The sequence below is a fragment of the Haliotis asinina genome, chromosome 1 (assembly GCF_037392515.1).
Source record: "Haliotis asinina isolate JCU_RB_2024 chromosome 1, JCU_Hal_asi_v2, whole genome shotgun sequence".
Taxonomy (NCBI): domain Eukaryota; kingdom Metazoa; phylum Mollusca; class Gastropoda; order Lepetellida; family Haliotidae; genus Haliotis; species Haliotis asinina.
Window position 1 is genome coordinate 103,665,503 of NC_090280.1, and position 71,678 is coordinate 103,737,180.

Here is a 71,678-nt window from a genome sequence, read left to right on the forward strand (position 1 = left end):
AGTAAACTTCCAGGAAACACATATGCAAACCTTCACGTATACATACAGGTGGAAATAAACTTCCAGGAAACACACATGCACATCTTCACGTATACATACAGGTGGAAGTAAACTTCCAGGAAACACATATGCAAACCTTCACGTATACATACAGGTGGAAATAAACTTCCAGGAAACACACATGCACATCTTCACGTATACATACAGGTGGAAGTAAACTTCCAGGAAACACACATGCACATCTTCACGTATACATACAGGTGGAAGTAAACTTCCAGGAAACATACATGCACATCTTCACGTATACATACAGGTGGAAGTAAACTTCCAGGAAACACACATGCACATCTTCACGTATACATACAGGTGGAAGTAAACTTCCAGGAAACACACATGCACATCTTCACGTATACATACAGGTGGAAGTAAACTTCCAGGAAACACATATGCAAACCTTCACGTATAGATACAGGTGGAAATAAACTTCCAGGAAACACACATGCACACGTCCCCGTTAACGTAAGCGTTAATGCAAACGTCCCCATACATGTTAAAGTTAACGGAAATGTACAAATAGAAGAAAATGTTAGCGGAGACGTATCAGGTCATGTTTGCTCGACAGTGTCAGTTATAATTATTATATATGTATGTATGCACTCTTTATTCTGAGTGTATATGTCAGTGTCGACGTTGTCAACGTAAACGTCCTCCTACACGTGGAAGTAAGCGGAAATGTACAAATAAAACCGAATGAGACGTACCGAGTAATATTTGGCCGTCAAGGTGAATTAACATTTCTTATTTCTTTTACAAATAGCTCCAACTGCCCAAAATGAGGTTCGGTGCCGGAGGTGTGGCTCTGCTGTTGCTCCTGTGTCTGCCTGGGTTCCACACTGCCAGGATTCTTTTACTGTTCTTCCCTGCATACAGTCACATCCGGGGATCTCTGAATGTAGCCACTGAGTTAGCTTCACGTGGTCACGTGGTATGGAATGCCTTGTCAACTGAACTGGCCAATCACAAGGGCATGCAATCACCGGGTGTCAACATTCTCAAATACGAGTCGGTAGATGATTATGACATGGAAACTGAGATGGTCCAGAAGACAATAAGGGGTTACTTTGAAGAAAACTCTGCTCCTCTTCTCACTGAACAATTTAGAAAACTAAATGACAAGATATTACGAGACACGAAATTGTTCTCTCGAATCGCAAACCTAAAGTTTGATTTGATTGTGTTTGATTCAACCCCGCTACCAAGAATGTTAACCATCATAGCCTACAAGTTGGACATTCCCTTTATCTTCATTGGTGCGACACTGAAACCTCAAATCACGCGTACTCCTTTCATCCCATCTGCCACACCACAATCACTGTATCCATGGACACCTAGAATGGACTTTTGGTCACGTGTAACTAATGCGATCGTGATAATGACGTATATATATGTTTATGACCCGTTCTCTGATTACATGGCAGTTGCAACCTATGCCCCAGACAAGCCATATATCACAATGGAGTCTTTGGCAGCCAAAGCATGGCTTTGGCTCATTGAGCAGGAACCGTTTATGGACTATCCAAGCGCTACTCTGCCAAACGTAAAGATGGTTGGTTCGTTAACCACAAAGAAACCGGAACCTCTCTCTGACAAATACGGGAAATTTATGAATGAAGCCAAAGACGGTGTGGTCATCGTCTCATTTGGAAGTAATGTCAAAGGAATTCCAGATGAAATCTTCCGCCGACTTCTGGAATCGTTTTCTCGAACCAAATATAGGTTCGTTTTCAAGTCAGAAAAGCAAGTAAGTGTTGGACCTGATATCCTTTTAACGGACTGGATGCCACAGTCGGATCTTCTCGCCCATCCAAACACTAATTTATTCATAACCCACTGTGGGGCTAATGGTCAGAACGAGGCTTTCTTGCAGGGTGTTCCCATGATTGGTTTTCCTATGTTTGCTGAGCAGCCATATAATGCCAAGAAGTTAGTTTACTTTGGATTCGGCATTGAAATGGATTTGAAAACGTTTACTGTTGACGATTTGGTATCCAACATCAATGAGGTGATCCAGAATTCTTCCTACTCACAGAAAATCAAGAAAGCTGCCGAAATCACCAAACTCCGGGAAAGAAGTCCCAAAGAGGAAGCTGTTTACTGGATAGAACATGTGCTGAAATATGGCGGCGCCCATCTGAGGTCGTATTGTCAGGACATGCCGTTGTATCAGTATTTGTGTCTGGACGTCATCGGGCTTGTCCTGTTCATTCTCCACTTTGGTATTTTCGTCTTGTGGAAGTCGTGTAGCTATATGTGCAACAGGTGTCGAATTCGTCACCAACCAAAGCCTAAACGTGACTAGAAAAGACGACCGCATTGGTTCTCCATTCGTCAACACTTTCCATAATGAGAGAGACGACTCGTCCCCCGGGACGGATGTTCCAAAATGCCAGTCAGAGTGTGAACAAGAATAGACTACTTTCATTACAACAATATCGAGTACTTATATCAGTTACGGCTATATGGGGACATTTCAAAATAGTGTATTCTCTCTATCTGTAAATCGTGCAGTAACTGATGGAGGAGAGACATCCACCAAGACATACACATGAACAGTATGAATGCAAAATGTGGTCTTACAAGGAGCAATGCCGAACAAACATTTATGTTGTCTGGTTCTCTCCTGCTGATTCTGTCACGAAACAAGCAATTAGTCAAGACAAAGCATGAATTGGAACGTGGGGAATGGAACCCTGGACTATGATGTGACGAGAGAACTCTTCAACTGCATGATTAGCTTTGCCACCATGGATTTCGATCTCCGTGTACTTGACTTTGTTTGTATTGATGGAAAGGATAGTGGAAGAGTGCTATCAATAATTCAGCCCCTAGGAACCAACACAACAATGTGAACCTGTTTTCAGGAGAAATAGGCAAGTACCTCGATTTAGATGCATGATAATAGCCGAGACGCGAGAAAAAAAATGAATTTCGCAGGCTGATCTGCCTCCTCAATTGCTGAGAGATTTGATGGATGATGACTTTTTAGAGGCCCCATACGCAATGACTATTCAAATATTGACAGTTGTGTCGACAACAGGAACTTGATTGCAATCAAAAGAAACCAAATGTGACGTGAAGCGTCTAGAATCTTTCATGAAGAGCGGGTGGGGATTTACGTCCTGTTGAAACTATCGTCAAACATGAACTTTAACATATATTATGATCTTTCGTCAGCTGATATATTTACTTGCGTCATAGACTTTAGTGTTGAAAGTAGGAAAGAGGTTATATTTATATTGATTCGTTATTGAGAGTAATTAACTATTGGTTTAGGCTTGCTTGAAATGCTCCTGGATAGGTACTTTATGTTGTATAATTTAGAAAAATTGGACGTAAAACGTGGGTATATCATGTTAGAACTATTTTATTTACTTAAGGCTTCGGGCTTGTTTGGGAGAACCAAGGTGCTGGATTCAAGGAGGTGTTTCTATTCAATTTTGAAACAAGGATAAGGAATTGCAACGTTCCATCAATAATGGCTGATATTATTTAATATTCAACATTACATTTATATTCTAAAATTGAAACAGTGTTCTGTTTAGAAAAGTATTTTGTAAATGTAAAATGAAAAGAAACAAGACGTAGAGTAACGTTTCTCAGAATTGGTGAGCTTCCCATTTATAAAAAATTTGGTAGACGAGATGGAATTCCACGTCAGTATCGCTATTGTAAGTTATGTAAATAGAATTATGTCGAGGATGAATTTCATTTCATGTCCAGCTTACAACGAAGTACGTGTTAATTCTCTGCACATCTACCTATGTATATCAATGAACGTGTCATGATCTATAAGAATCTTGAAAATGATAATCCAACCCATTTACTGTCCATCTCAAATTATTTAAAGAAGTTTGCGCAATTCACTTGTTTGACAGCAATTTATACACAGGTTTTATATGTTGACCTTGTATGTGGACCGAAGGCCTTTCTGTCGAATAAAAGACTGAGATTGAGATTTGTCAATGACTAAAACTGATGGCACAAGCTACGAAGTTTGAAGTCGATGATTTCAAGCTTTGACAGGCACCCGAAATCAAGGAACTATGGTACATCTCTGTACAGTGACGCTGCATTTCCTAAGTTCGGTATGTTGTGAAAATAATACAGATCAGTGAGGGAGAGGGTAATTTAACTTGCCTAAGCGTTTAGAAACTCTGTCTGATGAAGATGTGGACAAATTTGGGCAAACCGGACAGCTTGGTGTGAGCAATTCTGAAACGATTTTGAATTGACTTTGATAGTTCAATACTAACCTCTGCGGTGTCCTTAGTGTAAAGCTGCACAATGACATGAAGTTGGGTCACGTGTCCTTGACGACTGACTGGGGAGGAACGGAATTTCTTGAATTTTAGGAATGAGTGTCCACACCTTGCCAAGGCGACAGTAGAGATGGTGTTCGGAAGCTAAGTGCCAAAGCTTGAGAGGGCGACAGTAGAGATGGTGTTCGGAGCCTAAGTGCCAAAACTTGCCAGGGCGACAGTAGAGAAGGTTTTCGGAAGCTAAGTGCCAAAGCTTGCCAAAGTTTGCGCTACCGGTGATGAACGTTGTCCGATATGTTGTACTGTTCAAGCGATATCGCGAGCTCCGAATAGCCTGATACTCACTCCCCGACTCGCCGTTCTATCTCGCTACCAACACCAAACAAGCATCCGCCATACATCCTTGGTTTATAGGACCACTAAACTCAATTTTTGGTACTCTTCTTATCACCGCATATGAAAGACTTTTGGTTAGTCATAAACGAAACACCATTTTCTTTTTTTAAAAACTTGTGGTTAATTAATACCAAGTGCTTAAAGGTTGCTAAAAAGCCGTCTGCTTCTCTCTCACCCGCAAACGAAACCGCAGACATTTTACGTAACTCTGTCACCAAAGCCCTACAGTGACGTCATAGAAGGAACGGTTTCCAGTTAAATGTATAGAAAATGTGTAGGAAGCTCGTCATTTTGCTGATTCCTCGACGTCACCAAAGACATGCCGAATTGTTGTGTTACCGTCAATTGTTCCTTGGGGTCGGGTGATGGTGTCACTATGCACAGATTTCCACCAGACTCCGTAGTTTCTGCTTAAATTGGTTGTTAGTGTGTGCGAAGTGAGCTTTGTGGAAGCCTGTGGTATACACTAAATCGGATGGTTCGCCCCCTACCACGTTTCCAGGATAGAAAATGGAGTTCAAGTTTCATCGAGTTTATAAAATCAAGACTGCTTACTACACATTGCTGACCAAAAGGATTTTGCATGGATATAACGCTTTCTTCCTCGGAAACGAGGTTGTGGTCGAAGTGACAAAATTATCATATTGAGCCCTTATATTGACCGATTCCAAGACTGAAATTGCTATGTTATAAGCAATGTCATGTAAAATCCTATTGTCCATCAAGAAAATACATATTTTACTACCAGTAGAAAGTAATTTTGCTTTTGTAAGTCGGTGAAAACAAACTTAAATAGCATTCATCCTCAGACAGGGCGCCGCAATGTTTGAAAATCGTGAAGTCATGGGCTAAAGTCCGTTAGAATTATTGAGATTATGATTTGTTCTCATCAAGTTGGAAAATCAAAACTACATTTAACTGGTAGTTAAATATGCATTTGAATCATGGCCAAAAGGATTTTGCATGACACAACTTTTAACATAAGGACTTCTTCCAAGAAAGCACGGTGGGGGCGAAGTGACATTTATATTGCAAGCAATGTTATATTGACCTCCACCTTACTTCCAAGAATGAAATTGTAATGTTAGAAGCAATGTCATGTAAAATCCTAATGTCCATCAAGAAAATACATATTTTACTACCAGTAGAAAGTAATTTTGCTTTTGTAAGTCGGTGAAAACAAACTTAAATAGCATTCATTCCAAGACAGGGCCCCGGCATTTTTGAAAATCGTGAAGTCAAATCCATTTGAATTAATGAGATTATGTATGGTTTGTTCTCATCAAGTTGGAAAATCAAAACTACATAAATATGGATTTGAATCATTACCAAAAGGAGTTTGCATGACACAACCTGTAACATAACCTAAGCGAGGTCGGGGTCGAAGTGAAAATACTGCGCGATAAATTTCTTCACTTGCTAAATTTACTTGGTTTGTAACGTTCATTCACCAGTATGTAGACACTTGTCAATATACGTCTTTATACTTGGTCTCATAATCCTAATTACTTTATAATCATACTTATATGCATTTTGAAACGTAATAAAAAGAAGCGATCTGCGAATGTATAACAGGAATGTAATATGTAGACATTTCATAGTTTTCCTATATGAATTCGCACCCACGCCCTAGTGTATGTCGTCTGCATCATTACACTTAACGACGAAAACAATGATTCTGTAGAAAGCTACAACAACGTATTAAAAACAAAAATGCAAATATTAAAATTAAAGTTATAGGAGCAATGTCAGACTATTACCTTCTTTGAGGAATGTATCCATCAATATCCACAAAAACAAGTGATATATAATTCATCTGCAGATTTCCTAGGTGATGCGTCTTTTAACAGTCTAATATACGAAAATGTGATATATAGTTTCAGGTTTTTCACATTGCTCTATAGTTTCATTGGTTACCCAAGATAGCACACCTGGCAACTAATTCCATAATGTGCGTCATTCTTTTTAAAAAGTTATTTAGTTAGCCAAAAATGAGCAATCAATCAATGTATTGGCAGTTAATCCTTTGAAAGAAGGTCGTTGTTTTGCATAGACACAGACACGACAGAGAGTATTCAGTATAGATAAGTAAATGTACATACATTAACACTACCTTTTGACAAATCCCCCATTTAAATCCCCATAAAACTAATTAATCAATCAGCGTGTTATCAGTTAATCCTTTGATCGATCTAGACAAAAGTAATGCCAAATGGGGGCCTTTGTCGGGTAATCTAAGTGGCGTTACCACTAATTATACCTGTTATAAATTCATTAACTGAGCATCAAGTGAATAATGACAAATAACGGGTAGGTTCATACCACCTAACACGGATTACAACCTAGCGACACCAAGTGATTTTGACAGAATCGTCTATGAAAACAAGGGTTGTAACTCGAAAACTAGGCAAAGTAGGAGACAAAACTAAATGATAGTAGATTGTGAGAACATATAGCTTTCATTTTTCTCAACAGTTATCACGATTTCAGGTTTGTACAAACCTGTAAACGAATTAGTTCAACCCCTGAAATGTAGATGAATACTGCACACACCCTCATTTCTATACCCACGGAGACGCGCCGCTCTGATTGGTTGAAATTTCATTTGCGGCTGAGAATTGTGCACTGTTGACAAAAAGGTCGATTTAAGGTAATTAAAGATCGAAATGAGCATTTTTAATGACTGGGTTTCATCTATAACGATGTCAGCAAGTGATGTTGCGTTTGTGCCCTATTAGAGTATATGTGACCTTTAAACGAAAACCAGTTGGAACTAACACGCCTGGTTCCATCATGAGGCGAATGGCCAAAAATGGTGGATTAGGAAACCAACGGTCCGCTACTCACTCAGCTAGAGAGTATCTAGTTTAAAAAAGTAATCCCCAAATGAAATTATGCTAATATCAGGGCACAGGAACGTTCAGAGTATCAACAATTACAGTTCGTTGTCCATGAACCGCCACAACAGCTTGAGTCAAACGTTGAGCCATCGCTCCACTTCTCAACGTTTTCTTGCACTTGGTGGGTTAAAATGAGAGTAGTCGCCCTTCTAAAGCTGCTGTGAACTTCTCAGGGCAATCTGGCAACTAGCTACAGGAGTAACGGGCCAGAAAGGCAAATGAGACTTGATGATAATTAACTTCTTAAAGTTGATAAAGTCGTTGTTATTTTGTTCACAGCGAGTCGTTGTTTAGGAGTGCGTGACTGACGAAGTTCAGAGTTCAATGGCTGAGACTTTGTATCAAAAGTAACAACATGTATAAGACATATGAACTCGGACTAGTTACAACCATCTATTATTAGATTTTTGCATTTATACGTACCGTATATTATAATTCATCTTTCCATTAATTGTTACATGTGAAATATTTGTATTCGCTCTTGCACCACCAGCCGTGGTGATTGATTGATCGATCGATTGATTGAGAAATGTAAATATGTTCAGATCTATCCTGTACACCAATGTCTTTGAGAATGCAATTTAAAATTATACTCATTATGGACTTTTCTTTTGTTTTCACATTCATGGGTCTACAGGAACAAAATACGCCTCTGTTTTCGGGGTCGTCCCACTTGTAATCCAGTTTAAGTGTTACGCTTCGGTTGCTGGCTCGGTATAGTCAGTTTCAGTGAGCTCAGTTCAGTTGTCAGTCAATTACTGTCACTTACCCACTGAGCCAACACCGTTCTACTGATAAAGTGACATGTCTTTTTCCTTAAGGTGGAGTGTAAGTAAGAGATGGGTTTGCTTAAAACTGGCCAACAGAGGAAGCATTTTTCGCGTTGATAGGTAGTTCATTCCACAGTTAAACTGTATCGGGCAAAACCGATTTGGCATAATCAGTAGATTTGCATCTTATAGTCTGATGATTTTCATTATTCCTCAGATTATTCCAGCACAATATTTGGAACACCGACTCATTTTGTAATAATTATCTAGTATATATACAGCTACACATTGGTTCGCGTGGTTTACGATCATCTCTGTGCTTCCCATCACCCACGTCTCAACTTTCATATTCCGTCCTCCGACCCCTGCGTCCTAAATAGCTGTAGAATTCAGAAAATTTACTTTGTTTGATCTTTCAAGAAGAAATACCAGGAGACAAATTGTGTTGTTTTTGTACGTCAGTTTACATAAAACCAAAAGATGCTAAAATAAATCACACATATCTATTCAGAATAATAGAAGTGATCATACCAATCTAGGATGGAAAGACATGTACATTAAAAAAACAACTGTTTGAATGACGCTGGAAACAAAGAACAACCGCCTTTGACTGAATCCATAACAGATATGTAAAAGGTAAACCTGAATGTGTACCTTAATACATGTATTCCTAAACTAAGCACACCACGTGAATCTGGAGCTGAATACCAGACATTTTCAGTTTCTTTAACCATTACGAAAAGTGAAGAAAGGTACTAACCCGGGAATAGTTTAATTCGTTAATTGATTTAGGTTTCAAAAGAGAAACCCAGACCATCATCTCGTCTGAAAAGGGACGAAGAAAAGCAGCACTTGAACAATAGATATCGATTTCAGCTGACATGGTTACTAGGCATAACCAACACCTAGCAACAGTTGTATGTAATTTGTCCTACTATTGATCTTTATCGTCGAACTACTGCAACTATATGTCCACCTACTGGAACACTTTAATATACTGGAGCGGCCTTAATATAAGCTTCTTGGCGTGTTCGCATATTCAGATTTCATCACATTTTGAAATAATAATATGTTTAAACCATATCGATTTCACTGTTAATAATGTTCGTGCGATCTAATGTTCGATCGGATGTGCGAACAAGTGCCAGTCTAAGTAAACTTATCCTCAGTACTTTTCGTTACACTCCACTACTGAGTCTAACAAAACCTTATGGGAGGTCGCGTCAGGGAACCTCTAAGATTGACCAATCAGACCACAGCTTACGAAATCGCGAAAGTGCACACTCGCACATACCCTTTGAACGTTTTAGCTCGAAAAGGTTCGTACCCGAACGATCCCGAATGCCATATAGCGTACGCTCGCTTCCGGGTGATGCACACGGCGTACGTACAACCATGGCAACAGTGAGTAAACAGTCGCTGAAGATAGTGTTTTGGGCAATATTCAAGGATGTTATCTTGCGGAAATATTAGCTAATGGTAACCATGTCAACAGATACCCCAAAGCGTATATACTGCAGGTCAAATAATTGTGTTATATGCGGATTTTTGTTTGTGGAGAGATCTGTTTCAGTGATCCCCGATCCCTAAATAGTAGCCGTTGTCTGATTGGTTAAATCTATTTAACCATCCCGCGTTTGATTGGACGGTCATTGGTCGCTCAAAGATTACCTGACGCAACCTTCATCTAGGTTTTTTAGACTTAGTGGTGGAGTGTAACGAAATACACTGAGACTAAGTTTACTTGGACTGGAACAAGTGCGCGATCCTGTTTGTGATCATGTGTGCGTGATTGTAGGACGCTTCAAGAGGTTGGCACTGTAACGAACCGGGAAGACTTAGCTAAAGCATTGAACTCATAATCTATAATATAGGCCAAAATATTGTTGAAATTGAGTGAGATTGTGTCTGTAATAGAAACATGATAAATGCGCTCAGGGTCGATTTATGTGAGAAGAGTGAGTGAGTGAGTTTTTACGCCGCTTTTAGCAATATTCCAGCAATATGAATGTGGGGAACACCAGAAATGGGTTTCACTTTGTATGGGCATTTAGATATCAGGGACAGAAACTATGCATCTGTCTGTTTATTCCCTGCCAGACGACAACTATTGTGATTAAAGCAACAACCAGTGGAGCATGCAAAGACTTTCAAGTCTACGGCCTCTGGCGAACAATAGAGTTTCTGTGTGATGTAACATATGTTATATTTGGGATTATACATATTCAAGAATCACCTTACATCATATCAGGTTCTGGGTGAGTGTAATTAAATATATTCAAAATATACAGATGTGTATGTGTGTGTGTGTGTGTGTGTGTGTGTGTATCTGTCTGTCTGTCTTTGTCGCTCTGTGTGTGTGTGTGTGTTCATAACAATTAGTGAGCAGAGATCAACCAGTAATTAGTCAGTAATTAGTGAGCTGATATGATGTAAATACACCCTATTTGAGTATGCAATTCTGTGTTGTCTGGATGCGCCTTATCTAAGGATGCTGCACAGACGTACAGACGACAAACTGCGTTTAACCCCGACATTTCTGATGTGTTAGGGTTTGGTTTTAGAGACGAACACGAAGCTGTTATGAGTGTAAATACTGACTGAAAGCCTGTATGTGTATACACTCAGTGATTGACGCACTGAGAGTCTAACTAAAGCATTCTTAACACAACGATTTACAAACCAGGTTTCGGGTACACATACCAACCCAACCAGAACGTACAATGAGAGAATGCATGACCTTCAGGTCACGTGACTGTTAGAGTACACAAGTAGAAGATTTTGACCTTTGGACCTTTGTGGGTAGCTGGCGAGTGTGACAAGATTCGGTGAGTGCAAGCAAAATTGATTACATTGAGTACATATTGATTCTAAAGTATAGACAGGGTTTCAGGACGACTTAAGCGAATTAATGTCTTGAATATTTGTGAACTATTATTTTCCAAACGCGATTTTAGAATGAGGATTATAACTATATGCCTCGATATCTGACACAGAGGGAGCAGCACATCGATACAGACCCCCTTCCCTACGAGGCTATGTAGCTAAGAGTGAGTGAGTGAGCTTACCTTTGACCACTGGATAGTACCGACATCTCTAGAAACTAGCGTAGAAACTAATACTGTTTGTTCACAGTGCAAATACGAATATGGCAAGATTATCAATATGGCTGTGGAATGTCATGCCGAACAAGTATACGTCAAAGCCTGGGTAACCATCAGGCTTTCGTGCCACCTTTGAGTTCCTGTTTGACGCTAGTTCAACAAACATTTCCCAAAGCGGGCCACTGACCTTTACAGTAATTGTTGCTGTGATAATCTAATGTAATAATGAGGGTTTCCTTTGGCGGACCACACGCCAGCTTCAAATATCACTTAAATTGGTTTCAAGGTTTCTTCCAAAACCGGAACATCAATATTGGGAGGTTAAACCTTGAATTAAGGTCAAATGTCACTTAAGTGTTCATGTTGTATTGGGATTGCACAAGTACAGGCTCTTGTTAGTACTTTTATGGTGATGAGTACTATGCGGGATTTCCAACCCACACCCTCAAAGTCAGGCACCTGATCGTCAGCAGACAAAGTTAGCCACCTAACCTCCTCAGCCACTGCTATTTTCTGTACTTTACTAAGAAAGTATAATCCCAAAATAAATCATGTTATAATTCTGCATGTGTTGTCATTTCGATTAATGCAGTTAATAGTTTAGAATTCGACATGAAAAGGTGCCATGTGGACCTAACACTGTGTAATAAATGCATTATTACCTTCATACTGGCCTGTGTATCTCATCACACGAAGGCTATTTATATAACATATTTTCGCAACATACAAAACCAAAAAACAGATTTCAGATTTCGTACGTGAGCTAAGCATTGCTAATACTTTTACATTTATGCACATTATATCACATCCGTCCTCTGAAATATAAGCACTAATGGATGTGTGTTTTTTTCTGTTTTTGTTTCTTTTCCGCAGTTCTACTTCCACATCCGCTATGACGTCATCATATTATGTTTGGCTGCTGCTTTGTCTTCCTGGTTTCGAGGCCGCCAAAATTCTCTTTTTCATGTTCCCATCATACAGTCACATCAATGGACCTCTGGTGGTTGCTAGGGATTTGGCGGAGCGGGGTCATCTAGTATGGAATGCCCTCCCAACAGAACTGACCAAGCGCATGGACCTCCAGCCACCTGGAGTCAGGACCTTACATTACAGATCACTGGACAACTACAACATTGACGAGGAGATGCACCGATATATTGAATCTAAAGATATGTCAATTATTTTTGATGCAAGTAAGAAAATATGTGACTTGATATTAAGGGACACACAGCTTTTAGGAAATCTTAGAGGGATGAAGTTTGACTTGATCATATTTGATTCTACACCTTTGCCGAGGATGTTAACCATCCTGGCTTATAAGTTAGATGTATCTTTCGTATTTCTTGGAGCAGTGTCCGATCCTCAGTCTAGTCGAACACCTTTCATCCCCTCAAGTACACCGTTTCCGATCTTCCCATGGACTCCGGAAATGGACTTCCGGGTGAGATTTGTCAACGTCATATTCATGCTAGGTTGGTATATCTACAACCCTTTCACCTATTTTGGAGCTGTGGCTATCTACGCCCCAGAGAAGCCAGATATTACCATGGAGTCTCTAGTTGCTAAGGCTTCCTTCTGGCTGATTTCACAGGAGCCATTGGCTGATTACCCAAGAGCTACGTTGCCAAATGTGAAGCTTATTGGATCTCTGTCAGCAAGCAAAGTCAATCCTCTTCCAGAGAAATACAAGGCGTTCATGGATGAAGCCAAGGACGGTGTAGTCATCGTCTCCTTTGGAAGCAACATTAACCATTTCCCTAATGGTGTCGTCAAACAACTTGTCGAGGCATTTTCACGTACCCAGTACAAGTTCATTTTCAAGACAGGTGAGACAGTCAGTTCAGGGCCGAATATTCTCGTAACGGACTGGATGCCACAGTCGGATTTGCTCGCTCACCCCAACACTAAACTGTTCATCACCCATTGTGGAGCAAGTGGTCAGAGCGAGGCCTTTTTGCATGGAGTTCCCATGATTGGTTTTCCTATGTTCGCTGAGCAGCCTTCGAATGGAAGGAAGTTGGAATACCTTGGATTTGGTATCGCGATGAATTTGGAATCTTTTACTGTTGACGATTTGGTGTCCAACATCAATGAGGTGATCCAGAATTCTTCCTACTCACAGAAAATCAAGAAAGCTGCCGAAATCACCAAACTCCGGGAAAGAAGTCCCAAAGATGAAGCTGTTTACTGGATAGAACATGTGCTGAAATATGGCGGCGCCCATCTGAGGTCGTATTGTCAGGACATGCCGTTGTATCAGTATTTGTGTCTGGACGTCATCGGGCTTGTCCTGGTCATTCTCCACGTGTGTATTTTCCTTATATGGAAGTCGTGCTGCTATTGCTGGAGGAAAGTCAGTCATAAGCCAAAACAAAAACGTGAATAATGTGAATTTAATTTGAATGATTTACTCAACACTTGCTTTATTAGTATCACCAACTGTAAAAACTGTTCTTATTAAGACAAACACAGAACCAAATCCATGTACATTATAAATGGTTCCCTCCGGCTGATTCTCTTACGGAACAAGAAATTAGTCAAGACAAAACGTGACTTGATTGTTTTTTAAGACATACTTATCTGTATATCAAAAAAGTTCCTTTGTCAGTAAGTGAGTGTTATTTTAAATCTATATCACCAATATTCAGGGTAACGCTTACATGTTAAACTAGGTATAGACAATAGCAATATTCTAGCTATTTTTCCAAATGGAAAGGTCTTAATCTGGAATTAGATGATTATGAATAGTAGCAACAAGAAAAGAATAATCAAGATGGGGAGCTCAACTGATGTAGTTATAGATGACTACTTCATGTTCTGTGTTCAAAGATCCGGGTGAGAACAGCTCAGCAAACCATGCTCGCCACGATCACCTACATATTAATTTAATCTTTTTCTTTCTTTCTTTTTAGAAAAACCTGCTTGCTGAATAAAGGTCTTTTAAAGGTCACATATACTCTAATAGGGTACAAATGCAAAATCAGTTGCTGACATCGTTATAAATGAAACCCAGTCATTAAAAATGCTCATTTCGATCTTTAATTATCTTAAATCGACCTTTTTGTCAACAGTGCACAATTCTCAACCGCAAACGAAATTTCAACCAATCAGAGCGGCGCGTCTCCGTGGCGTAATAGTGGGTATAGAAATGAGGGTGTGTGCAGTATTCATCTACATTTCAGGGGTTGAACTATTTCGTTTACAGGTTTGTACAAACCTGAAATCGCGAAACCTGTTGAGAAAAATGAAAGCTATATGTTCTCACAATCTACTATCATTTAGTTTTGTCTCCTGCTTTGCCTAGTTTTCGAGTTACAACCCTTGCTTTCATAGACGATTCTGTCAAAATCACTTGGTGTCGCTAGGTTGTAATCCGTGTTAGGTGGTCTGAACCTACCCATTATTTGTCATCATTCACTTGATGCTCAGTTAATGAATTTATAACAGGTATAATTAGTGGTAACGCCACTTAGATTACCCGACAAAGGCCCCCATTTGGCATTTCTTTTGTCTAGATCGATCAGGATTAAAGTTTTATGGGGATTTAAATTGGGGATTTGTCAAAAGGTAGTGTTTATGTGTACATTTACTAATCTATACTAATCTATACTCTGTCGTGTCTATATCTCTGTAAAACAACGACCTTCTTTCAAAGGATTAACTGCCAATACATTGATTGATTGCTCATTATTGGCTAACTAAATAACTTTTTTAAAATGAATGACGCACATTATGCAATTAGTTGCCAGGTGTGCTATTTTGGGTAACTAATGAAACTATAGAGCAATGTGAAAAACCTGAAACTATATATCACATTTTCGTATATTAGACTGTTAAAAGACACATCACTTGGGAAATCTGCAGATGAATTATATATCACTTGTTTTTGTGGATATTGATGGATACATTCCTCGAAGAAGGTAATAGCCTGATATTGCTCCTATAACTTTAATTTTAATATTTGCATTTTTGTTTTTAGTAAGTTGTTGTAGCTTTCTACAGAATCATTGTTTTCGTCGTTAGGAGTAATGATGCAGACGACATACACTAGGGCGTGGGTGCGAATTATGATTCATATAGGAAAACTATGAAATGTCTACATATTACATTCCTGTTATACATTCGCAGATCGCTTCTTTTTATTACGTTTCAAAATGCATATAAGTATGATTAAAAAGTAATTAGGATTATGAGACCAAGTATAAAGACGTATATTGACAAGTGTCTACATACTGGTGAATGAACGTTACAAACCAAGTAAATTTAGCAAGTGAAGAAATTTATCGCGCAGTATTTTCACTTCGACCCCGACCTCGCTTAGGTTATGTTACAGGTTGTGTCATGCAAACTCCTTTTGGTAATGATTCAAATACATATTTATGTAGTTTTGATTTTCCAACTTGATGAGAACAAACCATACATAATCTCAATAATTCAAATTCACGATTTTCGGCGCCCTGTCGTGGGATGAATGCTATTTAAGTTTGTTTTCACCGACTTACAAAAGCAAAATTACTTTCTACTGGTAGTAAAATATGTATTTTCTTGATGGACATTAGGATTTTACATGACATTGCTTATAACATAGCAATTTCAGTCTCGGAATCGGTCAATATAAGGGCTCAATATAATATTACTTACGATAATATTGTCACTTCGACCACAACCTCGTTTCCGAGGAGGAAAGCGTTATATCCATGCAAAATCCTTTTGGTCAGCAATGTGTAGTAAGCAGTCTTGATTTTATAAACTCGATGAAACTTGAACTCCATTTTCTATCTTGGAAGCGTGGTAGGGGGCGAACCATCCGATTTAGTATACATGCATACCACAGGCTTCCACAAAGCTCACTTCGCACACACTAACAACCAATTTAAGCTGAAACTACGGAGTCTGGTGGAAATCTGTGCATAGTGACACCATCACCCGACCCCAAGGAACAATTGACGGCAACACAACAATTCGCCATGTCTCAGCAAAATGGCGAGCTTCCTACACATTTTCTATACATTTAACTGGAAATCGTTCCTTCTATGACGTCACTGTAGGACTCTGGCGACAGAGTTACGTAACCTGAGGTTTCGTTTGCGAGCGAGAGAGAAGCAGACGGCTTTTTAGCAACTTTTAAGCGCTTGGTATTAATTAACCTCAAGTTTTTTTATTAAAAAATGGTGTTTCGTTTATGACTAACCAAAAGTCTTTCATATGCGGTGATAAAATGAGTACCAAAAAATTTAGTGCTCCTTTAAGATTTCCTTTAAGATTTCCTCGGAATGCCGCAGACATTACAGAAATATACACGTCATGTTTTTTGGCCCCGTGAAGATCACGATAAGAGCTGGCATTTAGTAACCTATGCTTGTGGGCAACTCATGGGATCGGGTGGTCGGACTCGCTGATGTGGTTACACCTGTCATTGTATCCCAGTTGGGTAGGTCGATGGTCATGCTGTTGATCACTGGGTTGTCTGATCAGACTCGAACATTTAGAGACTACCGTCATACAGCCGGAATATTGATAAGTTTTTGTGTGAACCCCGCTCCACTCCACTCCACTCCACTCCACCTCTCTCCTCTCCTCTCCACTCAAATCCGCTCCTCTCCTCTCCGCTCTGATCCGCTCCGCTCTGATCCGCTCCGCTTCACTCCTCTCTACTCCACTCCGCTCGTCTCCGCTCCTCTCCGCTCCACTCCTCTCCACTACTCTCTACTCCGCTCCACCCCACTCCACTCCACTCCTCTCCGCTCCGATCCTCTCCGCTCCACGTCACTCCTCTCTACTCCACTCCGCTCCTCTCCACTCCACTCCTCTCCACACCACTCCTCTCCACACCACTCCACTCCTCTCTACTCCGCTCCACTCCTCTCCTCTCGGCTCAAATCCGCTCCTCTCCTCTCCACTCCACTCCACTCCCATGATACTGGTGGCTTTAGGCTTTTCAGGTGCAGCAGCAGGTGAAAGTGGTTTCCATTCAAGACAAATTGTTCTACACCAACAACTCCATCATTACGTTCAAAACTCCTCAGTTCAAAACTCCTCAGTTCAAAACTCCTCAGTTCAAACTCCTCAGTTCAAAACTCCTCAGTTCAAAACACCATGACAGAAGTGTTATGGGAATTAACTTTACGTCTGATTTGGAATTATTTATGGGTTATCAGCACAAATAAACGATTGGAAGAAATTGATAGATTACTGGCAATATGGATAAAAAGACATTTGACACTGATCGACAAAATTATGGCTCTTTCTAAATAAGCTCATATTTTAACATTTTTTTATTTTTGAGAAAATAATTGTTTAATTGATCTGGAATGACAAAAGATGACAAAATCAAACTGAGCACTTAAAAAACATGAGCATATCTACACTCTACACTCAAACTATATTTTAGAACGCCCAGTAACCCAGGCACCCATGCAATATGCTAAAATATAAAGCACATTTTCAGAATATAGCTGCAGTTGATAATCCTTTTGTGAAGGGTATTTTTAAGGCACTGAAATCATATCGCATCAAAGACACTAGTGAAGCAGTGAACATTATGGCTGGATGATGATATCAAACAGAAATCACTTTATTAGACACTGCCTTGAAAGCGGATTCTTAACAATCAACGATCTTTGTGATAAACATAGCTTTATATCCTTTGAAGATTTGAAACTTAAATTTGATGTCAGAAGTACACATTACACATTTAAGTCTTGGCTATGTTATTTATATTTTACTTGAAACTTGGAAAAAGACTATAAGGGAACGTGGATACATAAACATCAATGACCTCTATATAAAATCTCTCCAACAGGATGGTATAGCCTGAAAAGCCTCAAGGTTATCCTATGATAAACTGTTACCTGAAAATGTTAAAATGTTAAAAGTCATATCTGCCCCAAATGAGAAATATTGTTTGATTATATTACGTTTGATTGGCATGTGACTTTCTGCTGATATAAGAGCTTCAAGAGATGTGACCATGAAACTCAACACAAATTTCTGCACGGAATTTTTTATACCAAAAAGAACTGTAATGAATCTTACTGACAATACAGTATCTTCTTTTCGTAATGTTTCTAGTGAGACTTTATGACATGTATATCGGGAATGTGATGAAACCAAAACTTTCTGGAGGAAACTTGAACAGTGGACTACGGAAAGTATTCAGGAACTTAATTAGACAGAAACACCGACCTGACAGTTTAGGTAAGAACTCATTACGGAATCACACATAATTCTCTCTTCTAAGTAATATATTTACTCTCATTCTTTGAAAAGGAAACATTCAAAAAATGATAATTACTTAAGGAAATTGAAAGACATATTCTACACTGAAACATTTATTTCCAGAAAAGTGATAACTCTGACTGCTTTTCGTCCAAATGGTTTTCTCTCGTCCCAATGTTTAATCCCGAATAACTGTTTACCCAAACATTTTGTTGTGGCAGTTGATACTGATATTTAATGCATTATATCTCTATTGGACCTACAAGCTGTTATGTACACCTATTCTGCTGTATGCACGTATTCAAAAATCACAAAAATCTGTGTGCTACAGAGTACGGTGTCCCCTACCTCCTAACTCGTGATTGTGTCATAGGAGCTAATACAGCGACGGCAGGCCAGAGTTGACACAGTCGGCTCACTACAGGGGTACCCTCCACACGCTATCTTACCTATGAAATACAACAGCTAGACATATATACGACACGAGGAAACCTCATGGTTTAATGAAGTCACTCTGTAAGCGACTGGTCAAAACCGTGCTTTCGTCTAATTTCAAACACAAAGGTTCAAATACATGTCACTGTATTTACACTAATCGTCCAGTGGTTAATCTCAAGGTTATGGCGATATTCATATATAGCGAAGACACCAAGTCAGCACACATACACAGTTTCAGTACAAAGTTTAATGGGTTTCTTAAAGTACATAATCCGAAGATCTTCATTAGACTATTATCAACGAAGAGAAAATGCCATAACACCAAATTAAAAAAAACATGTAATTTATCATAACCGTTTGAAAAGTCCACAGTCTAGCAGAATATGCGCGATCATGAACGCCAAGAGATATATTAAGAAGGTCCATCTCCATCTGTCCTTAACGAATAGAATCATGAGTAAACCGTCTTGACTGAGAACCGAGGTCGGTATAACCGAATGTGAGTTTCAGTTCGTGAAGTCAGTTTCTTCCTACTGGCTGTCCAGCCTTTCTGTATGAGGTGATCAGTATAACTTTTGATAGTGGTTCAGAAGTCGATTTACAGCATCACCCGTGAAGATGAAGGTAACTGTTTGTCATGAGCTGCTTTGCCTACAGCACTGGCCATGGGCTTTGATTTACCCCGTATCCCCAGAACGATGTCAAACTGGCCAGTATAAAGGCCCTTGTACAGTTTTAAAATGTCCAGGATGATAGAGTCCCATGGTGAAACATGCATCGGCCTCTCACGCGCACCTGTTACAGTGAGATAGACTGAGTGGAAGCGAGCTGCTCACGCATTACACGCCGGCAACGTGGGTAAAGGACATAACAGCACTACGTAGTGTCGGAGCCAGCCATGATACAAAACGAGAACACATATGCCATTCGCACAATGTCATGTCATATGAATACAAATATACGTAAAACTTGTCTCCCTTGGTTCGTCTGCTGACAGTTTTTCTGTCCGAAGATAACAGTTGATGTGAATCGCTTTCTTCCAATTTCAGCCAACAAAACACTGACATAATTCTGCCTCAGTGTTCAACATCTCAAAAGCGACCACTGATCTGACTGTAGCTGGGTCAGTTACATGTATCAGAGCCTTTCCACTGGCGCAGAGCGCCATCCTTATAAATAATTACATTGGTTTCAAGGTTTCTTTTAAAATATGGTTCGGGTTCGGGTTCGGGTTCGGGGTTAGAATATTGATCTTCACTAACCCATGCTTGTCGTAAACAGCAGCTAATGGGATCGTATGGTCAGACCCGCTGACTTGGTTGCCAAATGTCATCGGCTCGTAATGGCGCACATCGATGTTCATGCTATTGATCTCTGAATTGTCTGGTCCAGACACGGTTATTTACTGACCACAGCCATATATCATGAATAATGGTGAGTGCGGCTTAAAAATAAATTCTCTCAGTCCAAACACAAACATTAATATCGGGAATTAAATTCATACTTCTGCATTGTTTTGTGTTTTATTAGTTAAAATATTTGCTAGTAACTATTTACAGCTCATGCTGTTGATAATAGTTTTGAATACGACATGAAGAGGTGATGACAACTGTCGAAAAACGGTCTTTGTGGCATAACATTTTTATAGGAAATGATTTTGTTTGTTTTTTTGTTTTTTTTGTAAAATACGGTGTAGATTTTACCCTATACATGCTGAAACAATATTTCGACAAGGACTATGTGATTAATGAATTATGTCGTTGTGTCAGTATTTGTTTGCACGCCATTGGGTTTGTCCTGGCCATTCGCCATTTTGGTATATTCCTTTTGTGGAAGTCGTGTAGCTATATGTGCAGCAGGTGTCGAGGGTCAATGACCAAAGCCGAAACGTAACTATAAAAGAAGACCATATTTGTTTTCCATTCGTCAACAGTTTATCCTTTCTGTACGTTGCGTTGAGACTCTCCCCCAAGCGGCAAGTCTGCCAAAATATCAGTCGGAATGTGTGTTTTGATGGCGGTGCTTGATATGCTACCATCAGTCAAGAAAATGCTCAATTCTGATTGGTTGTTCGTAAAAAATCAGGCGGCATCAGTTCTTAATTGACGCTCATGTGATTTTGAGGCCGCTTCATCGCGCATTAACAAATTGGAGCACCTTTAGAACACATCGCCACAACTTCTCGTGAGGACGTTAGGGTTAGGCTAACCTCGCCTAACTTAACCCTAACCTAACCTAACCTAACCTAACCTAACCTAACCTATCCTATCCTAACCGAACCCAACCCAACCCAACCCAACCCAACCCAACCCAACCCTACCTACCTACCCACCCACCGTCCCACCGTCCCACCTACCTACCTACCTAGAAAATGACACATTTCTTTCCGTTTAGAATAAGAAATGCACAAGATGACAGTCAGGTGAAACACCAAATAAATGCTACTCATACTCCATCATGTCCTGTTGCATCGTTCACAAGATACATGTAAAAAATATTGAGCCATCAGAGTTCTCTCTGCCATCTTCCTTTCACTGTTATGTTCGTACATGTCGAAAAAAGCTTGGCCACAATCCAGTCCCAAATGGTAAAAACAACATTCCAAGGAATCCCAAGTTAGTCGCATTTATACACATTTTGACAACGCAGCATTGTCGCACTTTCGTCGCATGCCGGGATGGGAGCAAGTACGTGAAAGCAAGGTTGGTACTCGCCGATCATAAAAATCAACAGTCTTTGGTGAGTTACAGGTCTTGGGTCGATCAGAAAAAGATCTGTTTTTCGATTCTGCAGGATTTTAGATTTGACGGTCAGTGAAGTTTTCCCACAGACAATTCAAATTTCAAACTTTCACAAAATGTAAACACTGGCTCGTGTTTCGAACTGTTGCGTAACTCTGCCTCCATGAAAATAAGTAGGTCAGACGAATCCATTATAGTGCGGTGGGGATGCGGGGGGAGAGGGGGATTAATAGTAACCCGGCACACAAAACGGTAGGCTGATTTCTGTCATGTGGAGTTGGGATTATGGAAATCAAGCTCTTAGGTATTATTGTATTGAAGTTTGTTTTCTTTGGACATAATATTCTTTTATGTTGAAAAAATAAGACGGCACTCTTATTCACGGCTACTCCCTTCACGGACGACTTCAGTTCGCATGGGGCATGCGATTACGCAAGGAAGGAGTTCGACTTTAAAACGGTCATGGTAGAATAGAGATAAACGTACTGTGTTGGTAAATTAGATGAATGTTAGGCAGAATTGATAGCCTCCTAGTTAATCATTTGAAACCTCACGCTACTCATCCGGGCCCAAATGAAATTTAGAGACTATTCTGCCTCAGATTCATCCAATCAGCCAAGACAGTACCTTTATCTCGAATAATCTCGAATGCATGTAGTTATGGTTCTATTGGCATTTTTATATTTCAAATTATACCCACATCAAAACTGTGTCGCAGTGTCGTATGGATATGCACACACTTGCCTTTGTTTATGTATCATTTCCATGTTTTAATATGACTGATTTTTCTTACTACTGGTTTATGGGTATGGCTTTCCAGATGTGCTTCAAAACTGGGAAACGCCCTGAAGTCAGCTTCTGCAATATGACGTACATGACTATATTCGTTTTCCTTAATCAGTAAGAACATATGCCATAGATTCAGCCAAGGCACACGTAAGTTTCCCCTTTTAGTGCATCACTTTTTATAAACCTTATCAATTACACCAGTGTCAATGGGACAGAAATCTTCCCTTGCCAAATTAATTTCATTACTTTCATAAAAATGAACATTTGCTGGTTTAGAATAGCAGGCTGTAAATTAGCTCGTTAAGATGAATCTCATGTGTCTTAAATTCAGTAAATTTATTACATAATCTGGGCGACGGTTAGTGGTTAAGGCGTTCGCCTGTGACGCCTTCATACAGTCACATCCGGGGATGTCTGAATGTGGCCAATGAGTTAGCTTCGCGTGGTCACGTGGTATGGAATGCCTTGTTAAATTTGAAAAAGACAAATATTATAGTATTTATATATTAGTAAATGATGGTGTATTGAAACGTAATGGAAACTGGTACCATGGGAGTTCTCAAATGAAGCCAGTTACCTGGTATAAATACTTAGGTATCATGTTTTCATCTAGGTTAAACTGGTCAATGGCGGGTAAAGTATAAGCATCTCAAGAAAGTAAATCACTACATTCCATTTTCCGTCAGTTTCGAAAAATTCCCTGTATGTCCATCAAAACTGCATGCCATATATTTAACAAAAGAATAGCCCCAATATCATTATATGGACCTCAGGTATGGTGGTTAGAATACCGTAGTAACCCTGAAAAAGTTCCAACTTTAAACGTTTTCTTTGGATTGGTAGTTATGCTTCAAACAAAGCAGTGCTTGGAGATACATCTCGTTTTAACACGTTTGTAAGTAGTAAAAAAGTAGTGTTGTTGAATACTGGATAAAACCTTTACACATGCTGTACATATTGCTTAAGTAAATGGATGAAAGTGGTAAGCAAAATTGGGTCTCGCACATTCGCTTTTTATTGTTTGAGTGTGATTTCTCATTCGTATATTTCTGCCAAGATGTTGGAAATGAAAACCTATGTCTAGATAATCTACATATTTATGTGATATATATGCACAGGATTGGCATGATAAGATTTCTTCATCCAGATAGTTGACATTTTATGCAAGTGTTAAATCTGTGTTACCACCTGAGTGCTACCTATTGAACATAAGTGACAAATCTTTGAGAAGACTTTTATCCAAATTCAGAATTTCATTACACGTTTTAAAGATTAATGGATATCGCAGATTAAAAGCTCGTGACGGCAATATTGTGCCTATAGTATGTAAAAATTGGGAATTACTTGAAATTGAAGGTGAGTACCATGTATTCTCTGTTTGCCCGAAATCTACTCATATCTGGGTGAAATACCCGTCATGGCTACATCATGTACAACCAATCCCCAAAAGTACTTAACTGGTGAATACGAAACCCAAATATTACATCTGTTGAATGTGCACTCAAGTTTGTGTTCTCCTTTACAAAAACTGCATTTCCTAACATGCCACCGTGACCCGGAACTCCCCGGTAAGTACGCGTTTATGAATTCGAAGCCCAAAATTGAATTTAATCCTTTGTTCGTTTTCGTAACATGTGGTATATTTGGCTAATATTGTGATAGATTCTAGTAACGTTTAAGTTGTGGCCCATCCGACATTCAAATCTCCACTCTAAGAATCCGCTAATCTTCAACACACGGTCATTGATCAAACATGACTTTCATAAACTGGTCGTCAAGTTCACAAACGTTGCCCACCTACTTGGCAAGTGTAAACTAGCACGGTTCCAGGACTATGTCTACACACAATTCTATTTAGTACGTGATAAAATATAACACATGGACAACTATGTCAACAACCTTGCAAACGGATCACGATCTGCGAACCAAAAGAAAAATTTATACATTTTCAACAAAACCCTTGTTATTCTAGCACTGGAATGGTGCTCTTTGTTGTGATCAGTAAATATAATTATTAACACGGGAATGGATAAGGCAGTATATAAACTGTATATGTGTATCCAGGACAAGCTCAATAGCGACACATGCTCCCCCGTTTGGATTCCCTTTTCCATGGTGTATGGACAGCGGAACTGCTTCAAACAAGAACAATAAATCTGTTTCCGTTTAATTCCAATATTAATAAACATTAATAAACAGCAGAACTGGGATATCGCCATGTTTTAAACGAATGTGTTGTGTAGGGGAGATCTAGTCTACACCCTTGGAATACAAGTTCGAGATAACCTCCATGCCCAAATTCCGCGGCTGTTTATAAATCTCGCCCAGAACTTGATGCGCGAAACAAGATCAATGCCACGAATACTCTTGCCGCGGTCCTTTAAAATAGTTGAGTCAGAGCAAGACGTCCAGCGTCTCGACACCCTCACAAGATCATGTCTGACAACAGTGCCCGCCGACCTCATTCATCTCGTAATCATTTGATCAGTTTTGAGGCTCTTTATAATAGAATATGTTTGTGTATTTTGGGCACAAAGAGAACACCTCACTGAAAATGGTGGCATGGCCCATGTCAAATAAGAAACCTACTTTATGTAATGAATTTATTGAACGTAAGAGGCAGGATGACGCTGCTTTTCCTAAGTCTTCGCCACGTTTGAGGATTTGATTCCAAGGAAGAACATGGTACCATGGGTGAGCCAAGACTATGAACAGGACGTGACAGACAATAGAAGTTACAACGTTCTTTGGAAACGGCAAACATACAGCCGTTGACTGCAAGCCAACAAATCCATGTCAGGATATACTCCTATGAAAGTAATGAAATTCCTTGGACCCCATGACCCCATGACCCCATGACTGACATTATACAGGAGATATGAGGCAAACATGCTGACATCCCACTCCCACTCCTGCGGCTCAAATAGGTACATAGTTTCCATGGCTATCACTATTATAAAAATAACCAACTTTCTCCGTAAAGGATATAAGTACTGGAGATTATTGTCATCAAAATCCTAAATCCGTATGCACATTCTGACAATTAAGTGTCCTCGTTCAGTACTGAAAGATAAAGTGCTGACGAATGGAGAACCAGTATGGTTGTCTTTTCTAGTCACGTTTCGGCTTTGGTTGTTGACGAATTCGACGCCTTCTGCACATATAACTACACGACTTCCACAAGACAAAAAAACACACATGGAGGATGACCAGGACAAGCCCGATGACGTCCAGACACAAATACTGATACAACGGCATGTCCTGACAATATGATCTCAGATGGGCGCCTCCATATTTCAGCACATGTTCTATCCAGTAAACAGCTTCCTCTTTGGGACTTCTTTCCCGCAGATTGGTGATTTCGGCAGCTTTCTTGATTTTCTGGGAGTAGGAAGAATTCTGGATCACCTCATTGATGTTGGACACCAAATCGTCAACAGTAAACGTTTTCAAATCCATTTCAATGCCGAATCCAAAGTAAACTAACTTCTCGGCATTATAAGGCTGCTCAGCAAATATGGGAAAACCTATCATGGGAACACCCTGCAAGAAAGCCTCGTTCTGACTATTAGCCCCACAGTGGGTTATGAATAACTTAGTGTTTGGGTGGGCGAGAAGATCCGACTGTGGCATCCAGTCCGTTAAAAGGATATCAGGTCCAACACTTACTTGCTTTTCTGACTTGAAAACGAACCTATATTTGGTTCGAGAAAACGATTCCAGAAGTCGGCCGAAGATTTCATCTGGAATTCCTTTGACATTACTTCCAAATGAGACGATGACCACACCGTCTTTGGCTTCATTCATAAATTTCCCGTATTTGTTAGAGAGAGGTTCTGGTTTCTTTGTGGTTAACGAACCAACCATCTTTACGTTTGGCAGTGTAGCGCGTGGATAGTCCATAAACGGTTCCTGCTCAATGAGCCAAAGCCATGCTTTGGCTGTCAAAGATTCCATGGATATGTATGGCTTGTCAGGGGCATAGGTTGCAACTGGCGTGTAATCAGAGAACGGGTCATAAACAAATACATACGACAACATCATGAACGTATTAGTTACACGTGACCAAAAGTCCATTCTAGGTGTCCATTTTGTCCGAATGTGTGGTGTGGCAGATGGAGTGAAGGGAGTACGCGTGATTTGGGGTTCCAGTGTCGCACCAATGAAGATAAAGGGAATGTCCAACTTGTAGGCTATGATGGTTAACATTCTTGGTAGCGGGGTTGAATCAAACACAATCAAATCAAACTTTAGGTTTGCGATTCGAGAGAACAATTTCGTGTCTCGTAATATCTTGTCATTTAGTTTTCTAAATTGTTCAGGGAGGAGAGGAGCAGAGTTTTCTTCAAAGTAACCCCTTATTGTCTTCTGGACCATCTCAGTTTCTATGTCATAATCATCTACCGACTCGTATTTGAGAATGTTGACACCCGGTGCCTGCATGCCCTTGTGATTGGCCAGTTCAGTTGACAAGGCATTCCATACCACGTGACCACGCGAAGCTAACTCTGTGGCCACATTCAGAGATCCCCGGATGTGACTGTATGAAGGGAAGAACAGTAAAAGAATCCTGGCAGTGTGGAACCCAGGCAGACACAGGAGCAACAGCAGAACCACATTTCCGGTACCGAACCTCATTCTGGGCAGTTGGAACTATCTGCAAGATAGAAAGATATTGTTTGAGCATATATCACATGATACGTCAGCCTTAACATGTTCTTTTTATTGTAATACTTGAGTGTTGAGTCCCATCGGGGATTGATTCAAACAGACATCCTCAGAGTCAGGCACCTAATCGCCAGCACACAGTCTCCTTCAGCCACAACAACTGTTAATCTAAACTGCGAAATTAAAGTACCCCTTTGAGTACATAATGCATTTAGAAAGTGGTCAAATATAACATGTGGTTTATTTGGGATTAGTTTCTCAGGAAAGTACTTATTCTAGTACTTTGTGGGGCATTCTCTTCCCACAGAGGTTACACCTGTCATATCTTCCTACGTAACCTCTGTTCTAATACGGCCCTTTCATGGTGCTCAAGTGTTCAAGACTCGCAATTGGAGGTATTCAGATTTAGTTGTACAGTCAGAAAGGTTGTTTCAATAGTGATCATTTGCAAGATCTTGGTAATTTCCGAGTGCATAGGGAAAACTTGCCACTGCCAGTTTTTGTTTCTACAAACACATCCCGGTGATTGATCCCTGCACTCTCTATTGCCAGTTTCTTATTTTCAGTTAAACATGAAATACCGAATCTTTCCTTCTCACGTTGATGAATTAACTCCATGGGGGCCGCCATATTGGAGCTAAGTCTATTTAACGCGTGTTCTGATTGGATAATATCCAACTAGTAAGTTGCGATATTTTGCCGCAAGGGGATTTCGCGATGGCCGGGAAATATGGCCGTATTAGAACAGAGGTTACGTAGGAAGATATGACAGGAGTAACCTCTGTGGGACGAAAATGTCCCAAATATAACATATGTTAAATTTGGCTATTTCTAAATGACATTGTGTATTCATAAAATCTCTTTGTCTGTGAGTCAGTATAATGTGAAGTCGATTTGTTTGCATGCCGGTGTAATGTAAAGTTGATTTGTCTGTGAGTCAGTGTAGTGTAAAGTTGATTTGTCTGTGAGTCAGTGTAATGTAAAGTTGATTTGTCTGTGAGTCAGTGTAGTGTAAAGTTGATTTGTCTTTGAGTCAGTGTAATGTAAAGTTGATTTGTCTGTGAGTCAGTGTAGTGTAAAGTTGATTTGTCTTTGAGTCAGTGTGGTGTAAAGTTGATTTGTCTGTAAGTTAGTGTAACGTGAAGTCGGTTTGTCTGTTAATCAATGTAAAAAGTGTGTCTTCTACACGTCTACAGTCAAAGAGCATATCGAAACTCAAAACATTGGATGATAAAGACGATTACACTCTGCCCGTCATACGTTTGTCTGTAAGAGCGTGTAAAGTCTCTTCCTCTGGAGCAACATGTATCCCGATACATGACCTACCTGCAGTCATCGACTGTCTCCAGTACGAGGATGAGATGCTGAAGTTGACAGTGATCACTCGCTCACGTCCACTACTTTTAGTAGACAGTTGTGTCACTGACCTAGATTTATTGGTCTCGTGTCATGGCTGGCCCCGACTCTGGCTAAAGCTCTTATGGCCTTCACCGAAACCGAAAGGCCGACGTGTATTGCGTGAATAGATGGCTCCCCATAGTCTATCGCACTACTGCGGGTGTAGGTAAGGTGACCATGCATAGTGTGTTAGTAGGTCATCAATACTTATCGGATATGCGGGACATTAACTATGGGACAGGTGGTGTTACGCTAATACACGTATATCACACATTGTGCCTGACATTACACGATACAAATATAAATCAAATCATGTGGGCTGTTTAGACATGATATCTGTCTCTTTGAAAACAGAGGTCCATCAGTGGGTCTCCCACACTATTCGCGAACCAGTGTGACAAACCACATGGTGCCAGCATAATAGCTAGGTGGCATTTGGGAGGTGACATCTGTACGTTTGGCAACCTAGTCGCTGCCCGAGGGTCGAGTTCCGTCTTCACCAAGCATTCTATCTTCATCCCAAAGGGTCAAATCCCGTTCAGACTGTCAGGTGACGCATTTACGACAGGTGTTTGGTCAGTCTGCAGTACCCCGCACCTCATCCACACTGACATGCTTTAGTGGCCAACCGGCCTTTGCTTAACTAATTACAGACAACTAATTTGTGTTGTGTCCATGATGACTAGTTAAGCCGCGTTGATTTCATGTCTGAGGAATGCAAGGTCATCATTTAGAGAAATATTCACATAATATATATTATTAATATCCCTGATAAGCCGTATTGCAAATGGTATAGTCCATTATGGTGTGAGTTGCTTGAATCTTGAGTGAGTGAGTTTAGTTTTACTCCGCTTTTTGCAATATTTCAGCAATATTACAGCGGGGGACACCAGAGATGGACTTCACACACTGTACCCATGTGGGAGATTTAAACCGCTTTAACCATTACGTTATTAAACCTTGAGGTTTCCTCGTGTCGTTTATAAGGGTAGTATGCATATATTACAAGTAGGATAGCGTAAGGAGAGCTCCTCCCTGTGCTGAGTCGACTCTCTGTCAACACCAACTACGATAGCGACTTCAACGTACCGTATTCAATCTTATGAAATTGACAAAGGAGAGGTGTTGGTTGAAGGATGTACCCTACTCCGTAGCTACCCGATAGTCGAGTTGTGTCCTGGGTGGATAGACTTCGGAAATGGGCTGTCTAGTTGTGCGCATGTTTCAAATGCTGTCAACATCATTGTAATTAATATATTTCTTTGGAATTGATGTCGTTTATACATACAAGCCGATGGAAGAGCATTAGTATATAATGGAAACTGTAAAGGAAATCGTGCGGATGGTTCCGTGAAACATATCAGTGGTTAAACCGAATCCAAAGTAAACTAGCATCTGGTCATTATATGGCTGCTCAGCAAATATTGGAAAACCATGGGGACATCCTGCAAGAAAGCCTCGTTCTGACCATTACCACACAGTGGGTTATGAATAACTTAGTGTTTGGATGGGCGAGAAGATCCGACTGTGACATCCAGTCCGTTAAAAGGATATCAGGTCCAACACTTACTTGCTTTTCTGACTTGAAAACGAACCTATATTTGGTTCGAGAAAACGATTCCAGAAGTCGGCCGAAGATTTCATCTGGAATTCCTTTGACATTACTTCCAAATGAGACGATGACCACACCGTCTTTGGCTTCATTCATAAATTTCCCGTATTTGTCAGAGAGAGGTTCTGGTTTCTTTGTGGTTAACGAATCAACCATCTTTACGTTTGGCAGAGTAGCGCTTGGATAGTCATAAACGGTTCCTGCTCAATGAGCCAAAGCCATGCTTTGGCTGTCAAAGACTCCATTGTGATATATGGCTTGTCAGGGGCATAGGTTGCAACTGCCATGTAATCCCAGAACGGGTCATAAACAAATATATACGTCATGGCCACGATCGCATTAGTTACACGTGACCAAAAGTCCATTCTAGGTGTCCATTCTGTCCGAATGTGTGGTGTGGCAGATGGAATGAAGGGTCCTCGTCGTCTCGTTGTTGAGGCGTCTCTCTGATGATGGAGAAGATAAAGTGGTAACAAATGAACAGACAATATGGTCGTCTTTTCTAGTCATGTTTGGGTTTTGGCTGTTCACGACCTCGGAACCTGCTGCACATATAGCTAGACGACTTCCATAAAAGGAATAGACAAAAGTGGAGAATGACCAGGACAAGCCCGATGACGTCCAGACACAAATACTGATACAACGGCATGTCCTGACAATACGATCTCAGATGGGCGCCGCCATATTTCAGCACATGTTCTATCCAGTAAACAGCTTCATCTTTGGGACTTTTTTCCCTGAGTTTGGTGATTTCGGCAGCTTTCTTGATTTTCTGGGTGTAGGAAGGGTTCTGGATCACCTCATTGATGTTGGATATCAAATCGTCAACAGTAAACGTTTTCAAATCCATATTTAAACCGAAGCCATGATATTCAAGCCTCATTGAATTATATGGTTGATCTGCAAATATGGGAAAACCAATCATGGGAACTCCTTGTAAGAAAGCCTCGTTCTGGCCATTAGCTCCACAATGGGTGATAAATAATTTAGTGTTCGGATGGGCAAGTAAGTCCGACTGTGGCATCCAGGTGGTTAGCAGTACATTAGGTCCCACTTTGACCTTTTTGTCAGTCTTGAATATGTATTTGTAGTTCGTTCGTGAAAATGAATCAAGTAACCTTTTCGATATTTCATCTGGAAGTGACTTCACATTACTTCCGAAAGAAACAATGACCACGCCTTCTTTCGCCTTGTCCATAAACCCTTTGTATTCTTGAGGGAGTGGCTTTGGTTCAGAGGCTGACAGAGATCCAATTCGTTTGACGTTGGGCAAGGTGGCTGCTGGGTAGTCAAGGAGAGGTTCAATATCGATGAGCCAAAGCCAAGCCTTAGCTGTCAAGGCTTCCATTGAGAGATATGGCTTCTCGGGAGCATAGGTCGCCACTGGCCTATAGGTAGAGAACGGATCGTAAACAAACACGTACATCACAGTCGTAATGACATTCGCAACACGTGTCAAAAAGTCCATTTTCGGTGTTCTTGAGGAAATGATGAAGGGGAAAGCGGATGGAATGAAAGGGTTGCGGCTAACTTGAGGCTCAAACGCTGCTCCCATGAATATGAAGGGAATGTCCAGTCTGTGGGCTGTGATGGTTAACATTCTCGCTGAGGGTGTATCATCGAATATAATTAGATCAAATTTCAACTCTTCAATTTTCCTGAATAATTCCTGGTCACTCAATATACGGTGAGTAACCTCCGTGAAAGAATCTAATGGCAAAGACGGTTTGCCTTTGTACAATGTTCCATTTACCATGGGCTCTGTAATCCTTTTTTCCCAGTCAAAGTCATCTACGGCATTGTATCTCAGGATGTGTACTCCCGGTACTTGCATGCTCTTGTGATTGGCCATTTCAGCTGACAAAGCATTCCATACCACGTGACCACGCGAAGCTAACTCTGTGGCCACATTCAGAGATCCCCGGATGTGACTGTATGAAGGGAAGAACAGTAAAAGAATCCTGGAAGTCTGAAACTCAGGCAGACACAGGAGCAACAGCAGAGTCACACTTCCGGTACTGAACCTCATCCTGGACTGCTGGAGCTATCTGTAAAAGAAATAGAAAATGTTAATTCATATTGTCGTGACTCCAGCTCCGTTTGCACATTCAGATATCCCCGCATGTGACTGAATGAAGGGAAGAGCAGTAAAAGAATCTTGGCTGTCTCGAACCCAGACAGACAGAACATCAACCGCAGCAAAGGCACACCTCTGGTATCAATCCCTATCCTAGACAACTATAGCTATCTGTAACATATAAAGATATTTCAGTGAGGAGGGCTGGAAGGTACGGGTGTTATTTTATTCCTAAATGGAACGCAGATCTTCGTACTGACGACTGATAGATTTACTAACTGAGCTAACTCCACATTCCTACGGTTACCATGCTGTTGTTAGGTTAGGACTACTGTAGAAGGTGACATCCATCCAGTTTGGTTGGCGGAAATAGTACTGCCGCTTTTCAGCCAAACAATACACAAGAATAACTAGTCTTGATAATCCTCAGAAATAGATTCCACTTGATGGTAAGTACAAGGCCATCTGTGGCCTTGGTATTATGTGAGTCGACCACGTAAAGGAGAATACTAACGTAATATTTGGGGGGATTTATTGAAAAAAGCATCCTAAAAAGTCCCCTTCTGTTATTACAATTTCACAAAATGTTTCTAAAATCGAGTTAAAGAAGTGAGAAATGCCCTCGAATTTCGCCTGATACGGAAACACCCGACAGTTAATGAGCAGAGACGGTTATCACGTGACATGACGTCAAATGCCGATGGCATCCTCTTTCGCTATATGATGATGAAAAGGAAGAATCCCTCAATTCACAACGGAGGCGCCACTCGATTCAATTCAATTCATTCATTCGGTATTTTGGCCATGTGGTCCAAGGTAAAATTGATTTGAACGAAATAACCGTAACACGTGACAGAGAGTACATATCTACATCTTCATGATAAGGAAAACACGTGTTTCATGAAAATTGCCACGGAGGTTATGTTTTGAATCTTTTGGAGAACAATACACTGATACGATGCAAATATTTTGTGCGGCGATCGGCATGTCTCTCACATACAAACAATACATGGTACTCATCTTCGAGAACTCCTAGATTACAACTTGTGCATACAGGAATCTTTACATTAGTACATTTGATTTGTCCCATTTGATTTTTTACCTTTTTCATTAATGGATTATCAGATGACATATCTAGATATGGCAAATATGGAGTGCAGTTATTTCCCGACCTATTAGGAATAATGTTACTTATGTTTGCAGATGATGTTGTTCTTATATCTGATACAATTACAGGCTTACAGAATCAACTTAATATACTGCACAATTACTCTGAATATTCAAGTCTAGAGGTAAATTTAGACAAGACAAATATAGTTGCTTTTAGAAGGGGAGGGCGCTTAGCGAGGAATGAAAAGTGGTTTTTAAATGGCCAGCCAATAACAACATTAAGTACTTATAAATATCTGGGATTTGTATTTTCGTCAACATTCAAGATGAGAAATTGCATCACTGATTTAGCATTGAGGGGCAAGCGGGCCTTAATGGAAGTAATAAGTAATTTAAATGGAATTGGAATAATAGACCCCAGTGTGTACTTCAAAATTTTTGATGCCCAGATACAGCCGATATTACTGTACGGAGCAGAAATCTGGGGAATGCATAGATTTTATTAAATAGAAAAGGTCCATTTAATAGCCTGCAAACGTTTCTTGAATGTCAGCCCTCAAACACCTACTGCTATTCTATATGGCGAATGTGGAAGATATCCTCTCTATATAAACGCATTGTGTAAAACTTTGAAATATTGGGTAAAGGTTATTCATATGCATGAAGATGGAATCCCCTTGAAAGTGTACAAAATGCAAGTGTATTACGATAACTGTGGCTACAAGACATATGCATCTTATATAAGAGAAATACTTTTTGCACATGGGTTTGGTTACGTCTGGATGTCCCAGGCAGTTGGTGACGCAGCTTTATTTTTAAGTATATTCAAGACTGTTGCAATCAATATATTTTTCCAATCATGGAACAGTACATTGAATAACAGTTCACGATACCATTTGTACCGTGAGTTTAAAAGTCTGTTAACTCCAGAAAAATATTTATCATGTATATTGGACAAAAAGTTTCGAAATATTTTGACCAAATTCCGATGTGGATTATTAAGGCTAAAGTATAATGAAGGTAGATGGTTGAATGTTGAGGTTGCTGAACGTAGTTGCCCTCTGTGTAATCTAGGTGTAGAAGACGAGTACCATTTCATCTTTATATGTACTGAATATAACGCACTAAGATTAAAATACTTGCCATGTATATATCAGAAACAACCAAACTACTACAAATTTAAGTCTCTGTTATCAACGAACAATGAAACAATTTCAAGAAATTTATGTAAATATATCTATCATGCTTATAAAAGCAGGACAATCAAACTCCAATAATTTTTCTTAAAAAACCACAGGTTCGTACATTTTAACCATATATTTACATTTGTGTGTATATATGTTTATATCACAATGTTATATTTATAGTGACACGAATCTGTTCATACAATCCACATGTACCATTAATATGTATACCCTGTAATAATTAACTTATATTTGTAACAATTGCGTGTATATTGTATATGGGCCTGTGGCCTACGTACGGAATAAAAATACTTGACTTGACTTGACTTGACTTGTCCCAATAGATTAAATTGAAATCAACTCCAAGCAATACATAATTACAGAATACACGAATCAAGGTTTTTATCACTTAGTGCTGTAAGGTATTGTAAAAATGGTTTGAAAGTCAAGTAAATCTTTGAAAATGTGGATGTACAAAGTGAGTCATGCCAGACCTGGGAATACATATCACAGACTCTATGTGTAAAGGTACTGACAAACATTTGTAGGTTTCCTGCACTATCAAAACATTTGAAAACAAAAAAAGTTTTAAAAAGTGACATCTGAAACCCATGTATGGTTACCATTTTCATCTAGTGTTTGAGGAATGGATAAGACTGGTGAGGATAGCGGTGTGATTCCCTTCTTGATAATTTTAACCAAAACTTCATAACACGTATTTGAGAAGACACTTGCACCGCGTATCTACCACACTCAACCAGTATGCCTTATTTATTATGCCAACATTTAGAAATAATTTGTAGTCTGTAGGGTGTACCTTTTCTATACAGCCATGCAAACCTAGCCTCCAAATTCTAAACCACACAGTAATACAGGCATGATTTTATTATTAAAAATATACAAGTAACTGTGAAGGATTTTTTTTCGTACGGAATAATTTGTACATGAAGAAAATTCTAGTTTGAAGGAGATAGTTTGACATGCTTTTGGCTACTACTATTATTATGAGAACAGAACACCAAGGTGACTATAATAGGTTAGTTTTAAAATCTTGACCACTTGATGTCAGCATCGGAAGACTCGTGAACACATACTTGTAAGTTCGTCATATAAACAATTGTCGAAGAATCGGTTTTATCGGTTCATTTATATAGTTATGTCCCAAATGATTTTAGGTCTGTCCAATATATTTCTTACGTGTGACTGTAGCGAGTCCATCCCGATGCCATCTGGTCTTGAAAGTAATTGTTGTACTACTGTAGCGCTTGCTCTTTAGCAACATGGAGGACTCTTGGTACGTCTGTCTCTTCAATGTTGAAATTTGAACATACCCAGAAACCCTTGAGGTCTTAAACTCATGGGCAATAGATAGTGAACCGAGGCTGACATTATGTTATTGAAAGCCCTTGTTAAACGTTCACAGTTTGTTTCAAGAATCACCCCTTCATACATAGCTTCTTTGATGAATTCTGGTCAGAACTAGCGTTCTCGTTTGAGAAACCTGCTACTAATATCACAAAGTTTCTGTCAGTAATATCGCTTATATCACAAAATATCACAAGTCTCGGTGAAAGACGAAATGAGAAAGAAACTGACCTGACAAAGCAAATCCCAAACTGAGAAATAAACTCTCCCCCAAACAATCTCAGAGTGAGAAATGAAATGAACTGACCTCACCAAACAAATCTGAGACTGAAAAAATACACTGACCTGACCCCATGCATCTCAGAGTGAGAAATAAGATGTCCTCACCAAACAAATCTCAAAGTGACAAAAAAATAACCTTCCCAAACAAATCTCAGAGTGAGAAATAAACTGATCTGACCCTATGCATCTCAGAGTGAGAAGTAAACTGACCTCATCAAACAAATTTCAGACTGAGAAGTAAACTGACATCATCACACAAATCTCAGTGTGAGAAATACACTGGCCTGACCCTATGCATATAAGACTGAGAAATGAACTGACCTTACCAAACAAATCTCAGAATGACAAGTAAACTCTCACCAAACAAATCTCACACTTTGAAATGAACTGACCTCACCAAACAAATCTCAGAATGACAAGTAAACTCTCACCAAACAAATCCCATACTTTGAAATAAACTGACCCCACCAAATACATCTAAGACTCAGAAATAGACTGAACTCACAAAACAAATCTCATTCCACATGCGTATGCTCCAGACGATAAGCTTTACATTTATGTCATTGCTTTTGTGTTGGTAACGACAAGACATGATTCCTGGTACCAATAACAGGTAGACAATGCTAGACGTACAGCTGTTGGTGCAGGTTGTCAGACTCCAAAATTCATCATTGCTTTCGCGGGTTTGTCTGCTACAGAATCGACAATTAATGTGCTGTCGTTATGTATTTGGACAACATGTGAATATTTTGCAACGTATACATCGATTGCAAGTTCTATGCAGATATTAATATTGGGATAAAGGTAACATGTTAGCTAATTAATTTGATATAAGAATTTAGATAATAATATGATATCATACGATAGATTTCGGGTGATCTGAGTCATCAGTCAAAAAATGTACCTGATATATTATTGCCCACAAATTTGTTGCGTCATAGACATCTGTGTACATTCCACGAAGTTTAGTTTCATAATTTGTGGCGGATATCATATGTTTAAAAGTATTAACTTAGAAGGACTTTGTATGATAGAAAGATTACCACACTCGTATGTTGTGAGATGATTGAATATCCTGCTTTAGGAAAAGCACCGAGACTCACAAAATGCAATGTTTATTTGTTCCTAATGCAGGATATTAACCAACAGAAAACACACTCACGTGTTAACTTATCTAATTCCAGGGCCATTAAAAACACAATGAGCACCCAGCATGACAGCAAGGGATTAACCGGTGTAGTCCACACACCCCTCCAGAGAGAGAGAGAGAGAGAGAGAGAGAGAGAGAGAGAGAGAGAGACAGACAGACAGACAGACAGACAGACACTACGTCCACTCAGTTATGCTCACAACAAACTCAAATTTGCCCTACCTTTCTCCCCCGGAGGCGTCTCTACATGCACAGTGCACCGCTCGACAGTTACTGTTGTGCTAGCGATAGACCTGGAAGATACACTTTCTAAGAGCAATATACATCCAGCCTGGGGTCACAATAGGACACATGTCAATATGACCTAGTCGCATGATGTTCCAGTTACATCACGGTGTAGCAGTTTGCTGGTGGACGATACACGTGGAAACTTGGGATGTTGGTACAAACAAAGCAAGGAGCATTTGGGTTAATCTTGGAGTCGAACCTCAATATACACAACACACTTCATTGGTGCACAGTGTGAGCTGAAGGATGGGTAATTGATATTAATGCTAGTGTAGCTCGAGGTATCAACGTTGACACAATGAGAAACTAGAGAACGCTAAACGGACACTGAAAGATACACGGACAAAAAGAAAACTATATCAGAGTAGACAGAATTTAACGAAACAAAGACAGTAGATGTTCTTTCGATAAAAGTGTCCAATCAAGGTAATTGTACGCTTAGAAAATCGTCACACAGAAACGGCCAGACCCGTGACCTTATCAAGGAAGCCCTTGTCCTTTCCACAATCACTTAAACAACCCAAGATATGCTATAGCGGGACGCTTATAAACCTTATCTCATTTGATTGACTGACCTGTGATCAGCGTCTGGGTTCCTGGGTAACGATTTACCATTCCACCACTCACAACGATGATCTGTGTCGAAATTGGTTTCTCCTTCGCTCAGTGTTTGTTGATTCAATGATTTTACTGAATGTTTGGTTTCTTTAAAGTCCCGAAGTTTCATTAAACTTTTGAATGCTTGAAATATTCTTTTAGACATTGGCATTCCCTTTTTTATTGCGTTAATCAATTTCTTGCAACTTCAAGTTTCTTTGTATATTATTGTCTCGTTACTGATGTCGTTGTGTCTCTCACAAAACTGTAAACCTACCTCGTATATATCATAATATCACACAAGAGCTGAATGGACAACTCATATCCTGAACAGGGTCGTTGTACCACATTTTGATGACCATTCTCTGAGCACAAGTCCAGTCTTCATCGATTACAATGCCTGGACACATCGTGCCGCTGATGCTTTACAACACGGTAACGTCAACTGTATCTTCCCCCTCGAGGAATGATTCTCATAGAGCATGTTTGGGACATTATTGATCGCAGAATACGTCACAGAGGCCTCCAGTACAAAACTTTTATGTATTGGAAAAAGCAATCCATCAAGTATTTAACGGCTGATACAGACACTAACAACAGGTTGCTTTTGATTTTTCTTCATGTGTTAACGTGCACTGTGTAATCGCTGAGGGTCAATTAATGAAAAACATAAATTCGTTTAGGTTTGCATAAAATCCGTTATCGTGCTTTATGTTAGTACAATGATACTGTAAAAATGTGGTGTGTCACAATACTTTCACCCATGTGTATACATGGATTGAAATGCGATGTGAAAATCAGACGCTCGGGTACTTGCACAGCACATACACGAAAACAAACGAACTTGGACCATTTTTCACACGCACTCTACAAATACACAAAACTTGTTATGGGTTAATGGCGACTACCACTTGAAGCTGGCGTAGTTACTACCAAACAAAATCAGTAATTGTTCCTGGACCCCGACTCCACAAATTAGTTCATTTCTTGTATAATGAACAGGTCAACTATGAGGCAAGAGACTTTTAAAGGAAGAAAGCTAAAATAACACCATTGACTATTAACAAATAGATGTGTTAGTTGGTCACCGACATGGACTTCCTTTCTTGTTTCAGGATGTCAAGGCAAGAGAACTACTCTTGTTATCGAGAATCTCCAACAGGCATGGCCAGCTCGCAATCCGGAGTTGTAACCCATAGAATATGCCTGGGATATTCTGAGATGGCCACTCTCAACAAACTTGGTGATGGCCCGTCGGATGAATGTGCTGTATAGAACTGACGTGATAGACAAGAGGGCACTTTGTCAATTATCTGATAACAATCTGTTTACAGGTAAGATGTCCTTGTTACACTTTTAATGTCAGTAAATAGGTTTAACATAAAGATATATATGAGATCTCCTTTAAATACCCTTTGAATCTCTCTTTCTCTCCATCTCTCTACAACTCTCTTTAGTTCACGTTTTGCCTTTTGCATCTGAGCAGTTCAACAAATTGTGCAACATGTCTTCCATAGATATTATTCACGTTTTTGTTTTGGCTTATGACTGGCTTTCCTGCAGCAATAGAAGCACGACTTAAATATAAGGAAACTACACACGTGGAGAATGACCAGGACAAGCCCGATGACGTCCAGACACAAATACTGATACAACGGCATGTCCTGACAATACGACCTCAGATGGGCGCCGCCATATTTCAGCACATGTTCTATCCAGTAAACAGCTTCCTCTTTGGGACTTCTTTCCCGGAGTTTGGTGATTTCGGCAGCTTTCTTGATTTTCTGTGAGTAGGAAGAATTCTGGATCACCTCATTGATGTTGGACACCAAATCGTCAACAGTAAACGTTTTCAAATCCATTTTTAATCCGAAGCCGTGATACTCAAGCCTCATTGAATTATATGGTTGATCTCCAAATATGGGAAAACCAATCATTGGAACTCCTTGTAAGAAAGCCTCGTTCTGGCCATTAGCTCCACAATGGGTGATAAATAATTTAGTGTTCGGATGGGCAAGTAAGTCCGACTGTGGCATCCAGGTGGTTAGCAGTACATTAGGTCCCACTTTGACCTTTTTGTCAGTCTTGAATATGTATTTGTAGTTCGTTCGTGAAAATGAATCAAGTAACATTTTCAAAATTCCATCAGGGATCGACTTCACATTACTTCCGAAAGAAACAATGACCACTCCTTCTTTTGCCTTGTCCATAAACTCCTTGTATTCTTGAGGGAGTGGCGTTGGTTCAGAGGCTGACAGAGATCCAATTCGTTTGACGTTGGGCAAGGTGGCTGCTGGGTAGTCAAGGAGAGGTTCAATATCGATGAGCCAAAGCCAAGCCTTAGCTGTCAAGGCTTCCATTGAGAGATATGGCTTCTCGGGAGCATAGGTCGCCACTGGCCTATAGGTAGAGAACGGGTCGTAAACAAACACGTACATCACAGTCGTAATGACATTCGCAACACGTGTCAAAAAGTCCATTTTCGGTGTCCTCGGGGAAATGATGAAAGGGGAGGCGGATGGAATGAAGGGGTTGCGGCTAACTTGAGGCTCAAACGCCGCACCCATGAATATGAAGGGAATGTCCAGTCTGTGGGGAATGATTGTCAGCATTCTAACTAAGGGCATGATATCAATTATAATCATATCGAAATTCAACTCTTTGATTCTCCTGAATAATTCATTGTCCCTCAGTATAAGGTCGCTTGTGTCCGTGAAAATATGAAACGGCACAGAAGGGTTGTTTTCTTGGAAATACCCGGTTACCATGGTATCTACAACCTTTTCTCTTAGGCCAAGGTCATCTATAGCCTGGTATTTCAGAATGTTGACGCCCGGTGCTTGCATGGCCTTGTGATTGGCCAGTTCAGTTGGCAAAGCATTCCAAACTATGTGACCACGTGATGCTAGCACCGTAGCCACATCCAGGGATCCCCGGATGTGACTGTATGATGGGTAGTACAGTAATAGAATCCTGGCGGCCTGGATCCCTTGCAGACACAGCAGCAGCTGCAGAGCTACACTTCCGGTATGAACTCTCATCCTGGATAATTTAAAAGCAAATACAAATTACTTTGAGTGACATGTTTAGAACTTGAAGAGTCAGATTAGGACAAACTTCATACACGAACAAATTGTGTATGGGGGTGACTGTATCATCAGGCATGGGGGTGATTGTATCTTCAGGTATGAAACAGGTAGGAAACAGGGTAAACGATAGTATACTGTTTCGAAATCAAAAGGAGTTCAATATAATATGTTTTATATTACATATAGTGATTTTTTCTGCATTTTGTAACAAACACACAATCAGAAATAATGATAAAGATATGAAAAGGAAACACACACATGGGGGCCCAACAAACAATGGGGCATAACAATAAAACTGAACAAACAGAAAGTTTTTCAAAATGCCAGGAACGAAATTTAGAGCACTGTAATGCCTCAGTGTCTGTAACAAATGTCTGTAAATGTTCCTGGTTTTAGGGTTAAACCTAAGGTTTTTAACGGCAAATATATTTGGTATGATTTCTTTTGGACGGTAGTATGCATACAGTGTTAATCTACAAAAAACAACAGGTTGATATATGCAGTGATGGGGAGCTCATCTATCATTAACAGTGTTTTTTCTAATTGTCGTTTTCGTTCATTATATTCTTATAATTCTATGCACTCTTCAAAATAAAAACAAGAATTTCATTGGAGTTTTCAGCAGTTTATCTCCATATATTTTGACAGTGCCTATGTTAAGACGAAATGTTACTTTGACATACAAATGAAAACGCTACATGAAAAGTGCATGCAGAAAAATACATTCACGGGATGGGAGACAATGTCCCTGTCGACGTTAACACGCATGAAGTGCGCCGAACGGCGTTCTCGTGGAGACAGTATCGTGGTTTGGGGAGCCATGTCATATACGTCTGGTGGTTCACAGGCAAACTGTAGCGCAAATGGGTTGTGCAGCATAGAAATTATGACCAGTTTCTTACATGCGAGCGAAGCGAGCAAAGGTTGGCAACGAACTTTTCTCGCTTCAGTTCGAAAAATAATTTTCATGTCAAAATAAAATATCGCCACCATCAAACCTATACACCCATTTCTTCACTGGGCTGTGCTCTCACATTTCCAACTCTGTGTTGAACTCACGTAGAATATTTTTTATTCAACATTTTAAGCGCAACCCGTGGTAGATCAGACCGTTCTTCGCCTCCATTCCTCCCTCCAGCTTCCGGTTCAAAGAAGTGAAGGAACAGGTGGGTATTATTCCATATGGAATACTCACAGTTACTTCCCCTGCTTCATTCACCCACTACGCCAGAAGTGTTTTTGTGTAGAATAAAATGTTACGAAAGTTGTAACAATAGCTACGACAGATAAGACAAATACACCACAACAGGTTCATGATAAAATTAGGCAATGTGGTATTTCGTTTTAATTTCTGCTTATTCTTGTTCCGTCACTCCATTCAACCGGAAGTTGGCAGGGTTAATGAAGGCGAAGAATGATCTGAATACCACGAGTGTCGCTTAAAATGTTGAATAAAACATATTTCACGTGAGTAATTATTAAACATGGGGTAGGAAATGTGTGAGCACACCCAAGTGAGGATATAGGAGTCTACCTTTGATGGTGGCGAAACCTAATTTGAGATGAAAAATACCTTTCGATCCGAAGCGAGGAAAGTACGTTGCCAGCCTTTGCTCGCTTTGCTCGCATATATGAAGACTTGTTGTATTCTCTCTGCTGCGCATCCCCATTTGCGCTACAGTTTGCCTGTGGGTGGTTCAAGGCAGTCTTACAGCAAATCGCTACATGAACCAAACCCTGCAACCTCATCCCCTTCATCATCTGTTTCACCGCTAGATGGAGCTGTTTCAATACGACAATGCTCGACTCCATGCAGCCCGTGTAACAGGTGCCTATCTCGCCATTTCAAGCGTCCAAGTTTTTCCCTGTACTTCCAAATCGCAGGATCTGAACCCGATCGATCATCTATGGACGACTGTAAAAGTCACCATCGTCCCTAGACACCTGGAGAAACTGCCAACGCGCAGCAGGAGAACTGGTGAAGAATCCTCAAGCAAACAATTGTGCACTCCCTTCCAATGCTTTGTCGAGCAGTGACGGTTTCAAGGGGTGGTGTCCCCAGGTACTGGCCTGAACACCCCCCTTTGTCCAAGCAGTGCAGTAACGTAAGTGAACTGAATTAACCTATTTATGCATATCGTCCATTTTGGGGGACGGTTTCAAAAAAGCATTTCTCACCTATTGTTGAAGATAGAAACTTGCAGTATAGATGTCAATAAAGCCGAGTAAATTGTGTAGTGGTTGAATCATTCACAGTACTTGTAGAATTTAAGTTCTTCAAGCATGGCCACTTCCAGTGGCAAGGTAAATCTGCTGCGAAGTATGACGCTCGATGAATATTTTAATGGTAAGTTCATTAGAATGTGTTTAAAACTTTTGTTATTCAAATAAAAAATAAAATGAAAATGGTTTACATCTTTACACACTTAAATTTCCACTAAAGCATAATATGCAGATTGGTGAACTTAAATTAGGTAATGCATAATAGGTGGTGGGAGATCAACCTCTTAAATCTTAAATTTGACTCTTTAAGTTTACAATTAAGCTCTCATAGAATAAAACCAAATTTGTCTTTATATGGAACTATGTGTATTAACTAATTGAAACCTGAACATTTCATGGGCATTTTTGATCCCATAAAATGTTTTCTGATGAACCAAACATCATCGCTGATGAATAGTTGTACCCTGTTTTTACCTGTTTCACACTTCCCTGACAATGCTATAAGAATTTGTATCAAAACGTCGCATCACCCGACTAAAGAACTTAATTGTTCGTCCATAAAATTTGTCCTTAACCAAACATTTATCCCCAGTTATGCCTACATTTTCACGAGTACATGGACGTGTTCGTTGTCCATTTATATCAACGTTAGCGGTCGGGTTTACATTTAGAGTTTGACTTACCTCGATTGTGTCCAGTACAAGGTTGACATTCCCGAAGATGAATGTGATGACTCGCTAAACGCTTAATGACTGTGTTTGGTCTAGATTTCTTGATCTCAGTTCGCAGCTTGCTCCGACACTGATGAATCCTGCCCTCCTTTTTGCGACTGTAGTCTGTTTCACAGTCCCCGAACCATATTATGTTCCCCGCAGCCTTGACCTTTCTGCAATCATAAACCCCTAACTGAAGCAAGTCTAGATTTCTCCAGGTTCAGATTCTGAATCTCTGGTCCCCCAAGGCCTCGTTTTCAGTTTAAATGGGCTTTGTTGTTGGTATCCAAATTGTTTATATAAACACTAAGAGGCTGATCGAGCTTCAGTCTACTGTGACCCCTGCGTGTGTTATATAAAAGACCAGCGGCCCTTAAGTCACTTCATTGTCAGTAACCCAGCGTGTGTAAGTGGGTCATCTCTATTTAGCTATCTTATAGCTCGTATTTCAAAGGTTTGTCCTTGAAATTAGACAAACGAAAATCAGTTTCTTCATATCTCATGTTATGACCAGTCTCTGATGGTGTAGCTTGATCAAACCAGCAGGTTTCCTCGTGTAGGGTATACGTGAAGTATGTATGTATATAGGTGGTATGGTGTGGTTTGATCAAACCATCAGGTTTCCTCGTGTAGGGTATACGTGAAGTATGTGTGTATAAAGGTGGTATGGTGTGGTTTGATCAAACCAGCAGGTTTCCTCGTGTAGGGTATACGTGAAGTATGTATGTATGTATATAGGTGATATGGTGTGGTTTGATCAAACCAGCAGGTTTCCTCGTGTAGGGTATACGTGAAGTATTTATGTATATAGGTGGTATGGTGTGGTTTGATCAAACCAGCAGGTTTCCTCGTGTAGGGTATACGTGAAGTATGTATGTATGTATATAGGTGATATGGTGTGGTTTGATCAAACCAGCAGGTTTCCTCGTGTAGGGTATACATGAAGTATGTATGTATATAGGTGGTATGGTGTGGTTTGATCAAACCAGCAGGTTTCCTCGTGTAGGGTATACGTGAAGTATGTATGTATGTATATAAGTGGTATGGTGTGGTTTGATCAAACCAGCAGGTTTCCTCGTGTAGGGTATACGTGAAGTATGTATGTATATCACAGGTAAGATAGCGTGTAGCACCCGGAGTGTTTTTATTGTTGAATATAAGCATACAGCACAATATTTGTGATTAACAGTTTGTCCGCTCAATAGAGATATAATGCATTAAACATCGATTTCAACTGCCACAGCAAAATGTTTGATTAAATAGTTATTCAGGACTAAATATTGGGATGAGAGTATATAATAAGTACTATAGAATGTGGAGAGCTCCCCCTTGTGGTGCTCCGGCTCTGAGCAACACCAACTACAGCAACTACGGTAACGACATCAGCATGCCGTAGTGCTCCTCGCTGTATTTAATCTTATGACGAGAGGCAGGGGATAGGCCCCGGGTGGATACACTTTCGACATACCCTCTCTGGTTGTGTACTTGATTTATATGCAACCTGGAAGCAAGGTATATATTAATGTATTTACAGCAGGCAAGCCGCATGAAGAGCATAAATATGTAACAGAAATTGTGAAGGAAGTCCCGCAGATGGTCAGGTGCAAGTTCAGGAGTAATGTATTGCAGCCATCAAACACGGTGCATCATTGCTCTTTATTTGTATGTTTCTTGTGTGTGCATGAGATTCGTGAGAGGCATTTAGATGTTGGTGAATATCATAAGACGCGTATATGGATGAGAACTTACACGACGTTTCTGGGCTATCATATTTACATAGTTTTTCAAAACACACACACACCACATACACACATCACACACACACCACACACATCACACACACACACACACATACACACATCACACACACACCACATACACACATCACACACACCACATACACACATCACACACACCACATACACACATCATACACACCACATACACACATCACACACACATCACACACACACCACATACATCACACACACACACTCACCACATACACAAATCATACACACACCACATACACACATCACACACACACCACATACATCACACACACACTCACACTCACACTCACCACATACACACATCACACACACACCACATACATCACACACACACTCACACTCACCATATACACACACACGCACACACACACGCACGCACACACCACACCACACATATGGCCTACGATCGAGACACCATCACAGATACGTATTTCAGGTAGAACCCTGGATGACACTAAAACACATGTATGCACATGCAGCAATGAACTACTGTGTATGTTCCAACTCGGCGGTGACATCGGCGTCATGGCAGCCCACCCAAATCCCGCACTCACGCTCTCTTTTCAACAACATTAATGCAGCTGAATTCCCGATTCCCAAGGCTAATAGAACCTAAATATGACACCAAGGGCTCTACTTGCATATGTCGCAATTCCCTTAGCAACCCAATTAAGATTTAGATGTCTCTCCAGCCAAAGACCAAGAAACTGGTATGCGGAGCAAACATCAATTTCATGTGCAAGATCATTTATGAAAACTGTAAGGGACAACACGCAGCATTGTCTTGCATGTGCTGTGAAAGGCATTTACACACGGAAATCATGCATTTTTGACGACTTTGACACAATCTGTCGCAAGTACCAAATTAGATACATCATTCCGCAGCTTCACAACTTGCAGTCTTATCACATGTCCCCCTGTCTGTAAAAGAGTAACCCTACAGCAAGATATTAAATGCTGTAGTTTGTACCTAAAAATTCGCGTCTGAGAAAACAAATCGTCTTATTACCAGTACGACAGAGTTGTATCCCCTGGGTTAGCGCACCACTTGAATCTACGCAGATTCGTCTTTGGTATGCATGCATATGTATCCTCGTTGGGTTCCGTGACTGCCTTCAGAGGTAAGACATACTGACCGTGAACGCCGCGTTTCTGCAGTTTGTATCATAATCAGTCTCTATTGACACGATCGAATGCTTTCATTGTATCTACGTCACAAATAAATGTAGAAGACTTGACCGCTTATTGATAAGAGAAAAGAGGGTGTAGCTGTATTCTAGTAAATTAGGCTTACGACGAAACCCAGTTTGCTCATCCACTAAAACACCGTTAGCTTCCAGCTTCTAACTCTGTCAACAGCACGTCATTTAATGTGATTTGCGCTCCAGTATGTACATCCTGTTGTGTTACATGATATGGCAAATCTCAGTCCGATGTCCTTGTCACAGCGTTAGACTTTAGACTATCTATTAAAGAAAAGATATAAAACATAAACAGTAGTAGAATCATTTTACTTATTATCCATTTTAATAGTAAGTGAATAATCCCCAAACAAATTATTAAATCATCATAAAAGATTTTTAACATAAAGGTACTTTTAAGAAATGCTATAACTGATTGACTGTATATGTACTTTATATGTAAGTGTACTATATATACTGAGTCAAAAAAGAAACTTCACAAAATGTAATTTAAAAAATAATGAATAATTTTTCTTTAATGATACATCTATATATCCAAAATGGGATCCCTCTCTTTCTACTCTAGAAAAACGTTGGCAAAACCCACTCAAACCCATCCATTCGTCGTGCAAATGACGTTAGTGCGAAATCAGCTTTTGCACGTGCAGTCGATCACGTGCTTTTTGCAACGAAATTTTCTTCATTTGCACGTGTTTGCATTGGCCTCAAGAATTGACACAGTTTTAACGGTACTTTAAATGCTACGACTGTCAAATGTGCAACGTGAACGTGCCGTTGGCATGCTATAAGCGGGAAGATTAATTATTGGCGTCGCAAGAGCAATGGGATGCATTTGTATGACTTGCGAGGTCGTCTACAAACAAACTGGCACCACTTCTGATCGCCCAAGGTCGGGTCTTCCACGTGTGACGTCGAGAGAAAAGACCGTCAAATCGTCCTACGTCACCTACGTGACAGATTTCCACCGGCTACACGAACCAGGGCTGAGATGTTGACTGTCCTAAAAGACCATTCGAAATCGTTTGCGGCCTGTCAATCTCCATTGTCGACGTCCATATCGTGGGCCAATACTGACGTCGTTTCATCAACGTCAACGTCTGCTGTGGACCCAACGTCACCTCCGATGGACCCAGAGAGACTGGAATCGAGTCGTCTTTAGCGATGAATTCAGGCTTACCCTCAGATTCGTGGACGGCAGGCGTAGAGTCTGGAGACAAGGTCGTGAACGGTATGCCCAATGTTGTGTACAGGAAGGCGACAGATTTGGGGGCGGAAGTTCCTTAAAAACGCTGGAATCAACGTCATGGACTGGCCATCGAGGTCCCTTGACCTTAATCCAATAGAGCACGTTTCGTGGTCTTAGGAACCAACCTCAGAATGTGCAGGAACTTGGTGCTGCCTTGCAAGAGCAATGGTGCAGAATCCCCAACCACGTGTTCCCTAGCATCAGGCAGTCGGTGAGGAGACGGTGTTTGGCAGTGGGGAATGCGCGGGGCGGCCATACACAATAGTGCACTGAGAAATTTCGGATTTTTATTCTTGTGACTTGATATTCTGTTCGGATCCATGTTTTAAAACGGAATTGTAGCCTTATGGAACTGATTGTGGTACTGTTAGTGTGTATCGAGTACATCATACAGACCTCAGCAATGAAATAATAACAATTTAACCATCTTACCATCTCTTGTTCTTTTATAGTGCTCTGAAGAAAGAATGTGAAGTTTCTTTTTTCACTCAGTATATATGAGACCTCCTTTAAACACCGTCATCGTTATATTTTCATTGTAAATAACCTAACGGCCACAAGATAATATTTTCAACCTCAATAGCAAATTAATCATTCGGGTTTTTCTTTTGGGTTTTGGGCAACAGTTCCGTAACAAAAGCTGCACAAACAAATACACATGGAGGATGGGGAGGACAAGTCCGATGACGTCTAGACACAAATACTGATACAAAGGCATGTTCTGACAATATGATCTCAGATGGGCGCCGCCATATTTCAGCACAGTATCCAGTAAACAGCTTCATCGTTGTGACTTCTTTCCCAGAGTTTGGTGATTTCGGCAGCTCTCTTGATTTTCTGGGAGTAGGAAGGATTCTGGATCACCTCATTGATGTTGGATACCAAATCGTCAACAGTGAACGAGCTCAGATCCATATTTAAACCGAAGCCATGATATTCAAGCCTCATTGAATTATATGGTTGATCTGCAAATAAGGGGAAACCAATCATTTGAACTCCTTGCAAGAAAGCCTCGTTCTGGCCATTAGCTCCACAATGGGTGATAAATAATTTAGTGTTCGCATGGGCAAGTAAGTCCGACTGTGGCATCCAGGTGGTTAGCAGTACATTAGGTCCCACTTTGACATTTTTGTCAGTCTTGAGTATATACTTGTAGTTCGTTCGCGAAAATGAAACAAGTAACCTTTTCGATATTTCATCTGGAAGTGACTTCACATTACTTCCGAAAAAAACAATGAACACGCCTTCTTTTGCCTTGTCCAATTCGTTTGACGTGGCTGCTGGGTAGTCAAGGAGAGGTTCAATATCGATGAGCCAAAGCCAAGCCTTAGCTGTCAAGGCTTCCATTGAGAGGTATGGCTTCTCGGGAGCATAGGTCGCCACTGGCCTATAGGTAGAGAACGTATCGTAAACAAACACGTACATCACAGTCGTAATGACATTCGCTAACTTGAGGCTCAAACGCTGCCCCCATGAATGTGAAGGGAATGTCCAGTCTGTGGGCTGTGATGGTCAACATTCCCGCTACGGGTATAGCATCGAATACAATCAGATCAAACTTCAACTCTTCAATTTTCCTGAATAATTCCTGGTCACTCAAAATACGGTGTGTAACTTCCTTGAAAGAATCTAATGGCAAAGAAGGTTTGTCTTTGTACATCGTGAGAGAGAGAAATGAGAAATGCCCTCGAATTTTCGCCTGATACGGAAACACCCGACAATTAATGAGCAGAGACGGTTATCAAGTGACATGACGTCAAATGCCAATGGCATCCTCTTTGGCTATATTTGACAACTTGAATGTGACCATGGATTCTTGAAGCAACAGATGTTAGACCCTACCAGTATGAGCCGATTTTTATATCATGCAAGCGAAACTTCTAGTGAAGATGAAAAGGAAGAATCCCTCAATTCACAACGGAAGCACCACTCGATTCAATTCAATTCATTCATTCGGTATTTTGGCCATGTGGCCCAAAGAAAAATTGATTTGAACGATATAACCGTGACACGTGATGGGAAGCACATATCTGCATCTTTATGATAAGGAAAACACATGTTTCATGAAAATTGCCACAGAGGTTATGTTTTGAATCTTTTGGAGAACAATACACTTTTGTAATTGATACGATGTAAATATTTCGTTCGGCGATCCGCATGTCTCTCACATACAAACAATACATGGTACTCATCTTCGAGAACTCCTAGATTACAACTTGTGAATACAGGAATCTTTCCATTAGTACATTTGTTTCCTCCCAATACACTAAACTGAAATGAACGCAGTGCAATACGTAATTGCAGAATACACGAATCAAGGTTTTATCACTTAGTGCTGTAAGGTATTGTAAAAATGTATAGAAACTCGAGTAATTCTTTGAAAATGTGGATGTACAAAGTGAGTCATGCCAGACCTGGGAATATATATCACAGACTCGTTGTGTTAAGGTACTGACAAACATTTGTAGGTTTCCTGCGATATCAAAACATTTGACAACAAAAACAGTTGTAAAAAAGTAAGTGACATCTGAAACCCATGTATGGTTACCATTTTCATCTAGTGTTTGAGGAATGGATAACACTGGTGAGGATAGCGGTGTGATTCCCTACTTGATAATTTTAACCAAAACTTCATAACACGTATTTGAGAAGATACTTGCACCGCGTATCTACCACATTCATCCAATATTACCTTATTTGATGCCTACTTGACAACATTTAGAAATAATCTGAAGTCTGTAGTTTGTACCTTTTCTATGCACCCATGCATACCCAGTCTCCAAATTCAAAACCACACAGTAATACACGCATGATTTTACTATAAAAAATATACATGTAACTGTGAAGGAATTATTTCGTATTTTACGCAATAATCTGCACATAGAGAAAATTCTAATTTGAGGGAGATAGTTTGACATGCTTTTGATCACTTCAGTTATGATGAGAACAAAACACCAAGGTGGCTATAATAGGTTACAGTTTTAAGATCTTGACCACTTGATGTCAACATCGGAAGACTCGTGAACACAGACTTGTAAGTTCGTCATATGATCAACTGTCAACTGGTCTTTTAATAACATGGCGGACTCTTGGTACTTTTGACGTCACGAGCGGAATATGCATACTGGCCGAAACTCAGATAACAGAAACTGTTTTCGTAATTAAAACATAAATATACACAGTTTTTAATTTAAAGTTTTGGTATAAGTTTCTGAAGACATTTTCTTTCATCCAGCAAATTATTGAATTTCTCTCCTATTCGCCTTTAAATTTAATAAAGACACAAGTGACGGTAGTATCAACCGTTAATACAATTTGCCTCTTTACCCATATATAATCCAATCCAAGATCCAAGGCAGTATGTTCTTGTAATCTGATGGGGACAAAAGAAAAGACTCCATTGGGTGTTTAACGTCTTAAATCTTTGTTTCGAATGTCGGAGAGAACTGATTTTAGGAGCACAGTCTGTCTCTTCAATGTTGAAATTTGAGCATACCCAGAAACCCTTAAGGTCTTAAACTGATGGGCAATAGATAGTGAACCGAGGCTGACATTATGTTATTGAAACCCCTTGTTACATATTCACAGTTTGTTTCAAGAATCACCCCTTCATACATAGCTTCTTTGATGAATTCTGCTCAGAACTACCGTTATCTTTTGAGAAACCTGCTACTAATATCACAAAGTTTCTGTCAGTAATATCGTTTATATCACAAAATATCACAAGTCTCGGTGAAAGACGAAATGAGAAAGAAACTGACCTTACAAAGCAAATCCCAGACTGAGAAATAAACTCTCTCCAAAACAATATCAGAGTGAGAAATGAACTGACCTGACACTACGCATCTCAGAGTGAGAAATAACGTGTCCTCATCAAACAAATCTCAAAGCGACAAAAAATTGACCTTCCCAAACAAATCTCAGACTCAGAAACAAATTGACCTGACACTGCGCATCTCAGAGTGAGAAATAAACTGACCATACACGTCATCTTCCTCATCGTCTCTGGATCCTGTGTTTGTGGTAAAATATGGCCACTCCTCCTGTCTATGCTCTGATAAAACTTGGTATACTGCCCGTCACTACTGTGTCTGTTATGCGAGACTGAAAGCAAGGACATTGTAAAACGTCAACTACTATACTGTGACAAGCTGGTAGAAAACAGAAATGCACTGAGCGAGCATATGTTTGATAACGTGTGTCTCGACAGGTACATGAGACTCGAGGATGCTGAAGACGAGGTTAAAATCCTGACATACCTTGGTTCCATCACTCCGGCAGTGCAGGACATGCACATTATTGCAAAACGCAAGGAACTTGGTCAGCATTCTGTATTTATGAGAATAAAGAGCAATGAGTGCTTTGAACATACTGACTAATGATCATCTGTTGCCAAGAGTTAAAGGTTCTTGTGCTCTGTTGTGTGTTTCAAATACTATTGCATTTTGCATCTTTTCACAAATATATGTTTAGTTCTAAAATATATACATAATTGGAGTATACAACTCGTGCTGCCACTAGGCGCACCGAGTTTATTGTGGCTCTCTCATCCTAACGAGGTACCCAATTGACAGCTGGGTGGACTGGGACACATAGTCACAGCACTTTGTCCAAGTTTACTGCACGTTGCTGTACCCGCAACTAGGTGTATGCACGTGTTCATGTGGCCACCATCTGGCCATATACGAACTGATTCGTGGGTTCATTTACGTGCACAGGGTTGTGTACTGTACACTAGGGGTTGTGATAACACTGAAAGAGTCTGCACACAAAGTTGACTCCAAGATTTTTACACCCGGTCACAGGTGGGCTCGATCCCGAAACCGAAACCTTGCTGGATCACTAGCCTAGCGCCTTAGCCAGCTCGCCCACCATGCCCCCATGGGCGATTAGAAAATGGGCACACAGAAACGACCAGACCCGTGACCTTATCAAGGAAGCCCTACTCCTTTCCACAATCACTAAAACAACCCAAGATATGCTATAGCGGGACACTTGTAAACCTTATCTCGTTTGATTGACTGGCCTGTGATCAGTGTCTGGGTCCCTGGAATCAGATTAAGCGATTAACGCTTTACAACTCCACCACTCACAACGATGATCTCTGTTATTTACCATGATTATTTTCTCACTGAAATTTCCACTGCTTTCTCCTTCACTCAATCTATGTTAATTCGACTATCTTACCGAATGTGCCCCTTGGTGATTTGTAACACGGTAACGTCAACTGTACCTTCCCCCTCGAGGTCTCATTCCTAAAGAGCATGTTTGGGACATTATTGATCGCAGAATACGTCACAGAGACCTCCAGTACAAAACCTTTATGTATTGGAAAAGCAATCCATCAAGTATTTAACGGTATCTCTCAATGTCAAATTTGACTCCTAATGCATATACTAACAGGAAGCTGGTTTCTGATTTGTCTTCTTCTGTTACCATCTACTGTGTAAAATTCGCTGAGGGTCAATTAATCAAAACATGAATTCATTTTGGTTTGCATAAAATTCTTTATCGTGCTTTACGTTAATATAATGATACTGTAAAAATGTGGTGTGTTGCAATACTTTCATCCATGTGTATACATGGATTGAAATACGGTGTGCAAATCAAACGCTCGGGTACTTGCACAACACACACACACACACACACACACACACACACACACACACACACACACACACACACACACACACACACACAAAGGTAAACGAACTTGGACCATTTTCACACGCACTTTACAAATATACAAAACTTGGTTAATGGGGACTACCACTTGAGGCTGAGGTAAGAGACTTTTAAAGAAAGAAAGCTAAAATAACACCACTGACTATTAACAGATACGCCGGAGATATGTCAGTTGGTCACTGACATGGACCTCGTTTCTTGTTTCAGGATGTCAAGGCAAGAGAACTACTCTTGTTATCGACAACCTCAAACAGGCATGGCCAGCTCGCAATCCGAAGTTGTAACCCATAGAATATGTCTGGGATATTCTCAGATGACCACTCAACACTTGGTGATGGTCCGTCGAATGAATGTGCTGTATAGAACTGACGTGATAGACAAGAGGGCACTTTGTCAATCATCTGATAAAAATCTGTTTAGAGGTCAGTTGTCCTTGTTACACTGTTAAACCTTTAATGTCATTAAATAGATTTAACATAAAGATATATATGAGGCTTCCTTTAAATCCCTCCTTCTATCCATCTCACTACAACTCTACAAGCTCGTTCATTCATTCATTCATTTTGTCTCCCTATCATTTATCGATCTATCCCTCTCTTTTTCTCTCTGTCCCTCCCTCTCATTCTCTCCATTTCTCTACAGTTCTCTCTAATTCACGTTTTGCTTTGTCATATGAGCAGTTCTTCTACAAATTTAGCTAAGTGCGTTCCATAGAAATTATTCACGTTTTTGTTTTGGCTTATGACTGACTTTCCTCCAGCAATAGCAGCACGACTTCCATAAAAGGAGAATACACACGTGGAGAATTACCAGGACAAGCCCGATGACGTCCAGACACAAATACTGATACAACGGCATGTCCTGACAATACGACCTCAGATGGGCGCCGCCATATTTCAGCACATGTTCTATCCAGTAAACAGCTTCCTCTTTGGGACTTCTTTCCCGGAGTTTGGTGATTTCGGCAGCTTTCTTGATCTTCTGTGAGTAGGAAGAATTCTGGATCACCTCATTGATGTTGGACACCAAATCGTCAACAGTAAACGTTTTCAAATCCATTTCAATACCGAATCCAAAGTAAACTAACTTCTTGGCATTATATGGCTGCTCAGCAAACATAGGAAAACCAATCATGGGAACACCCTGCAAGAAAGCCTCGTTCTGACCATAAGCCCCACAGTGGGTTATGAATAACTTAGTGTTCGGATGGGCGAGAAGATCCGACTGCGGCATCCAATCAGTTAACATAATATTTGGAGCAGTGTTGATTTTTTTAGATGTTTTGAAAACATAGTTGTACTTTGTCTGCGTAAATGCGTCCAACAAGAGTCGGAAGATTTTGTCTGGGAAAAGTTTAACCTTGCTTCCGAATGATACAATGACCACTGGCCCTCCCCTTCCTTCCACGAACTCCCTGTATGGCTCAGGTAGAGGATTGGCCTCAGTGGCTGATGGTGAACCAACGAACTTCACGCTTGGCAGAGTTGCTTTCGGGTATTCAAAAAGAGGCTCTTGCACAATTAACCAAAGCCAGCCTTTAGCGGTGAGTGTTTCCATGGTGATATAAGGCATCTCGGGTGCGTATGTACTCACAGCTTGCGGATAAGAGAAGGGATCACTGATATAATACATGGAATGTACAATGAAATTAAACATACGACAGCCGAAGTTCATGACCGTTGTAGAGGCTATACCACGACTGGGATCACTTGCAATCACCAATGGAGTACGGCTAGCCTGGGCTTCAAAGAAGGTACCGAAGAAAATAAATGGTACTTTAAGTTTATAGGCTATGATAGTCAACATTCGTGGTAACGGTGTTGAATCGAACACTATCAAATCCAAATTCAGTTTCTCAATCTCATGAAAGAGATTTGTGTCACGTAATATCATGTCACATATTTTCCTAAATTCATCAATAAGGAGCGGCGTTTCATCTTTCTCAAAGAACCCAGTGATAGTCTTGTCAAATATATTCTCCTCAATGTCATACCCATCTACTGATTTGTATTTAAGTATATTGACCCCCGATGTTTGAAGGCCTTCCCGATTGGCGAGATATGACGGAAGAGCATTCCAGACCGCGTGACCTCGTGCAGTCAGTTCTGTCGCCACCGACAGAGAGCCCCGGATGTGGCTGTACTCGGGGAAGAACAGAAAGAGGATAGAGGCAGCGTCCAGCCTGGCAACGATCACCGTCAGCATCAGTATGGTGACTGTATACGCCAACCGAGACATCTTGACACGTCTGGTTCCTGTTTTAAATGAAAATTGTATGGGCGAGTGCATTTTATATTGGATATTAGACCTACAGTCTAACTTTTACCAAAACTTGAATCTACCCCGAATGGCGAGGGATAATAGTTTGAACTGCGATCTACAGATGACGGCCATGTTATACGCTACCTAATCCCAGGTGAGTGTCCTGGACACCTCCACATAGTCTATACTTGTGTGCCACACATCTGTGCAACTGGGTGTTTGTACTAGTCACATGATATACCATGTCGTATGTTAACACGGATACACAGACACTCAGACACACAGTTTACAGATGTCCAGCCAAACGGTCCTCGTCTTACATTCCTTCAGGCCCAGCTCATTTGGTATATTAACGTGACCAAGGATGGGTATCAACTTGACAATAAATAAAGTCGGGAAGTATGTCAACACGTGAGTTAATACTGTTCACAAACGTGCTCCAATGAATGTTTGTATATTGTTGTTTGGTCACGTGTCTGTAACACTGTATTTCATCTACACTTGTTCGATTTGTATAAAGCTCGTAAACAATGACCACCTAGGTAGGTTGCTAGCCGTTGTTCTGCCCATAAAAGAAGGCAGGATAGGTGAAGCCGGTACACAGTGGGACGAGTGTGGACAGATCGACAGAAAGCCAAGTCAGGGACAAGGCGGGACCAACCAGTTCAGACCGTCAGTCTGGCCTCGCCGCCTTCAGCTGGTCTGTCGGACTCGCATATGCTACCCGTCAAAGGTTTAGACATTCAGTGTCTGTGCGTGCGTGCATGCGTGCATGCGTGCGTGCGTGTGTGTGTGTGATGATTGTCTCCATTAACCTGGGGGAACCAACAGTAAAAACCTTATGCTGATGAATTGCACAAAGACCAAACATCAATTTACTGAAACACATGCGCAAATAACGTTTGGAGTTTCGCGTAAAGATTTGTTAAAGATCCGCCTATTTTCAGTGAGTTTCATAATCTTCTCAAAGTTACACATACTTTTTACAATGCATCCGTTTACGTGTAAAAAGTACCTTAAACAGTATAGAATATTTTTGCAAAATCTAGTTTAGAACAGCTGACTGAAGCAAGTGGCTAAATCTACACTCGTCTAATCTATTGGTGGATACTATAGTTGTACTACGAGCATGACAAATAGAAAATTATTTGTACCTCTCTACGGCTGGTGCTGTTTGAAGTGTGTCGGGGGTGTTACAAGCGTCAATACATTGACACATATACTTTTAATATTGCTGATTCAGCGATAACAAATATGTAATCACTATCTCTCTAGTTATATGTGTAAAAACATCACATTAGAGTTCACTTACTGAACAAAATGAGGGACGTATGCTTGTTATGGACGTGTTCTCACTGGTTTTGAGAGCTCATGGCAGCTTGCATCAGACCTGATCGGCTTCCCACTGAAATGTGTGTTGTCTTGACATAAATGTGTCCACAATATTGATATTCAACAATATGGTAGAGAATTAGACCGTTTGTGGTTCGACTTGGCTAACAGTCATGTTGTAATTGCCGACATTGACAACAAACACATCTGCATTCCTGATTGAGAGTGAGGTTCACTGTTTGCTGACGGACTGCAGCGACCTGTAATTAATCCAGTAAGGACCCGACAATCCAGTGATATACAGCATGGCCACTGATCTATGCAATTCAGATACGATGACATGTGTCAACCAAGTCAGTGAACCTGGCTAGTCCCGCTATATATAATTCGCCTCTTACGACAAGCATGGGGTGTTGAAGATCGGTACTCATCCTGATCTTCACGGGCCTCTGCTGAATAAAGTGTGTCCTCTATTAATGTAATGGTTGCTCAAGCTGCTTACCACTGTGAACACTGACCGCGTGTAAAGAGTTGTCTCCCCTGGTGAAATAACGGTAAGCCATTTATCTTCAAATGATGCGACACTGGCGCATGTCCGGGGAGGTCCTGAAACACTATGACCATGTCCAAGACAGATGGTTGCAGCCCGTGACTACCGAGATCTAGAGTCTATGAATTCTTCCTGGACTTAAGTTTCAGGAATCGCGGGATCTACCACAAACAAGTCGCACCGTCCTGCTGACACCAGTCAGTAAACTTTGACCTTTAACCTACATTCCGATACATGTTATCAGTAACACTGGCCTACTTCCTCTGTGCAAACACATGAGCCAGTGAGGCAGCCCCCATGCTGCATGTTGTCGACTGATATGATGACATTGCGGGGACATAGATGTCTGTTACACGTAGATCGTTGTTCATGACTACCGTCATCTGCTGTACATGTCAGCACTGGTTATTTCCGTGTATTTTAAGTGTACAGTGAATAGTGTTCATGTGCACAGTGTGTAAAGTACCTCTTATACATAGTACTTACACTTACATACAAAGTACATATACAGTCAATCAGTAGCATTTCTGGAGAGTAAATTGAAGGATGACCAGACAGAATGAAAATTTAAATAGTTACAATTAGAAAATGCAATGAATTTTGAAATTTCATACCAGTTCACAATTTCTTTTGCTTTCTTGTTAAATTCATACAACAAATATTTGCTTGTTTTTATCACCACATTAAGAGGCTTATTATATTTACCTTTGAATCCAAATAAAATTTGTTCTTCATTTGCATGATTTTTGTAGATGCATGTTTATTTCATTCAGTAAATCTTGTCCAAATATCTATGGCATATGGAGAATTACAAATCACATGTACCATAGTTTCACCTGGGTCATTACACAATGAACAATGTACATAAATATACAGTAAGTAATATCACAGCTGTAACACAGATTATCTCACATTCATGACATGGCATATAAACACAGCAAGGTGTCTTGTGACTGATTTTGTGATGTCATGAGGGTATAGAATTTATCTATTTACCTCTTGATAAGTACAGTATTTACACAATCGTTTTCTTATCTTTAAGCCTTTGTGTAAGATCATATATAAAATGCTCTGGTGCTGTTACGTTTTGTTCTTACATCTGATGGATATAATGACAGTGTTCTTTCGAAAACTGATTGTGGATATTTTGGACAATATTGTTGTCTACGTAGAACGCATTAGCCAAATTTATGGTTTTTCCTCAACTGAATCATCACAAAACACACCGACTTACTACCACATAGTCTTTTGATCCAACAAAGTGTCTGAGCTGAAACAACTTTTCTACTATGGGTGCACTTATGCCACCATACTTAGAGGTTGTAATGACACAAACTGCCTCTTAACTCTATCTGGTTTAAATTTCCAAACAAACTGAAGAAACACTTGTTTTCTATTATTGTTTTAGATTGGTTGGCTATAACATGGCGGAAGTTGATACAGAAGCACGTGCATCATGGTCTTGTGTTCAGAGGATGATCACCGAATCATGTGGTTCAAAAACCCCGTCTCGGATGGCAGTGTCCGTTCAGATTTTGCGTGAAAGGTTAAGGTAAGAGTAGTGTAAGAGGTACGAGGGGATGTCAATAGGTTTTGAGCTTTGAGCATTTTTCATACCCTATGGTACCCTATGTCACAGCCTATGGTACGACATTGAACCTTGGGGTGTAGCTGTTATAAGTTTTGGTACCCTACTATCAGAAGTTATTGAACAGCTCACATTGACAGGAAGAGACCCCCTCACGGCAGTGAAAATGGATAAAATTGAGTATAGAGCAGTAATTAAGGTTTTAGTTCTTGAAGGAAACTTGGCGAAGAACATTGAAGAAAGGATTTCAGCAGTTTATGGGAAATCTTCACCTGCATCTGCTACCATCAAACGATGGGTCAATGAATTTAAGAATGGTTGTGAGAGTCTTGAAGATGACCCCCGTCCAGGTCGCCCAACAACAAGCACTAGACAGGAAAACATTGACAGAGTGCATAGACTTGTGCTGGAAAATCGTCGAATCACACTCCACGTGTTAGAGGAGACCACAGGCATTTCACACGGATCCATCGAGACAATTCTTCATGAACATCTCGTCATCTCTAAGGTGTGCGCAAGATGGGTGCCAAGAATGCTTACAGGTGAAATGAAGCAAACAAGGGTCACCATAAGCAACTCCATGCTAACCAGATACAACAAGAATCCAGAAGATTTTCAAAAAGAAGATTTTCCAAAAGGAAGAACAATGAATGGGGAATATTACGCTAACCTGTTGAGGCAAGTGCGACAGTCAATCAAGGAGAAGCGCCGGGGCAAGATCAGACGTGGTATTCTTCTACATCAAGACAATGCTCCAGTACACACCTCTCGCTTTGCAGCCGCTGCTGTCCAGGAATGCGGGTACGAAATCTTGCCGCATCCCCCCTACTCTCCAGACCTGGCACCAAGTAATTACCATCTGTTCCCAAATCTCAAGAAACACTTGCGAGGTCGTAGATTTCAGGATGAGTATGAGCTTATTGCTCTTACCGAGACTTGGTTTGAGGACCAAAATGGCGCCTTTTACAGAGATGGCATCAGCGCCTGGTAGAAAAGATGGAACAAGTGTCTTGACTCACAAGGGGACTATGTTGAAAAATAAATGTGGTTCATACCAATATTTTGTGTTTTTCTATGCAAAGCTCAGGTGGGCGGTCGGGCAGGCAGGCAGGCAGAGAGGGAGGGAGGGAGGGAGGGAGAGGGAGGGAGGGAGGCAGGTAGGTAGGTAGGTAGGGAAGTTGGTTGAATGATGGATGGAAGATTGGTGTAACTGGAGATGCTACGGACCTGAAGCGCTCAGGTCGACCTGGAGTGACACCTGCTAGGGAGGATACAGATAATGCATTTGATTAGATCATGATATTCTATGGCAGAGTACATGTATGTGTTTATGACCAAGTATAATCTAGAGATGACTGGTTTCAACACGGCGGTATAGTTTGATGGGGCAGATCACGAAATTTTGACACTTCACAGACTGTGCATCTCAGTTTTTATGGGCTGCTGCCATCAGTTTGGGACACTTTGACACTTCACAGACTGTGCATCTCAGCATTCATGGGCTGTAACCATCAGTTTGGGACAATTTGACACTTCACAGACTGTGCATCTCAGCTTTTATGGGCTGCAACCATCAGTTTGAGACAATGATCATGTTGTTTCAGGACCTCACGACAGCACGAGCTCATGGTCTAACCGTTATTGCAGTAGGGGAAACAACTTTTTGCAAAAGGCCAGTGTTCACAGTAGTAAACAGATACAAAAACAAACTGCGTGAGAGCATTCTATAAGTTGCAAGTAATATGAATGATGGTCAACTTCTTTACTGTACAATGGAATGGTTTCGGTATGGCACAATACAGAAGTTGATAACCATAAAGACAAGACATTCCTGGTACAAGAATAAAAAACATTTCCACATTCATACCAAATCTTTGCTAAACATATAGTTGATTGTACACTAGATCATGAGTATACATTTGTTTCAGTTGTACAGCTGTACTATATTGTACCACTCAGTCCAGCGATAAAATTACAAAACATGCGTTTGTGAATCACTATGAAATAGTGATTGTACCAGGTGTTTGATTAAAGTATGTACGCATGTTGGCCCACCAGTAGCACCGGTCATAAACATTTGCTGGAGTCTCGTCAACTGTACAGCTGAATTAATTCGATAAAGTATGGTAGGAAAAAAAGGGAAATGTATCGGACAGGATTTGCAGGAAATTGTGGAAACCACAGATGTGAGTTTGTAACAGATGTGTAACAGTTACAGCTGACACGACGGCCGTGTGTTGCATTAACAGCACAATAGTGTTGTGAATTGTACATGTGATTACAGTGTAATTAGGTATCGTGTAATGTCTGGTAACATGAATGTAATGTATTGTAACAATGTACACAAGTATCCATGGAATGATTGTTGGTATTAGTGTTAATTGCATAAACGATTGTTAGAACTTTTTATGTGAAAAAAAATTCTAATGTACATTGGGGCGAATTGATTGAGACACTGAGACAAGAATTGGTCAGTGCTGGACAAGAGCTTCTGATGATAAGGGCAAATCGACCAGATGAAACTATGACTGAACTGGCCACCACTAATGACTAGCTATTCGAATAGATAAAGGCTTAACTGAGTTGTGATATTTTGGCCAATTGTCCGGAGAAAATGCTGACTGATCGCCACGTCAGCAATCTGTACAGAGAGATGCTGACTGGTCTCCACGTATTGCTGACGTGTTCCTGCGAGCAGTCCCCATATAAGCAGCACCGTCAATGAAGTCGACAGAGAGGCAACTGGAGGCACAGAAAGGTGCTGGACACCGACCGACGGAAAACACCAACAGGCAAGACTAGCAGACCAGCTGAGCAGCGAAGTCCGAGGAACAACATTGGTTTGACTGTGGGGAATCCTAACCAGACCTGCGTAATCCAATCTTGGTGTATTAGCTGTTACAGGGTGGATGTGCCTACTCTGTGTGATGATATCGCGAAACACCCATTCTGATACTTCTGCAGTTTATTCTCAAATTGTAATACATTTTGGGTACGTTTGTTTGGCAATACGACCACTGAAAGGTATATACAAATGGAGGACTGTGATGATAATGAACTAATGAACTCAATATTACCTCCTTTCTGGGTAGAATCTCACCACGCATTGAAAACATGTCATTGAACTGGTAGTTGGTATTCATTGTCACTACAGCTACGAGCATCAGTTCCTGCAACCTCAAGCCCTTATGTATCTGTGACACGACTAGGTCAGAGATTATGTTAAATATGTACATTCCAAAGCGAGCTGAATTTGGCGTTCCAGTGATTTCGACGATTGCATTGCTAGCGCGATATCGGGGAAGTACATGCGCGATCGGAGTGCACAAACAGTTTCATCGGTAGGGCGGATGTCCAGTTGCTGAAGCGCAAAGCTTAACTGACAACTGAAATCCGGAAGTTAAGTTATGTGAACAGCAAATAAATATCAATATGATTTACCACAGATTGTTAATGCCATGCAACGATCAAAGCAACTGCCTGTATAACAAAATTATAGCGAGCGATACTCCGCAAGATCAGTCGGCTGCTAGTGACAGGCAAAAGATAACTAGGAATCCACGTGATCAAAACACTCCCTCACAGTGCAGAGGAAAAGGTACGGCTCATCGTAGAAAACATACAAAATACCCTGACGTGGACGAGCAGCTAAGATGTCATGAAGGCTTTTTTTGTAGGAAACATGTTGATATTTTTGTGTGCATATATCCTTATGACTGAAGATTAGTAAAATCAAAACGTTAAACAATATTAAAGATAAAAATCACGCTTCTACCTTACATCGTGGAAAACCCGTAACACCGGGATGATATTATAACCTGAGATATTTTCATATATGTACTGTCCGTCTTAACTGGAGGAAATAAAGCTCGTTCATTCATTCATTCATTTTGTCTCCCTATCATTTATCAATCTATCCCTCTCTTTTTCTCTCTGTCCCTCCCTCTCATTCTCTCCATTTCTCTACAGTTCTCTCTAATTCACGTTTTGCTTTGTCATATGAGCAGTTCTTCTACAAATTTAGCTAAGTGCGTTCCATAGAAATTATTCACGTTTTTGTTTTGGCTTATGACTGGCTTTCCTCCAGCAATAGCAGCACGACTTCCATAAAACGAAAATACACACGTGGAGAATGACCAAGACAAGCCCGATGACGTCCAGACACAAATACTGATACAACGGCATGTCCTGACAATACGACCTCAGATGGGCGCCGCCATATTTCAGCACATGTTCTATCCAGTAAACAGCTTCATCTTTGGGACTTCTTTCCCGGAGTTTGGTGATTTCGGCAGCTTTCTTGATCTTCTGTGAGTAGGAAGAATTCTGGATCACCTCATTGATGTTGGATACCAAATCGTCAACAGTAAACATTTTCAAATCCATTTCAATACCGAATCCAAAGTAAACTAACTTCTTGGCATTATATGGCTGCTCAGCAAACATAGGAAAACCAATCATGGGAACACCCTGCAAGAAAGCCTCGTTCTGACCATTAGCCCCACAGTGGGTTATGAATAACTTAGTGTTCGGATGGGCAAGAAGATCTGACTGCGGCATCCAGTCAGTCAACAAAATGTTAGGTCCTGAGTTTAATTTCTTATCTGTTTTGAAAATATATTTGTAGGTGGTTTTAGAAAATGCCTTCATTAGCTTCTTGGTTATTGTGTCTGGAAGACTTGTCACAATACTTCCGAATGAAACAATGACTACACCCTCTTTTGCTTCGTCCATGAATTTCTTGTATTTGTCATGAAGACGCTTCGGTGCCACTGCAGACAGGGATCCAATCTGCTTCACATTGGGGAGTAAGGCACTGTTGTAGTTTATTAACGGTTCCTGATCAATTAGCCAAAGCCAGGCCTTGGCTGTCAGTGATTCCATTGAGATGTATGGCCGATCAGGCGCATACCTTGCCACACATCCGCTGAAGGAGAACGGGTCGTATACCCACACATGCATGGTTACCAGGATCACATTTGCAACACGTGTCCAGAAGTCCATCTTTTCTGACCATGGGAAGATTGGATACGGAAGAGCAGAGGGGACGAAAGGCGTCCGACTAGCATGGGGTTCGAACCCCGACCCCATAAAAGCAAACGGAACGTCCAGCTTGTATGCCATTATGGCCATCATCCTCCCAGGAGGCAGGATATCAAATATGATCAAGTCAAAATGTAGCTCTGAGAGAGTTTTAAATAGTTTCTTGTCTTTCAGTATCAGATCAGACACACGTATCACTTCCTCGAACGGTTCCTGTGCGTTGGTGTCATTTAGGTAATCATTCACAACACGATCCAGTAGCTTTTCTTCAATGTTGAAATCATCCACCGACTCATATACCAGAATATTGACGCCCGGTAACTGCATCCCCTTGTGATTGGCCAGTCTAGTTGGAATAGCATTCCATACCACGTGACCACGTGAAGCTAGCTCTATGGCCACGTTCAGGGAGCCCCTCATGTGACTGTAAATCGGGAAAAACAGGAACAATATATTGGCCGCTTCCAGGGTGGTCACGCAGATCAGAGACAGAAGGAGACTTCCGGTTCCGGGCCACATGACGATGTCGAGGTTATCTGCAAGGAAATGTGAAAATACGAGTGAGTAAGGAGTTCTCCGAGGGCGTTGCTCCCGCTGTCCACGTGCTAACGCACTTGGATATCATTTGACCAGACTTTCTCCTTTATGTAAAGGAATACATTCTGGAATTATGCTAGCCTTTATGCACACGCACGTGTATATATTGTTCTGCATAATTAGATAGATATACTTCCAGTGCAGTTCGTGGCTTTATCTCTATATGTCAAATTGGCGGCGAGCTCTCGACAGTACTTCAATGACTGCATGTAGGGCAGTGAAACTGGTGCAAACGCGGTTTGATGCAGATATCGATATCTTTCTAAGTGAATATGAAGATATATATGAACCACATTGTGCTACACATGGCATTGAAAACATAACATATGGTATGAGTGTTGGGGATGATACGTGAGGAGAATGGATGTGGTGACATATATCTCAGAATGAAGTTCTGCTGTCCTGACTCCGGCATTGGTAAGACCAGAGGACCTTCATTCCCTGACCTCACATTCCAGTGGTGTCGAGACTGAAACCAGGCTACTCAAGCTGCTCTGTGCTCTTGCTCTCTACCTGTCATCTTTGGACAGTTGCCATCTGAGTAGGGACAACCATTAATCAGCATCGACTTTAATATAGATTCCTCAAGCTATCGAGCTCTTGTTGAAACTTGATATTTGCTGAATGACGGGGACACGTACTGCACGGGAGCTCGCCTTTGGCCACTGACCACAGCAGGTGCATATCAAAGATCAGCGAATAGGTGCTATATTTGGGATTACACTTTTTCAGTAAAGTAAGGATTCTACAGTAGTACATTTGTTGGGTTTGATCCCATTCGGGATTCGAACCCACACCACCACCATCCCTGCCTTCCCCTACCCCCGGGTCAGTCACCTAATCACCAGGGCTCTTATTCTGAAAATGTTCGCACCCCTAAGAATTCTTAACTTTGATCGTAGTCTGTGTGTTAAGTTTAAGAAGAACGTAGGGCTATGAACGTTTCGAAAATACCTAGTACAAAGTCAGTCGCCAAACCCGCTCAGCCATCGTGGTGTATTGACATACATATACTACCGACAAGAAATAAGGGAACTAATGAAATAATAGCGAATTTGAAACTGCTTTAAATATCCACTAAATCAATTTTAGGCGTCAAGTTCAATATCTGGTGTATCCACCATGTTGGGCAACACATTCACGGCACCTTAATGGCATGCTGTTAATCAATTTCCGGATGGTTGCCCGTGGTATTGCCCGCCATTCCTCTTGGAGAGCTGCACCAAGCTGGGCCAGGTTGGCGGGTCCTGGGTCCCTGGCGTACACCCGTCGACCAAGAACGTCCCAGAAAAGTTCAATTGGGGACAGGTCTGGGGACTTAGAGAGCCAGTCCAATGTCTGGATACCTTCTTGTCGGAGATAAGCGGAGACAATTCGGGCCCGATGTGGTCTGGCATTATCATCTTGGACTACAAAATGTCGGCCGATAACTCTAGCCAATGGAGCCACAACAGGACGCAATATTTGGTCAAGAATTGCTGCTCTGGCATGTCGCTCCCCGCTCCGACGCCAACAACGTTTTCTGCCATCTGTGAATCGTAGGCAAAACCTTGACTCATCAGAGAACATGGTGTAACGCCAGTGGCGCATAGCCCGTCCCTGATGCTGCCTAGCCCATGCCAATCTTTGGCGCTTATGGTGAGCTGAAAGGGTGACACCCTTAAAAGGCCGTCTTGCTTTCAGACGAGTTTGATAGAGTCGGTTTTTACCGGTTGAGGTTGAAATGCGTCTTCCAGTGAGTGTGCGGAATTCTCTATGGATGGCAGGGGCCAATTTAAACCTATCGCGTAGAGCAATTAACGTAATGAGACGATCCTGTCGTGGCGTCGTTGATTTTGGTCTACCACGCCCAGGTCTCGTTGCAACCCCACCCGTTTGACGGTACCTATCCCTCAGGCGTGAAATTACACTTTTTGATTTACCCATCTGCCGGGCAACGTCACATAATGATGCCCGCAGGGCCAGGGGAACACTGACACACCTTGAGGGTACATGAGCCCATGGACCCCGAGGGACCAGTGAACAACGTATTTATCTTAACGAACACCTGAATTTCAATTTTGAACTGTTTGAAGCACTTCGGTTGAATGCGATGCGAATCGCCAGTTTGCAGACGACACAAGGTAGACAGATTTAGAGTCATGCCCCTTCCAACGATTTTCAATCGCAAAACATCGGTAATTTCCGTGCTTGATGCGGGATTCAATGTTATTCGAGATATAGAAGTACTGCCACGAAGCACCAGCAGAGTCCGGAATTCCCAGCGGTGTACATTGAAAATAATACATCGCCTGTAAGCGGGGTACATTGAAAATAATAGAATGGCGCTTAGCCAGTCAGAAAGCAACATTCATGTGTGAGGTAAGATAAAATGCTAAATGGAATGTGTAAGATGTGAGGAATCATCACATCTTTCTGGCCTGTGGCAGAGATACTATGCTGGCTGACCGCATGGAACTCTGGGTAGGAGAGTACAACTGAAGCAGGGCGTTTGAATATTACATATTGCATTCTGGGAAATATCTTCAACGCATATTCTACAGTTGGGGTCCTGAGGTGGGCATATCTTCGTAGTATCCTTGGACAACATATTTAGATTCACATTGTCTCAGTTCATCCAGCTGTAAAATGAGTACCTATGGCGATGTGCTGGCAATGTGAGTGTTTGGTTCATTGCGCCTAACTAGCAGCACGGCTGTATAATCCCAAAGGAGTTGAAAAAATATCGGAAAGTACGAAGAGTCTTATTACCGGGCAGAGTAATGTCCGTGGCTCCATTAGCAGGACATGTGCCTGATATGAGCAACATATATTGCTATGACCAGTACTATTACAGTTTCCCCGGAATTACACAAACTGACTTTATCTTGACATTTAGGCTTATCTAATCTTTCATGAGACCAGAATTTGCTTGGGGTGTCAATCAGCAATGGCGAATGGCTGTTGGGTCACGAAGAGTTGAATCAGCAGCCCAACCATTCGCTTAGAGTGAGTGTAAAAACTTACATTGAACAAGGAACGGATGAGGAATTAGGGTAATCTAGAGCTGGGTCTCATCTGACAGCCAGTAAATCCAGCGCTGATCACAGTGTGATGGTCCCTTACGTCTCTACCAGCCACATAGTTATACCCGGACACCCTCTTCCATAGGTCGCGGGCTGCCAGGTCATACAACTGTCCTAGTTAGGGTTCTTCTCAAAAGTCAACTGTTCAATTCTTTGGCAGGTTTGGGGGTTTTCTTCTTGTTTGTTTTTGTTTGGTTGGGTTTTTGTTTTGTTAGTGTGTTTGTTGTTGTTGTTGTTTTGTTTTTTTGTTTTTTGGTTTGGTTTGGTTTTGTTTTGTTTTGTTTATGTTTATGTTTAAATTTGAACATCTCATACTTAAATCGTGAATAATATTTTCAGGTGAGAAAACCTCCACTTCTAGCAGGCTGAAGTAAACTATACATTGTCATCTGTTTGAGACGACCCATCCTTCGCGTTTGAAAGGGGTAGCGTAGGTACTCGACAATGAACACTGTCTGTTCATTGAAGGGGTCACGTGACAGGCGTGACTCATGAGAGTTTTTCAGCTGAATCATGTGTGTTACCGCTTCGTGTCGCCTGCAGCTGTCCGGGGAAACTGAGACGGTGCATGCAGATATCGTACTCTCACTAGGCGAAGTCCTATTCAAGGTAACTAACTAAAATAAGAACTTGTGGGCACAGAGACTGAATGTTGTGAAACGCCAAGGCTAATGGGTGAGTGAGTGAGTCCGGACCACACAAACCAGTGACTTCAAAATGTTATATTGGGGGTTGCATTTTCTTAATACAGTACACATCATGGCTACTACCATTGTTGGAGTCCCATCCGGGATTCGAGTCCGCACCCTCAGAGTCAGCCACCAAATCGCCAGCACACAAAATCAACCATCTAACCCACTCAGACACCCAGCAAAAACACTAGAACCTGTACTTTACTAAGAAAGTGTAATCCCAAATACAACATATGTTACATTTGACCAGTTTCTACTGTGTGTTGCACGTGGCCACTATCCACTAAACATGAAATCAAACCCGTGACTGTAAACATAAGAATGTTTCATGATGATGATGACTACACGCAACAGCGTCTCTACTGAAACCATAGATAATATCTCATTGAAATCTTTATTTGTTCTTTATGTGTGAACATCTGTCAAGATGCTATTAATTGTACATCTACATCAGGTGCACAGAAATGTGGAAACTTGTAAAGCATAATTTTCAACAATTCCCCACGAAAACATAAACTAAATCATATTCTGCGCATAGATGTGTTAGAATTAACCGGGAGCAGTACTGGGTTTTGCAACATTGTAGACTGTTTATCCCAGCACTTGTCACTACAAGCGTTTAACACGCGAGCGCGGGCACGCACACACACACACACACGCATGCACGCACGCACGCACACACTAAAGCAAGAAGGCTGAATTATACACTGTATTCATTATTCACGTTTTTGTTTTGGCTTATGACTGGCTTTCCTCCAGCAATAGCTGCACGACTTCCATATAAGGAAAATACACAAGTGGAGAATGAACAGGACAAGCCCGATGACGTCCAGACACAAATACTGATACAACGGCATGTCCTGACAATACGACCTCAGATGGGCGCCCCCATATTTCAGCACATGTTCTATCCAGTAAACAGCTTCCTCTTTGGGACTTCTTTCACGGAGATTGGTGATTTCGGCAGCTTTCTTGATTTTCTGTGAGTAGGAAGAATTCTGGATCACCTCATTGATGTTGGATACCAAATCGTCAACAGTAAACGTTTTCAAATCCATAGTTAAACCGAAGCCATGATACTCAAGCCTCATTGAATTATACGGCTGATCTGCAAATATGGGAAAACCAATCATTGGGACGCCACGCAAGAAACCCTCGTTCTGACCATTACCACCACAATGGGTGATAAATAATTTAGTGTTCGGATGGGCAAGTAAGTCCGACTGTGGCATCCAGGTGGTTAGCAGTACATTAGGTCCCACTTTGACCTTCTTGTCAGTCTTGAATATGTATTTATAGTTCGTTCGCGAAAATGAATCAAGTAACTTTTTCGAAGTTTCATCTGGAAGTGACTTCACATTACTTCCGAAAGAAACAATGACCACGCCTTCTTTTGCCTTGTCCATAAACTCCTTGTATTCTTGAGGGAGTGGTTTTGGTTCAGAGGCTGACAGAGATCCAATTCGTTTGACGTTGGGCAAGGTGGCTGCTGGGTAGTCAAGGAGAGGTTCAATATCGATGAGCCAAAGCCAAGCCTTAGCTGTCAAGGCTTCCATTGAGAGATATGGCTTCTCGGGAGCATAGGTCGCCACTGGCCTATAGGTAGAGAACGGGTCGTAAACAAACACGTACATCACAGTCGTAATGACATTCGCAACACGTGTCAAAAAGTCCATTTTCGGTGTTCTTGAGGAAATGATGAAGGGGAAAGCGGATGGAATGAAGGGGGTGCGGCTAACTTGAGGCTCAAACGCTGCTCCAATGAATATGAAGGGAATGTCCAGTCTGTGGGGAATGATTGTCAACATTCTCGCTATGGGTATCGCGTCGAGTATAATCAGATCGAAGTTCAACTCTTCGATTCTCCTGAATAATTCCTGGTCACTCAGTATACTGTCACATATATCCCTTAAAAACCCAAGGGGCAACGTAGAAATATCTTCTTCCAAACGTCCTTTAACCATGTGTTCACGTATTACTTTGTCGAAGTCATATTTATCCACCGATTTGTATGTCAGGATGTGGACACCCTGTGCTTGGAGGCCCTTGTGACTGGCCAGTTCAGTTGACAGAGCATTCCATACCACGTGACCATGTGAAGCTAGCTCTGTGGCTACATTCAGAGATCCCCGGATGTGACTGTATGTAGGCATGTACAAGATGAGAATCCTGGCAGCCTGGAACCCAGGCAA

At 40.9% G+C, this 71,678-nt stretch overlaps 9 protein-coding genes and 2 pseudogenes across 13 annotated transcripts in view; 4 read left to right on the forward strand and 7 right to left on the reverse strand.

Moving 5' to 3' along the window:
- The first annotated feature begins 832 nt into the window (after nt 1–832).
- LOC137277785 (UDP-glucuronosyltransferase 1A1-like) lies at nt 833–2,359 on the forward strand. Its single transcript, XM_067809717.1, has one exon. It carries the CDS (start codon nt 833–835, stop codon nt 2,357–2,359), a length of 1,527 nt encoding a protein of 508 aa, XP_067665818.1.
- An 8,234-nt stretch (nt 2,360–10,593) lies between these two features.
- LOC137285488 (UDP-glucuronosyltransferase 1A7-like) lies at nt 10,594–13,999 on the forward strand. 2 transcript variants are annotated; one of them, XM_067817739.1, is made up of 2 exons: nt 10,594–10,643; nt 12,363–13,993. In XM_067817739.1, exon 2 carries the CDS (start codon nt 12,382–12,384, stop codon nt 13,873–13,875), a length of 1,494 nt encoding a protein of 497 aa, XP_067673840.1. In that variant the 5' UTR covers nt 10,594–10,643; nt 12,363–12,381; the 3' UTR covers nt 13,876–13,993. The 2 variants fall into 2 exon arrangements, with proteins under 2 accessions (XP_067673840.1, XP_067673841.1); XM_067817740.1 differs by lacking the exon at nt 10,594–10,643 and adding an exon at nt 11,172–11,213 and having other exon boundaries at nt 12,363–13,999.
- Nucleotides 14,000–16,928: 2,929 nt separating this feature from the next.
- LOC137277794 (transmembrane protease serine 13-like) lies at nt 16,929–17,447 on the forward strand. Its single transcript, XM_067809729.1, has one exon. It carries the CDS (start codon nt 16,929–16,931, stop codon nt 17,445–17,447), a length of 519 nt encoding a protein of 172 aa, XP_067665830.1.
- A 7,379-nt stretch (nt 17,448–24,826) lies between these two features.
- LOC137285514 (UDP-glucuronosyltransferase 1-2-like) lies at nt 24,827–30,534 on the reverse strand. Of its 2 annotated transcripts, none has more exons than XM_067817741.1 (2): nt 28,670–28,924; nt 24,827–27,332 (listed from the first exon to the last, which is right to left on the reverse strand). In XM_067817741.1, exon 2 carries the CDS (start codon nt 27,311–27,313, stop codon nt 25,787–25,789), a length of 1,527 nt encoding a protein of 508 aa, XP_067673842.1. In that variant the 5' UTR covers nt 27,314–27,332; nt 28,670–28,924; the 3' UTR covers nt 24,827–25,786. The 2 variants fall into 2 exon arrangements, with proteins under 2 accessions (XP_067673842.1, XP_067673843.1); XM_067817742.1 differs by lacking the exon at nt 28,670–28,924 and adding an exon at nt 30,312–30,534 and having other exon boundaries at nt 24,833–27,332.
- A 321-nt stretch (nt 30,535–30,855) lies between these two features.
- LOC137285540 (UDP-glucuronosyltransferase 2B7-like) lies at nt 30,856–38,457 on the reverse strand. The gene is made up of 2 exons (XM_067817743.1): nt 38,385–38,457; nt 30,856–32,401 (listed from the first exon to the last, which is right to left on the reverse strand). The coding sequence occupies exon 2, from the start codon at nt 32,380–32,382 to the stop codon at nt 30,856–30,858; it is 1,527 nt and encodes a 508-aa protein (XP_067673844.1). The 5' UTR covers nt 32,383–32,401; nt 38,385–38,457.
- On the forward strand, nt 33,915–34,817 carry LOC137277802 (uncharacterized; annotated as a pseudogene).
- Nucleotides 38,458–39,084: 627 nt separating the features above from the next.
- Nucleotides 39,085–44,604, reverse strand: LOC137285556 (UDP-glucuronosyltransferase 1A1-like). Its single transcript, XM_067817744.1, has 2 exons — nt 44,402–44,604; nt 39,085–41,448 (listed from the first exon to the last, which is right to left on the reverse strand). The coding sequence occupies exons 1-2, from the start codon at nt 44,428–44,430 to the stop codon at nt 39,927–39,929; spliced, it is 1,551 nt and encodes a 516-aa protein (XP_067673845.1). The 5' UTR covers nt 44,431–44,604; the 3' UTR covers nt 39,085–39,926.
- A 4,615-nt stretch (nt 44,605–49,219) lies between these two features.
- LOC137277811 (UDP-glucuronosyltransferase 2B15-like) lies at nt 49,220–50,332 on the reverse strand (annotated as a pseudogene).
- A 3,827-nt stretch (nt 50,333–54,159) lies between these two features.
- On the reverse strand, nt 54,160–58,727 carry LOC137285572 (UDP-glucuronosyltransferase 2A1-like). The gene is made up of 3 exons (XM_067817745.1): nt 58,454–58,727; nt 57,932–58,024; nt 54,160–56,612 (listed from the first exon to the last, which is right to left on the reverse strand). The coding sequence occupies exon 3, from the start codon at nt 56,593–56,595 to the stop codon at nt 55,075–55,077; it is 1,521 nt and encodes a 506-aa protein (XP_067673846.1). The 5' UTR covers nt 56,596–56,612; nt 57,932–58,024; nt 58,454–58,727; the 3' UTR covers nt 54,160–55,074.
- Nucleotides 58,728–62,959: 4,232 nt separating this feature from the next.
- Nucleotides 62,960–71,678, reverse strand: part of LOC137257525 (UDP-glucuronosyltransferase 2B15-like) — an 11,755-nt gene continuing 3,036 nt past the window's right edge. The window contains exons 1-2 of one of the 3 annotated variants that reach the window (XM_067794854.1): nt 68,736–68,897; nt 62,960–65,668 (exon numbers count right to left, since the gene is read on the reverse strand). In XM_067794854.1, the coding sequence (XP_067650955.1) occupies nt 64,134–65,651 (1,518 nt within the window). In that variant the 5' untranslated portion in view covers nt 65,652–65,668; nt 68,736–68,897 and the 3' untranslated portion in view covers nt 62,960–64,133. Of the gene's footprint in view, nt 65,669–68,735; nt 68,898–71,678 lie in introns of those variants that run through there. The other 2 variants (XM_067794862.1, XM_067794867.1) reach the window with 2 other exon arrangements.
- LOC137257516 (UDP-glucuronosyltransferase 2B7-like) overlaps nt 69,868–71,678 on the reverse strand; it is a 3,817-nt gene continuing 2,006 nt past the window's right edge. Inside the window, exon 2 of the mRNA XM_067794845.1 lies at nt 69,868–71,678. This exon is cut by the window's right edge and continues 64 nt beyond it. Coding sequence (XP_067650946.1) covers nt 70,203–71,678 — 1,476 coding nt within the window. The 3' untranslated portion in view covers nt 69,868–70,202.

Excerpts from the sequence above, each read along its gene's own strand:
- LOC137277785 (XM_067809717.1), top strand. The coding sequence starts at position 833 with ATGAGGTTCGGTGCCGGAGGTGTGGCTCTGCTGTTGCTCCTGTGTCTG.
- LOC137285488 (XM_067817739.1), top strand. The coding sequence starts at position 12,382 with ATGACGTCATCATATTATGTTTGGCTGCTGCTTTGTCTTCCTGGTTTC.
- LOC137277794 (XM_067809729.1), top strand. The coding sequence starts at position 16,929 with ATGGTCATGCTGTTGATCACTGGGTTGTCTGATCAGACTCGAACATTT.
- LOC137285514 (XM_067817741.1), bottom strand. The coding sequence starts at position 27,313 with ATGAGGTTCGGTACCGGAAATGTGGTTCTGCTGTTGCTCCTGTGTCTG.
- LOC137285540 (XM_067817743.1), bottom strand. The coding sequence starts at position 32,382 with ATGAGGTTCAGTACCGGAAGTGTGACTCTGCTGTTGCTCCTGTGTCTG.
- LOC137285556 (XM_067817744.1), bottom strand. The coding sequence starts at position 44,430 with ATGTCAACCTTGTACTGGACACAATCGAG. Across the intron at positions 41,449-44,401 it reads TTGTACTGGACACAATCGAG|GATGAGAGTTCATACCGGAA; the intron begins GTAAGTCAAACT and ends TAAATTATCCAG.
- LOC137285572 (XM_067817745.1), bottom strand. The coding sequence starts at position 56,595 with ATGTCTCGGTTGGCGTATACAGTCACCATACTGATGCTGACGGTGATC.